Source organism: Pseudoliparis swirei, chromosome 20, assembly GCF_029220125.1.
Source record: "Pseudoliparis swirei isolate HS2019 ecotype Mariana Trench chromosome 20, NWPU_hadal_v1, whole genome shotgun sequence".
NCBI classification, from domain to species: Eukaryota; Metazoa; Chordata; class Actinopteri; order Perciformes; family Liparidae; genus Pseudoliparis; species Pseudoliparis swirei.
This window is the reverse complement of record NC_079407.1, coordinates 6065989-6138077: the sequence shown is the minus strand read 5'-3', so window position 1 is coordinate 6138077 and position 72089 is coordinate 6065989. Positions and strand designations below refer to the sequence as shown.

Here is a 72089-nt window from a genome sequence, read left to right as displayed (position 1 = left end):
GAGACCTTCATAAAGAGACATTATTTTTAGAGACATAGTTTTAAAAAAATAAAAGGAAAACCATGGGGACCGCTGATAAAGGGAAGAATAACACGACAGCATGGCCCTGTCAAACTCTGTATTGGTGCTATTTGAGCCATCTGCGTATCGACCACTGTCATGTTGCTCCGAGTGTCGTCCGATGCACCGTGGTCATGGTGACACGGGCGATAGAGACACGGAAAGGGGACATTAATTTATGGCAGCACTCCGTTTGTTGGACAATATGGTTTAAATTGTGTCCACTCACACAATCCCCCCCTCCCCTCTGCTTACTTTGTATTCCCAGGCTTGTATAAATCGCCTCACTTACGTCGGGGGGTGTGGGGGGGTTTACATTCTCATGCCCTCCCAACCGCCAGACCCCGATCTCCCACCCCTTAAAGCTTCTTTTTTTCTTTTTTTGTGTGTGTCCCTCCCCTCTTCTCTTTCTCCAATCAGTGACACACTCTCATTCACGATCGCAACCTCCACCCCTCGAGCATCCTACTGTTGCACACGGTGCAACACATGTGCTTCCAATTAGGGCTTTCTTTTGTGAAGGAGTGAGCCTCCTCAGACCACCGCCCCCTTTCTTGTGTTCACACACCCCCACATCAGTTCACATGAACATACATGGGTACAACACACGAGGAGCTCCCTTTTGGTGTTGTTAGTGTCGAATGACTCGCTTTGGCACAATGCAAATGAATGCCGTCAGTCATGTCGCTGCTTAAATGTTATTTGTGTTGCCTCCCTTCCATCTCATGTGTTAAGAGGATTCAGGTGTCGAATGGCTCAAATAAACCAGCGATAATAGGATGCGTGTATTGTTTGCACATACGCCATTAAACGGGTACGGCTCACAAGACAATGCCACGAAGAAGTCTCTACACTCTGTTCCCTGTCATTAGATGCGTCGACGTCGTGAGTGTGTGTGTCTCTCGGGAGCGGAAAACACACTGAAAGTCACACGACTTCTACAGGTGATGAGAAAATAATCAACTTTGTGAAGTTCTGGTTGTGACCACTAGAGGAGCCCATATGACACGTGAACGCCACAGTCTCTCCGCTGCAAGTGACAGTGGGAATAGCTGCTGGTGGAGAAGTCTACAGGAGGGGGGTTGACGCGGTCTCCTCAAACAGCCGAGGCGTCTTAGAGCTCTTCCCATCGCACGCCGTCCATTATTAGATTGAACGTCGACACAATGGAAGATGAGCACGCACACGTGTCAGTTCACAGTTTGCCATTGCAGCGTGTTTTAAGTGCAGTTGTTATTTTCTAGGCCGTGTCGGCGGCGTGTGATTGAAATTACCGTTGCCAAGGAAACGCTCTAATTTGGCTTCACTTTAGACATCGTGGTTTGAGCAACAGGTGCCCGTTACTTTTTGATTGCTTTGTTGCAGGGTGCTGTGCGCTAAAGTACCTCTCTCTCTGTGTGTGTGTGTGTGTGTGTGTGTTTGTCTGCAAGTGAGTGTGCTGATGTGTGTCCTAGCATGCTACCGTTGCATCTTCAGAGGGACGGAAATACACAACCGCAAGCTGAGACAAGCAGGAGCAAATCAGCCTCCGCGGTTGGCTGAGCCCCACACCCATGGGATCCATAGCATTTGTTTACCTACCCCCCTTGAAGGTGTGAGGTTGAGAAGAAGAAGAAGAAAAAACAAAAACAAGAAGAGGTTCTTTAGACCTCTTCTTGGTTCACACATGCAAATCAAGCATGAGGGAGAGAAGAAAATAAAAAAAGAAAACAGGTTACCAAAGTTGCTGTGTGCTCCGAATCAACCGCCACTCGATTTGACCTTTACATGTTTCCCACAGCTCTGTTTTTAGGTTTCAGCTGACGGGTAAGGCTAAAAAAACACACACAAACGGCAACCACTCCATCTGTGATATGAAACCGAGAGCGGTCCACGCTCACCGTTCATTCGAAATGACAGATGTGAAGACATCACGCCTCTTCACCATCCCCCCCCCCAAACAAATAAACATCTCACTGTCCATACTCTGCCAGTTAAATCTGACGATGACACTCTAAATCTGAAACGTGCACGGGCACTGGTCCAAAAAGTTTGTTTGGAAGAGAGGCGAAGCGATTTTGCGACGCTCGACGCGGCAGCCGTCACGATGACGGCAGACGGTGGCCGGGCGGCATATTTCCGCCCCACAATTCTCAAAACAACACAGCCAATTTGATTGAACCATGACACAGCCGTTTATCTTCCTGGTAGAGAGCAGCAAGGTATTCAGTGATAATTGTCTTGCAACCGGAGGGGGGGGGGGGGGACGGACTATTTTGACCTTAGCCACTGTGTCCACCCACCGCAGGCCCCGGGGAGTCCACCTCCCTTTGACCTCCTCCTGCCTGGCTGATCTATGTTTGAGAGACAGAGAGAAAGAGAGAGAGAGAAAGAGACGGGTGAAAAAAAGAGTTCTCTTACCCTTTGACCTCTCTCCAGGCCCTAAGCGGGGAGCCGGCTTGTGCCCACCACGCAGCGTGGTGCTTTTTCTTCCTCTGTTATTCCAACTCTCTGGTTACAGTCCTAAACCCAAGGGGGTCTTTAACGGGGGCCTTGGGATCACAGGCCCGACTGTTAACAGCTCCGAGGTGAAAGGCCTCGGACGCTGCCCTTTAAGCCCTCCATGTCGCATTCTCCCTTGGCTTAGCGAACTCCTTGGAGACGTCGGGCCTGCTCCTCGGGGTTCTCCTTTTGCGGCGTGCACTGCCCAGTTTGGGCCAAGTCCTGCCTCGATGATGCCATGGTATCACGTTCATTGTAAAAAACTGGCATTTAGCTTTTTATGTCAACATATAATTGGACAGGTTACTTTTTCAAAAGGTATGGCACAGAAGGAATAGATAATTAAATCGACATATGACTGGTAATTAATTAACACTGCACTGTATGTCTGGTTGGAGGCATCAGGAGTGTTTACTTGTTTCCGACATGTCATGTCATTCACCCAACCACCGTCGGCATTGTTTACCCATCGCACGATGATGGATTGCAGGAGAGATAAAGTGAACTTCTAATAATTTAAATATATGCACGGCTGTCAACTAAGTATTCAGCTATTGTTTCAGGCCTTTTCCCGACCCCACAATTTATCTTTTTGACAGTGTCAGCTGAGAGAAATTTTCCATTATCTCTCTCACCATTATCCGCTTGTGTAGCACATTTAAACCTGTCAAAATCAATCCAAACGTGGAAATTGATGCGTTGATCCGTCGCCAGCCCCGAAGACCCTCTGCTTATTTCGTCAGAAATTACACTTGTCATTTTCTATCCGCGGACATGCCTCTCATGATAACAGTTGTTCTCTTCTCACAGGTGTGATTTGTCTCCTCTGTCATTCCCATTTGACTCTTCACCCCCCCCCCACCCTCTCACCCCTCTCTCAGTTAATCATCTTACTTTTAAAGATTTGCTCTTTATATTCAGGAAATCTCTTTCAGGAGAACAACTAGAGTCTAGCGTTGTTTGATTCACGGCATCCTGGACAAGTTGAATAGATTAAATACAATATCAGATGATATTGTATTAATGCAAACACAACATGCTCAGCCATTATCCTGATGGGGTGGTTGCGGTACACAGAGGTCGGTGAAGTTTGGGAGAAGCTTTGTGGCGAGACGAAGGCTGGCTGGAGGTGACAGTCTGAGGTTGAACTGGAGGGGGTAGCAGAAACATGCAGATAGGACGACGGGAATCACGGAGCACAGGAAACAGACGGCAATTAGTTCAGTCCCAAAAATACAGAGGAAACATAACAAACTATAGGCTAACAAACTATAGGCTAACGAACTATAGGCTAACGGACTATAGGCTAACGGACTATAGGCTATCGCACTATAGGTTAACGAACTATAGGTTAATGAACTATAGGCTATCGGACTATAGGTTAACGAACTATAGGTTAATGAACTATAGGCTATCGGACTATAGGCTAACGAACTATAGGCTAACGAACTATAGGCTATCGGACTATAGGCTAATGAACTATAGGCTAACGGACTATAGGTTAATGAACTATAGGCTATCGGACTATAGGCTAACAAACTATAGGCTAACGAACTATAGGCTATCGGACTATAGGCTAACGAACTATAGGCTAACGGACTATAGGCTAACGAACTATAGGCTATCGGACTATAGGCTAACGAACTATAGGCTAACGAACTATAGGCTATCGGACTATAGGCTAACGAACTATAGGCTAACGAACTATAGGCTATCGGACTATAGGCTAACGGACTATAGGTTAACGAACTATAGGCTAACGAACTATAGGCTAACGAACTATAGGCTAACGAACCATAGGCTAACGAACCATAGGCTAATGAACTATAGGCTAGAAAATTATAGGCTATCGGACTATAGGCTAACGAACTATAGGTTAACGAACTATAGGCTATCGGACTATAGGCTAACGGACTCTAGGTTAACGAACTAAAGGCTAACAACTATAGGCTAACGGATTATAGGCTAACGGACTATAGGCTAACGAACTATAGGCTAACGAACTATAGGCTAGCAAACTATAGGCTAACGAACTATAGGCTAACGACCTATATGCTCGGCCTCGAGCGGAGACGCAACAGTTGGAATAATGGTCCGGCTATGAGTGGATGAAGAGCCGGTGGAAAGATATATCAGAGAGACAATGAGCTGACGGTGTGTGAGGGAGGGAGGCGATGAACCAATTGGCAGAAAGGTGTGTAGGTAAGAGTCGACTGAAGACTTTCCTCTTTGACAGAGCTTATAGTTAGGGCTGAATCAGGTTCACCTGGTCCAGCCCCTTGATATGCTGGGGGACGTTTTAGGATGCACTGAGCACCTCTCTCCTCTTTTTTCTCTCCTTAAGGATGAATTTTCATCTCTCAATCACACGTTACTAACTCTGCTTTCTCCCCGGAGTCCTTGACTTCACGTCTCATGGGGTCATCGGACCCTATGAGACGGCATAGATCCTATCTGCCTGATGGATCATCGAGGTCTGGGTCGTGGAGTTCCTGCTCCTGACTACGCCACTGTCCTGTTGAGACTCCGCCCACTGTTGAGACTCCGCCCACTCCTCCTCCCCACCGCCATCTGCCTGATGGATCGTGGAGGTCTCCATCGTGGAATATGCCTACTATGAACTATTCATACACTCTGTCACATTCATTGAATGTATTTTAACTCTAATCTGTCCTTCTGTACACATTACATCTATTGCATCTGTCCATCCTGGAGAGGGATCCTCCTCTGTTGCTCTCCTGAAGGTTTCTTCCCTTTTTTCCCCCTGAAGGGTTATTTGGGAGTTTTTCCTGGTCCGATGTGAGGTTTTGGGGCAGGGATGTCTATGTGTACAGATTGTAAAGCACTCCGAGACAAATTTGTAATTTGTGAAATTGGGCTATACAAATAAACTGAATTGAATTGAATTGAATAGACTGGGCCCAGGTTGACGACAGGACAGAAAGAGACTCACACACACACAGAGAAAAAGCCAAGTACAAGGACAACAAGAGGAGTGGGCCACAAAGGGAAACCCACGGGAGAGCGAGACAGGAGTGAGACTTGGAGATCGGATGGAAATCGGCCGGAAATCGGATGGAGATCGGCCAGAGATCGGCTGAAGCGTGGCGTGAAGCCACGGCCGTGCACGGATCATTTCAAGCCATCATCTTGGCTTTAGCAAAGGACCCAAAAAATAGGTTTTGCTGCCGTGCCCGTAAAAAACAAATCTCGCCTTTGAATCAGTTTTGTCACAATGGTTCACACAAGTGACATTGGTTCTTTCTCTCTTTTTTTCTAAACATTCACTCAATCTGACTCAACTGGTGCAAAACAGCTTTGGCAGATGGTACGACGTGATAATAATTGCTCTGTTGTGTCTGGCCTGGCTGAGGATTTCCTCCGGGAAGTGTCTGGCTGCAGTCGTGATGATGCTCCATCGAAACTGGGCGGAGGCCCATCCCTTTACAGCTTCACAGGCCGCTTTAGGTGAAGAGCAGGATGACACTCTTCCCTCAGACACAAAGGGCACACACACACACACAGACACACACAGGAAACACACACAACCAGACACACACAGACACACACACATGCAGTGCGAGAAGCCAATTGGATGAGTGATGCCACCGATGTGTGCCACTACTATTGAGGAAAGTAGCATTCCACACAACCCCCAATGTTACAACACATACCAGATTGAGGGACAATAACCAATAGAAACAAAAACCCAAATTCTAATAAAGAAAGGGTCTTCTTAACCATCATGGGCAGAAAGAAAATGTCTTTCTACTCGAAGCGATCATCAGCAAGTATGGAGTGGACAGTTCATCGGTGCTCTTTCTGACACTATTTGTGTCTTTCAAATGGAACCAACATGCATTAGTAGTTTGTTTTTTCGTCAACAATCTTCCCTTTTTTTTCCCCCTGAAGGGTTATTTGGGAGTTTTTCCTGGTCCGATGTGAGGTTTTGGGGCAGGGATGTCTATGTGTACAGATTGTAAAGCACTCCGAGACAAATTTGTAATTTGTGAAATTGGGCTATACAAATAAACTGAATTGAATTGAATTGAGACGACTCTCTTCTCTTGTTGTTCCCGACGACAGAGTCATGAATCGTCACCGTGCAATTCGGTCTTGTTATGCGATCCTTTGACCCTTGAGGTTCGACTATCTCGGCGGCGCAGACACGTCACACTCGCGCTGGTCAGCCGGCGGCCTTGCTCCCCTATTGTCTCCCGGCCTTGCAGTCGTGACCCCGAACGCCACACAGCAGGTTCTGTTCCTATTTATACTGGAGGGGGGTTTCCTCCTCTTGTATTGTTGCGCTTCGGCACTTCCTCCTTTCGTTCACTGACCTCTTCTCTACTTCCTGTTTGTGCAGCCGACAAGTGGTCATCCCGAGGGTAATCTGGAAAATCCTTAATTACTACGGCTAGAAGGGTGTGGTTGACGCAGCATGGAGTGCGGGGAAATGTGAATCGTTTCTGGACCCACCGTGATTTATCCTCATATGGTCACAGGGTCCTGTTGGACCACATTGAAGTGCCGTACATTGATTATATTGGAATCGGATGTGCGTACATTGGGTACATTTTGGGAATCCATTGTCTCGCTTAAGGGTGGACAATAGGAAGTCAAGGGTCAAGAACAAATCAATCACAAATCGATGGCTCTAACTGCTTGTCGCAATTGGATATGATCACAACATCAGGGAAATTGCACGTTATGTGACATACCTGCAATAACATGCAACGCATTCATTATGATTATGAAATAAAAGCTATTTTCATGCCCTTACAACAAAATGGCTGTGCCATTAAATTACATTGTATTCCTAAACTTTTGTTGGCAATACATACAATACCTCGATGAATTAATTGACATGAAAACAATCTATTTTAATAATATATAATGTATAATAGGAAAACATTTTCATTATACCAGTTACATCAATACAATGCACTTTCAACAAAATTTTTTGTGTTAAGTGAAACTAAAATATAATCTACTGACCTTTACTGAAATATACTTCTTCGCTCAACAATTTCAGGCTTAAGATAAGATAAGATAAGATAAGATATTCCTTTATTCGTCCCACAGTGGGGACATTTCAGGATCACAGCAGCGAGTGCAGATTAGAGCATTAATAAAAACAAAAGATACAAAATAATACAGAAAACAGAATACCAATACTAAATACAAAAATACTAAATATACAGAGGAATCAAAATATATACACATGGCAGTGACTATTTAAAATGGTCAATTTAGACATTTAAAGTTGTGTTTTGTTGGTTGAATCCAAAACAGAAGTCACAAATTCTGAGGCTAACTTTCCTCTAGCATGTTTATTTCATCCATGTCAAAATATCTATCCACATTATTACTCTGACTAACTTTTCTGTAACTTTTCCTTGCCACCAAGGACCCATTATTCATCAATTCATGAAGATCCAGGCTGGTAGTGTGCGGTCGCCTCTGATTTGCAGAACAATCTGTGAGTTCCACTTCAGATCTCATGTCCCAAGAGAGACCTTTTTATAGTTTAACAGGAACCAAACCTCCCATGTGGCTTCTCCTCATCTGTGCGAATGACATAGTTTTCTTCAGAATTGATCTCCGTTATTTTCTCCCCTGTTTTATGTTCCTCACACGAGGTAATCAGCAGTCATGAGGGAAAAGTGAACATGTTTTGTTGTTGTTGTGGTGATGGTGAGACGAAGGGTTAAAAACTGAATCACAATAATACTTTGCAGCTTCAACTCCAAATTAGTTTTGTGCCGGGTCTTTTGTTCTTCAGAGACTCTGGCTTCAGGTGTATAGGGGAGCAATTGAAAATAAACAACACAGTTGACGCTGCAATTGAAAAGCAGACAAAAAACCAATACAATACAAGCTGAAGTGTGGGTGACACCAATGCGTGGCTCACCATTGATGCATACTTCACTTTGTTGCCCAGCCCAAGTTAAAACTATAGCAGGAAATGATGTGAACGGTGACCCGGAGAGGCAAAAACATTGTATAAAGGGAGTCTCATGAGAGTCTGGCTGACAATGGATCAAAACGAGAGCAGGAACAATGGAATAAAAGTTACTGACAACATTCACAGCCTCGACCAGATGTGAGTGTGAGAAAAAAACAACCTCTAGTTTGATTATTTGGACCTTTGAGCTGTTAGAGCCAAGGGTACGGCCCACCTGGATGTTACAAAGCCTCATCATACAGAGATGGGAGGCTGAACTCCAACTCATAGAATCTTATCTCATTCCGACATCTGTTTCACTGGGTCTTCCAGATGTTTCCTGCTTGGCTGCTGCTGATACTTACTCGGTGCCAAGGGCCTGCGCACTTGTCTTCCCAGCTTAGTGTTGGTGCTGGACCTTTGGGTCCCATCAAATGTGTTTACCTAAGGCCCCACACTGATAGTAACTTGGCGACAGGGCTAAATCATATTCCAAATGTCATCATCTGTGGGAGAGGCAAGCTATTTTTGATCCTGGACAAGTGGTTTGGCCTTCAAGAAGCACAAATGGGAGGGCTTTCTTATCCAGAGGACATTATGTAACTGAACTCTATCTGCTGCGCTAAGGCAGAGTTAAAATAGTCCATCAAATGGGATAATCAGCCAGCTGCAGTCCTTCAGGCCTACGTGAGATTCCGTTCGCTGCTTATTTCAGGAAATAATAATGTCCTTTGTTTCATTTAAGAGACAGGTTGGATGACAGCCAAAGTCACCTTTCCACTAAATGCATCCCAAGACTTAAATGGGAACAATGACTTTTCAATACTTCTATAGCTGATGTCAAACTTTATAGGCATTAAGGAGTCCCAACACGTACACCGCCGTGTTACTATCACTGTGGGAAGATGTATTTGGCATTTTTTGTGTGATTAGAAACTGGGCATTATGACATGTGACCATAAAAAGTAAGATTTTGGTTCATTCTGACCACAAGTATACATCAAAAACAACAAAAATCAACATTTTTATAATGGAAATGGATCACATGATTGTGTGTGAAAGGTGCCACAGGAACCCACAGGTTAGACACAGTTATCGGCCATCTCTGAAGCGGCTACAGCCGTTAGCAATGTTCACCAATACATGCATTCAAGATGTACTATACGCAAGTTCCCCAGCAACTTAGCTGGGGAGCAACCGAGGCAACTCGGTGGAGATTGGAGGAGAGCATTTAGCATATATTTCTGGATATTATGCATATGGGGTTGGTGGAGACCAAAAACAAAACAAAAAAGACAATGAACTTGAGCAGGTGGCCAGAAACACAAGTCCACATCCATGCTCGTGTTGCTCTGTGTCTACTGGATGAGCTCGCAGGCAACTGTTGGCCAACAGGTTAACAAATCAAGTTGTTTTTTCTGCCCCTTGTGGCCAAAAATCAGTTATTACCTTCGCATTGAAAATGCGGAAGGTTATGTTTTGATCGCCGTGTATTTATTTATTTGTATGCGTGTTATTCGCATAACAAAAAAAAATTAAACCGAATCGCATGAAATTTGGTGGGATGATTGGTTATTATCTGGGGACCATTTGATTAGATTTTGGGATCAATTGGGTCAAAGGTCAAGGTCAAGGTAATGAAAAGGTCAACATCTTCTTGAATCGCATGAAATTTGGTGGGACGATTGGTTATTATCCGGGGACCATTTGATTAGATTTTGGGATCAATCAGGTCAAAGGTCAAGGTCAAGGATAGGTCAAAATCTTCTTTTTACCATAGCAATTTTTATTCAATTGGCATGCAACTAATGCCAAAATGTTCATAATTCAATGCCCAATCTTGTGATATGCGAAGGTATGCGCTCTACCGAGTGCCCGTTCTAGTTAATGGTGCAATTGGGCAATATGTCAACATAGTTATTTTGTGACTTTTACTGACATCATTCTTTTTACAAAGCAAAAGTACTATTATTTTAGTTTACTGTTTTTGCACTCTAATGACATTTGACAAATCAGTGTTTATAGCAGCCTTATAAAACTGAAAAATAAATTAGGTTTGTTTTGCTAATTTTCTTATTCAAAGAATCTGAAATATAATTCATTAAAAGCGGGATTGAGAAGCAGATTCATAATCAGAATGTAACATCTGATACCTGACACACAAGGCGTGTGAGCACACATGGGAATTGCATTGCACTCTATATAAATAGACAGAGGATCTTTCTAAAATATGTATTTTTTCTTTCTGGTTCTAGCTTTATTGGTAGCTTGTTCGTCCTAAAATGCATTCGTTGATCATTATTTCATGCCCAGTGAAGTCTAAGTTGGTCACGAAATAATACAAAATGCATCAATATATATAATTGTAACATAATATAATACATTCTCTTATATAATATCTGGAGATGTATGAGGGGGATGGATGTCGCCAACAGTGGGAGGGGGGTAAATTAACATTATTGATGTGTGTGTATGTATTAGGGTATGCAGGTATGTGCATATATATGTTAATATGTGTTCAGGTTTTTGCATGTCTACCGTATTCTTACATATTTTCTTTTTTTATGTTATGTTTTTTGTCTGAGTACCTCTGTATACATACAATGTGTACATCTTATCCTTTGCATGTGCATATCTCGAAAACTAATACAAGATTTGATCACAAAAAAAACCCAAATAATGTGTGTTTTGTGACTTCACCTTGGAATCACTCGTCATAGTGAACAATGTCACCGCTCCACTAAACGGATCCACGCTTTGATCTTCTGCTTAAGTGGCAAAAGTGAGATCTACGAGTTCTGTATCCGAGCCGTGCAGGGATCAGTGTTTTACTGCATCTTGATAATAGCTGGAGTCAGTCTCTTCCAAGATGCTGAGTTACTCTATCATATCTGACAGCAGTGGAGACTGCCTGCCTATCTCCTGTCTCATCCTCCTCTTCCTGATATTCTTCAAATTCTCCATCCAAGCATCCTCCCTGCTAAACCACTGTTATCTCCCCCTGACCCCATTCCTCCTGTACTTTCGACTTCCTCTCATTTTTCTTTTCTCTATCTTTCCTCATCCTCCTGCTGCCTGAACCAACACCAGTCTAGCAATGGAACAAGGTAGAACTAAGTTGGACCTTTAACATACTATATATTTTGTATATATTTTGTTTCCTCTGTATATTTAGTATTTTAGTATTTGTATTTAGTATTGTTAGTGTTTCATTTACATTTTTTATTAATGCTCTAATGTGCACCCGCTGCTGTGATCCTGAAATTACCCCTCTGTGGTACTTATTAAAGGAATATCTACTCTAATCTAATCTACTATAAATAGTCCTTATATATTTACAGAAACAGAATGATTGTTCTACATTTGTAACTCATTACAGTTGAATATCATTTCAAGAGTTCTTAATTCCAAGTTATTTGTGTTCCCCAAAATTCCTACACCCATGCCGTGCTTGAACGCAACACAATTAACTTGCTCTATGTTCGGGGGGGAATCACATCTGCTGGAATTGACGACACAAGGTGTTCGTCACGCTCGGCTGCAACGCTGCAAGACTGCAGACGACAAGCCGAGGCACATATTACATCACCAAATGAGTGTCTGAACACACACACACACACACGCCCAATAACTCTACATCACCTCAGTGGTTCGTGAGGATTTTACTTTTTCTCCCCCTGCAAATCATGACATCTTTTCGAAGCAGAACGTGGCACGTGGTCTGACCCGACTCGGCACATTATGAGTCACGCTGCATGTTTTGACGTAGTTACAACCCAACTCTTTTCCCTGCGTGTGGCCTTGTGGTGTTCCCGTGTTTGCGTCACTGTGAAGAAGCAGTTGTGTCATTGTCTTGCGTGAAAAACCCAATTCCAGAGAAAAGACTCCTCAGCATCAGATGCTGACAAATACAGAGCATTCTGCAAACAAAGACGTATCCTGTGTGTACGTGAGTGTGTGTGTGTGTGTGTGTGTGTGTGTGTGTACGTGTGTGCCGGTGCAATGCGACAAAGATGTGCGATGCACTGTATGGATGTAGCAAAGGAAATTGTAGCCTGTCCAAAAACCCTCCATGTAAATCTTTTATCAATTTTGAGTTATTTCTCGTAGGCGTATATTCCTAGTGAGTTACTGTACTTACACCATTGGCACTGGTGTACACTGGCTTTCAGGCAATGGGATCTATTTAATATCCTCCTACGTTTCATATGAATTACAAGGATCAGAGCATATTTATGAGATGTACTGCCAGAATGTGTGATTCTTTCCAGACCATTTGGCACAAAGCTTTGCAGATTACCCTGCAGATGGTTCTTTTATTCACCTTATCTGCCTTTTTTTTCTACTTCTTCTCTCTTTTCTTTCTCATTTTTCTTTCATAAAATGCTCCGGCTCGATTTTTCTTTTTTGGAGAACGAAAGAGGAAATCCATCAGATCTGCAGCGGTGCGCCGTACCTCTGGGCTCATAAGTTGTACATCCCTCAAAGTAGCAGGAAGCACAGGCCTAATAGGGTGTATCCTCCAGGTTTCCTGTTAGGTTAACCCATTGGGTCTGGGGTATTCTACCCTGCCATTGGATCACAAGGTGCGACCCCTTCTTGCCCTGACGCTTAAATGGTTCTTTAAAAGGCGTTGTGGTTCTACAAAGAACCATCACCGACTGAAGAACCATTTTAACTATCGGAAGGTTCGACATACTTTTCATGTAGTTCTTTGGGATATTAAAGGGTTCTTCATTCATGTTTGAGTTATTGGACAGTGGGGGATGGTATAAATTAGGTAGACACCCTAACTTGTCATGAACTGGAGGTGGGGTAGTTCGCTGCATGCTTATATATTTGATTTATTTGTATTTATTTATTTTTTATTGTATAAAAAATACTGTATATATATCTTTATTTTAAATATACTGTATATCTTTAAATTATTTATATATATATATTTATTTATATATATACTGTATATATATATGTCTTTATATATATATTTTTTTATATATATATCATTTTAAGTTCAATAAATGCACCCATAATGCAGTCAAGCTGCAAAGTCATCACTGGACACTTTCTTTTGTACCATTGTATATTTATCTTTCCCGCTGTGCTTTTTTTTGGAAACACAAGCCACCAAAACTCAAGTTATCCTGAAACCTTCGTGATTACTGTTGCCACTATGGAGATAAGTTGATCTGCAAGGTGTATTGGGAGGATCTTATCTGGTCATGACGGTGTCACAGATAATGTCTCGTTTTCATGGTAACGAATGATCGAGAAGTCCCGCATATCAAACAGTTATTGAGTTTCATTGCCATCATTGGGATCACCACCAGTTCAGATGCACACTATTGCACCTCTTGATTACATTCCCAGAGAATGAAGTGGGACTGGCATCGAAAGGGTTAGAGGAGAGAGAGAGAGCGAAATAGAGAGAGAGAGGTGGATAAAAATAGAGGCTTTGTGATGGGCCATATGCACACGAGGCCTTTTTCTTGAAAGGTGTTAGGGGTGGGTGGCTCTATTTTTACTTTAATGACTGTTGGAATGAAAAAATAAAATAAAAAAAATGTTCAAGTGAAGCTGCGAGAATCCCTCTCGCCATTTCCCTCTTGGCTTTCTCTCTCTCTTCATCCCTGTCCGGCGGATGGGTTGCAGGTGTTCGGGGAGCGGAGCTGACATTCGCCCCGGTGAGAAGCCGGGGCCCACGGTCTCGTCACTGAATCGAGTTAGGCCCCTTGAACCGTGGGGTCCCCCCCCCCCCCCTTGTGCCTCTTTTCACAGATAAAATGCTCAGATAAGACATGTTGAAAGGACATGTTTCCAATTTGGCTCGTGCCACCCTCATCCCTCTCAGCCCCCCCCCCTCTCCCACTCCTGACCCCACCCCCCGCCCCATCATCTTTCTTCTTATCTCCCTCCCTCTGTCTGCCTCCCTGTCTGCCGTGGTGCATGTGTCAGACAACTGATTAATTCCTTAGGAAGAGAGAGGGTAAGAGAGAGAGAGAGAGAGAGAGCGTGGGGGAACACAAGAGGTGAATTGATAAATCATCTCTTTATTCCTCCACAGGTAAATAAAAAAACATGTCGGCGCTCAGAAGATGCATAGATCGACCCCCTGACACCCACAGATGCTCCGCATTACCGCCATGTCTTCCCGGGCCCGCGCGCCGTTGTAATTTACACACGGCTCCGACACGCAGACTCTTATCTCGGCTGCACTCGCATGCGCGTGTGTCTCGTTGGGCCGAGAGGGGTCGCGCGCATTAAGAGCATCGGGTTGATTCCAACACACGTTTTATACTCGATAGAAATAATTTGGAACACGGCCACAAAGCTACGGGTGATAGAGAGCTGCAGACGCCGGTCAGATTGTGTAGTGTCATCTTTGCATTAGTTTCAACCGACTAAGAAGTGAGAGATCTATCAGATGGCGACATATTTTAATGGCCAGCAGAGTTCTGTTGTCAGCGCCCGCATTGCATTGGCGTAAATCAAGTGATGGAAGTAATTCACAAACGCTCACACGGGCTCAGACTCAGGTGGCCACACCTCCCTCTCATCACACCTTTGTTAAACATTAACAGATTAGCGATATTAAATGCATTACGGGTATATCCTCCTGTAAACGTTCATCTGATTATATTTAACAAGGTATGAAATATGCAACAGCTCACTGAGAAGTCCAAGCCGGTCCAGAATCTTCCTTTTTTTTACCCCTCTCTCTCAGGCCACACATAGTAGGCCTACAGGTTCCTCATCCACAAAAACATGTACCAGTGACATAGGCCTTCACGTTAGAGACCATCGTAGACCGAGTTTAAGATTCAAGAGCTTTATTTGCCATTTGCACCTTTAAAAAAAAAAAAAACTCATTGCAAATATTTGAGCAATGCACTGAGAAAGAAAAAAAAGCATAGATAAAAAAAAAAAGGCACATAAGGATATAAGTAGCAGCGTCTCCGCCATGTAAGAAAATGACAACATCTAATGATAGCGCAGACAACAATGTACTTTAGTCCCCTTTCTGGGGGTTTAAGCCTAACAAGTAGCACCTAGTCCCCTTTCTGGGGGTTTAAGCCCAACAAGTAGCACCTAGTCCCCTTTCTGGGGGTTTAAGCCCAACAAGTAGCACCTAGTTCTCTTTCTGGGTGTTTAAGCCCAACAAGTAGCACCTACCCCAGCTCTGAGATGTCATTTAGGAGTCAATGACCCCAAATGGCTTCATCAAGTGTGCTTGTTTGGCTTAAGAATGAACTCACAGCTGATCAGTACCAACCGCTGTCAGGGCCCCGCGTACGATACATGCCTCACAGGTCACAATAAAGGTCTCCACTCGGCGTCATCCCGTCGGCCGCACTATCGGGCGAGCTCACTCGGGTCAGCTCCGCTCGTTCTCTTGTGTCCCCGGCCACGCACGCAGTTCAACGATATTTAGGTTCACAAACAGACACAGACGCAAACTAAACCGTAATATCTCCTCCTGTAGGGGTGGGGGGTGGGGAGGGGGGGGTATCACTCATCGTCCATCATGCAAAGCAGCGGTGGTCATCGCTGCCGAGCGGGCCTGTCTCACTTTGGGAAGAAAGGGATGGTTGTGTTGAGAAATTGGGTTCGTCCAAAAAAACTGTGTACCATACGGTTGAAGTTGTAGTTCATGAATATGCAGACAATTACCTTTAGAAAAGAAAAGAAAGCGTCATATAGGCCAAATGGATTTATGTTATGTTGTGTTGGAAAAAACCGTATCCTCAATCTCAGTACGCTGCATTATGTAATCGTCAGGGGTTTTGAGTTTTTATCATTCCGATAAGTTCAATCAAAACAAAGCACGTCTTGGTTTGTGTTACTTTTTTTTTGTCTGCTAAAGTTCATCAGGCGTTCAGCTCTGCAAGGGCAGCAAAAAGAAAGACATCTGGGCTGGAGTTTCTGATAAAAGTGGCTTCTTGTACTTGCTTCTTTTAGCAAGTGTGTGTGTGTGTGTGTGTGTGTGTGTGTGTGTGTGTGTGTGTGTGTGTGTGGGTGTGCGTCAGAGAGAGGTATTGTGCGAGCAGTTCTAGCTAAACAGAAAGTGGAGAAGATTGTCAAATCTTCAATTGGTCAGTCAGTGTGTGTGTGTGTGTTTGGGGAGGGGTGTAGGTGTGTGTGTGTGTGTGTGTGTGTGTGAGAGAGAGCTCTGTGTTTACAACTAACTACAGAGCAAGTTGCTAATGGTTGCCTGGCCAGTGACCCCCCCCCCCCCCCAGTCTTTCACAGCTCACCTTATCTCTGCCCCCCCCCCCCCTGCTCATCTGCTGACAGGGAGTGGAAACTGAAAGTGCCGTTTAGCTGCTTTAACTACTTTGCACTTGGCCAATGATTTGTACTTTGTGAATTTCAAGGGTAAGTATGTCCTCCTCCCCGGGGGAAGTATTTTCTATTTTTACTCCAAGTTCAACTTTATTTTTAACATTCATGATATACCATCAAACCCTCACTTGAGACATCCTCTTGGTCTTTTGATCAGAACAGGAAATCGCCAGTAATAATCCATCCCTGACATTTGGCCGGCACATTCAGCAGATATATTTCCTCCAGATGGAGGTGAACTCAACGCACAGGCCTCCTTCACGCTCACATTTAGGTTTTTTGGTGATTTAAATCTGCTGAAATATTGTGATCTGTTTGTGAGTTATAGAGAAACTGGGCTGGAAACTGACATGTTTATTATCTGAGAAACATAATATGTTTTATGTATCCATAAAATAAAGCCGAAAAAGATTTACAAATCTAACTGTTGCATACAAAATAAAATAACAATAATAGTACGGGTTACAGTTGCTATATCTTAGTAATACAACTATGTTACATACACAAAGGGCAGCAGCTAATACATAACATATACAGCACTATGACATCTGTTAGACACAGTATGAACATACATCAGGTATTTGTATTGTGAAAGACAACAATATGCACAATTGAATGTGGTCTGAGTAAATGTAATGTACGAATAGCTCGAGACGGCTCAAGTAACAGAAGATTAATAAGCGAAGCAAAAACGAAACGTAAGCGCGAGGCCCGCATGTTGCGTCGGCACGGCGAGCCGTAAACATTATGCAGTCGTCCGATGAGTCATTCCAAAAAGGTCGACTGCAGTTTGGCTTTGGATATGGAAACAGATTTAAAGATAACTTCCTCCACCAGGAAAACATTGATGCTAATCTACATTAGAATAAATAGTTTTAAAAATCATTACCCACCCAGTGTCCCTCTGCTCTGCTTAGTTTCAACGTGTTATCACCTGACAGCCAGTCAGCTGTCCTCTGACTCAGTACTCTGGGCTCGTTCCCTGACCACAACGCTGCCTTGGGTATCTCTCTCTCTCTCGCCCTCTCTCTCTCTCTCTCTCGCTCTTCTGGGTTAGTGACTACAGGGGGAGATGGTGAGAACGGCGGGCCTTGGCCTTTCCCAGCCACAGCCCAGAAGATTGCTTTTGGAGCGAGAGAAGCCCACCTCTTTGCCTCACAGCCCCCCCCCCCCCTGGCCCACCAGTGATGTGGGAAAAGCCTGGGAGGGGGTGTCCCGCTGAGCACACTCGGGCCGTCGTCCCTATAGGCTCCAAAACCATCACCCCCGAGGCCCCCCCCCCCCGAGCCCGAGCATGTTAGATTCAGCTGCTGGCTCGGCGAGGCTTGTTGTTGTTTACGTTGCCGTGTTGTTCCACCTTGCCTCAGGCCAAACAGAGGAGTGCCACACAAGTTGCGACGAGAGTCGGCGAGCATGAAATGCGCCAGTGAGCGGCGACGTCTTGATACCACTTAACCCTCCTGTTACCTTTACGGTCAATTTGACCCCATTCAATGTTTAATGTCGGTGTTCTTTCGGGTCAATTTGACCCCAGGCTGTTTTTCACTGTGTCAAACATATAAGAAATATCAACTTTTTAATATATTTAAAGGGCTATTTAGGTCGACAACAAACAAACATAAAGTACCTCACACTTAAACTTGGAAAACAATATTAATTCTAATAATTTTCTGGAGGTTTTAATTGCTGGGGTCAAATTGACCCCGAGGGTAAAATATGTCAGTAAATATAAAGGTAACAGTTAAACATTGAATGGGGTCAAATTGACCCGAAGGTAACAGGAGGGTTAAAAAAAGATCCGTGGAAACATCTGTTTGGCAAACAGTCACGAGAGGGCTGCCAGCCGCTGCGACGGTCCCGTCACTTTGAATTTAACGGTTTTTTTGCACTGCTTTTGAAAACAAGCAAATGTTAAAAAACACCGTGGACAACCTCGTCGACCGCAACGACGTCCGTCCAGCTACATGTGAGAATGACATGCGAGAGGGGGATTGCAGGATGGCCTGCTGAGTAATCTCTGCTAGTCCCCGTGCGTTAAACTGATAAAGAGCAGCGGGATCTGTGTAGTGTCAAATCCTATAACAAGCCAAAACACACACACACACACACATGGGCGGATAAAGATGACTTTGCGCCACTGCAGGGGATGAGAGCACCAAAACACGGAGGGAAAAAGAGATCAAATAAAGAGGGATCGTCGACCTTCAGCTCGGCTCGGGGTGCTTTATCGTTCCGAGATGCTCGCATGTCTCCGGCGGCGGCTCTTGCCATGGGAATGTGTATTGTTCCAGCTCCTTCGTCATCACGATGCTCTCACGTGAGAAGAGGAGCTCGAGCAAAAGCAAAACAGTAAAACACACAAAGAAGCATAAATCATGGCTGCTGTAGAGCGTTCACATGCACCCTCCCCCCCCCACACACACACACACACACCCTCTCAGCTGACGGCTTTAAGACTCTTCCAGTTAACTGATTCAGCATCCACTAGAGAGCCAGCAGATCTCCGCGAGGGGAAACTCCGTGACCCGAGTGGTGTCCGTCCACTTCCCAAGCGTGTGAACGAGAAAAGAAGAAAAAAAACGTGACCAGGAGAGAGCCCGGTTTATGCTGGCGAGGACGCTTGTGAGATACATTTACTGTCTCGTATGGGATGGGGGGGGGGGGGGGGGTATGGTTTGTGGTTTTGTAAGCAAGAGCCAATTTTTTTTGGCACATCATCATATGACTTTATTCTCTCACACGGTCACATGAGAGCAACACGGATTGTTACCTTCGCATTGAAAATGCGGAGGGTTATGTTTTGATGGCGATGTATTTATTTATTAATTAATTTGTATGCGTGTTATTCGCACAAGTAAAAAAGTATTAAACCGAATCGCATGCAATTTGGTGGGATGATTGGTTATTATCCGGGGACCATTTGATTAGTTTTTGGGATCGATCGGATCAAAGGTCAAGGTCAGGAAAAGGTCAAAATCTTCTTTTTATCATATTTATATCCAATTGGCATGCAACTAATGCCAAAATGTTCATAATTCAATGCCCAATCTTGTGATATGCGAAGGCATGCGCTCTACCGAGTGCCCGTTCTAGTTTTATTGTGGAACGGATATCAGAGTCATAGTAAACACGTGATTACAAAGCAACCACAGGGGGGGCTGAAGCCAGCTGGTGTAAATATTGTTGAAAGGCTATTGTGGGTTCCCAAGATATGTCACCGCTCATTTAATAATAAAGTGACGATGTCGTTCTGTGGTTATTATTCTTATTCTGGGGGGAGAAATGTTCTGCTGATAGTGCTTACGGTACACCTAAAAAAAGGCTCTGTTCGCCTTTCACTCACTCACTATTTGGTAAATTTGAAACTTTTCTTCCTGACACAGACAGAACCTTACATACTTCCAGTTATATCTTTACAAATAGAACATCCTAGTCACTGCTTGGCACCTGCTTCAAGACAAACTTCTAACATTTTATATAAAAACGGGCACTTGAGTAAAACACGACCAAAATACACTGCCAAAAGCAAATTATCTTTGAATTATATCAGACTTCTAAAAGAATAACATGTGTATTATTGTCTCTAAAAAATAAAACGGAACAAATGCAGTTCGACAACTGCAGATATGCCCTGTTCCATTTCTCCTGTGTCTCCTCTATGTCTCCTCTATGTCTCCTCTGTTTCTCTTCTCCGTCTCCTGTCTCCTGTGTTCTGTGTCTCCTCTGTCTTGATTGTTTCATTCCCTTCACCTGCCCTCTGCCACTCCTCTGTCTCCCTGATTGGTTAATTACCTTCACCTGCCCTCTGCCACTCCTCTGTCTCCCTGATTGGTTAATTACCTTCACCTGCCCTCAGCCTCTTCTGTCTCCCTGATTGTCTCATGCCGTACACCTGTGTGTTTCCCCCTATATATTGTGCCAGTCTTTCCCTCGTCTCCTGTCGGCTTGTTGTCTTTATCTCGGTCTCGTAGTCTCTCTGTTTCGATGTCTCACTCTCAGTCTTTGTTCACATGGTGACTCCTAGTGTTTTTTGTAGTTGCTTTAAAGCCCCATAATGGAGTTTTTCCCTTGGAGCGCCCCCTTCAGTATTTAACGTTTCTTCAGTGTCGTAAATACCCAGTTACGATAGATGCAGCCTCGCGTACACTTGTATTGATGACCAGACGAAGTCAGGAACCAAGAAATGATGTCAACCGATAAGGTAAGAATATTCAAAGATTTAACATAAATATGACTGCATAGTTTTATTCATTGTGATATCGGAGATGAATGCTAAGATAACCAAAAGAATGACAACATTTAGTTTAGATGAAATACTGATTGCGTTTTCAGCCTATATACGTTGTTTTCTAAATGTTTGAATGTGGAGTACGTGTGATCGAATACAATATTGTTGACGACACCAAAAAGCTACATATTCATAATTTACATTGGAACGTGTAATTCATTACAAGAGACTTTGCTTGCTTCGCCCTTATACTGTAGCTGCGAGCGTGGACTGGCACTATGACATTGCGTAATCACTGCCAGAAAGCAGGTCGAAGTACATCCGCCCCGGATCGGGCGGCCCCAGAATCCTACATAGCGGAGTTATTTCCCCACAGACCCCCGATGGCGAAGGCGCAAATCGCCATATTAAAAGTCATTGTAGCGGCACAACTTTTTTCACGCTGTTATTTTAAGGTACAATTGTTGCATGATGTTACTTTAAAGCCAGAGGTTTTATGTTTTTACCTATTTCAGAAGTAAAGTGTTTTTTTGTTTCACTCAAACCTGGAGTCCAGCCTGTCTCGCTGCACCTGAGCCTCACCCAGTGACAAACACGTGCCATATACGGTCATGTTCAGACTTTTTCAGTGTTTTTTTAATAGATGGAAAACACTTTTTTTTTAACATAATTGTTCTGTATTGAAACCAAATATTCATTTTTAAACAATATATTATTTCATAAAATGCTGGCAGACCATGTATAAAGATAAATATAAATGCTTGCTATTACCCAAACACTAAATGACAGCGTAATATTGAACTTCCAGGAAAAGTGAATCCCAAATTAAATTTATAAATGTCTCTTTCCCTGGATTTCTGTGTTCTGGTCTGTGAAACCACAGACGGGCTTCTTAAGTCCTTCCGTTCCTTCGGTCCCCGTCAGCTGCCAAGCACAAACGCATATCCGGAGACTAAAACCATTAGCACCGCAGGCTCCGATGATATCTAAACCGTATCTGTCCAGCGCCTGACACGGCTCAGACCCTGTCAGCCAGGAGGTGGTGTGTTGGAGAAGAGGAGCTGACCGTGGTGCTGGACAGGTGAGCTCCACCTGCAGGGCTCTCTCTCTCCCAGGTGTGCAGCACCCGGTCACATGACACTCAGCTCAAGATTCAGTCAATGAAATGAGTGTGTTCAGTTGTAGCAAATCATCAAACTGGAACCATCTGACTGATTTGACATGATACAAATACTTTATCAGAGACGTTATCAGCTTGGGAAAAGAAAATGTTTCTGTCCGGATTAACAAGGATCTGAAAAGATTAAATAGACTCTACATGCTTACAGTCACAACGCTTACATACTGAGGTTCATTGTGAAGCATGCTCACCAAAATGAAACATAAACATACAAGGGAGAATATTATATATATATATATATAACATTTAAAATACATTAAAATATATTTTTATAAATTTGAAAAATTGTTGTGTGATTTTGGCATTTTATGCATTTTAAATGTGCACCTTTCTTCCACTTTCAATTCAATGTAGTTTATGTTTAGCCTAATATCACAAATTATGAATTTGCCTACAATCTGGCTTGACAATCTGAACACATACGACATCCTCTGACCTTTGACCTCACATCGGATCAGGAAAATCTCCCAAAAAATAGACAAAAACTTGCATCTTAGACTTTAATACGTCCACCCTTCTCTCTTTGTTTTGCAGCTGCTGCACAGCGATTTGAAATAAAGTCTTATCTTGATCCCATGGGCTATTATTAATTAATTATGCGCGGACCAAAGTGATCGACTGAGCCACTCGGCTTAAAAAAAAAGAAGCTTGAAATATTTAAAGTGCTTTTGTAGCAACTAGAAAACATTGAATTTTAAATAGTTTGAAGTGGAGGTTTTCGGTCATCGTTCGCTCCTCCCTGAGTGACGGGGGAGCTGCCCTTCTCACTTCTCTCTCTTCCCCTCCTCTGCTGTAGCTCACAGCTCAAGAAAATGTGCTCACTGTGTTATTGCAACAGAAATAGTTCATTCATGTTGTATACATATGCCTTCACACAAACCCCGGGTGTTTCTGTCCTTTCCCACAAAACTTTAACCTCTGAAGTGCCAAAGGTCGAAACAGCTTACTTCACTCACTGTGGTCTGTGGAGAAGGGGCTGTGCCTAAATTCCTCATGGGGACGAGATATTAAGTCACTCGCTCGTCTTTTTGTAATTTTTTACGAAAGCGCTCAACGGACGAGGGATTTTGACTATGATCCAAACTTGTCATGAAACGACAAATTTTAACACAATTGGAGGAAATTACAGACAACGGGAACCTGTAGAAGTAATTGTAATTAAAGGTTTTTGGCGCAGGAAAGCAGTTATCGAACATATTATAACAAAATCTAGGCTCCGACAAAAACATACTGAAAACCCAGCCCACTCTCACCAAATGGAGTTTAAATGGCATAACAAATGTAAATTCTATTTAGCGTGCAATACGAACGCATGTTCTTTCTTTTTGTGTGGCATTTTAGTCAGTACAGACTACACGGTGTACAAATGACAACATATCAGAGTAATTATGATACTCTCTATAAGTCATGTAGTATAAAAGGCGAGAAAGACCGCCCATGAAGTTTATGTGGATCAAACAATCAATATCACCTTTAGAATTGTTTCCGACCAAGTATTTTTTTCAGATATTTTTTAAGTTATGTTAAAACCTTTTTTTTACCATACGTATGTTACTTTGATAAATATATTTTACCGAGCTAACGTAAATATTTGGCAAACCGATTATGTTTTTTTAAAGCTTACTAGGTGGTTTAGTTGCCTGAACTTAACTTTTTCACGCTAACCGCGTAGCTTAGAAATATATATTAATTTTTTTATGACGTAATGTCGTGCCTTGAGATCGGGTTAATAAACCAGCACTTTAAAAAATAGATAAACTGACGAGAAAATGAAGTGCAGGTGGAGACATGAGCAGGAAGGTGATTGGAAGGGGAACAAATCAAAGAAGGCGGAGTCAGAGGCGTGTTGCCGGGCAGAACTGTCTGCATGTGGACACAGTGGCAGACAGACAAAACTACTATTCCATTATTCCCAACATTTTCTTTCGCGTTGGCCTTGTTAAGATCTTGGTCTCAGCTCCTCTGTGCGGGGCTATATTACTCAGGCCAGGCGCTGCCAAAACAAAGCGTGAAACACGTTACGAGGCCCATCGTCGGCCAGTTCTCATGACTCACCGCCCCACAGTGGGACAGCAGGTGCTGAGATTTGGCTTCTTCACAGCCTCCTCCCTCCCTTGGATACATCTCACTCAAACACATTTGCGCTGACTGTTTTTTTGTGCTGGCTGTGCTGGGCCCGGTACGCTGTGCCAGAAGGAGCCAGTGGAACAGAGAGGCAGGACCCAGTGAGCACCAACATATACCAAAATATATATGCTGATGCGAAATTGTGTTGCAAAATGTTTTTATGGTGCAAAAAAAGGTAATAACACAATATCTTGGTATGTGCAATACAGAAGTTTAAATGTGTCATTGGCACAAACCAAAGAAGCGCATAGCCAAAATAAAACCTGCGGAAAAATACGTCTTTCCTTGAACGCCGTGCTTTGTTTACGCATGAACTCGGCTTTGAACTTTCCCTTCGCTCATGACCGGAATCTTTTTCATTATATAATCGTTTTCATTCATTCTTCCTCCATCAACGACCCCTTCAACCTTTTTGTATTCACTTTCAAACCACCTGGTAAGTGCTCAGGTAATTACGCTATTTCATTACACTATTTTAACGCAGGGCTGGAGAGAGGCTGACTAAGATATAAAGGTGAAAAGATGATGTGTAATCGGTGTGATTATATGCTCTATAGAGCACGCTGTTGGCAGCGACGTGACATCTTTCCTCCACACTCACGTTATTAGCTGTAATTGGCATTCACAGAAAGTTGTTGATTCTCCACATCATTTTATTTATTATTTGGTTCATTTTTTTAAATGTGCATTTTGACCAGCGCTCTTTAACACACATGTCTGGTTCACATCAACAGCATATGCTCAGATATCTATCCCCACAGCACTGTAACCTGCTGCAGATAGAATCGGTATGGACGATATATATAACAGTCATATAAAATGATGACATCAAAGCATTTCTTGAAGTTAAGCTGATGGCAGGTGAAGTCAAACAGACAAACCAACACAAATAATGGAAGAAAGAACAATGTCAAAAAGCGTTTTAGCTGCATTCAAACGTTGGGGTGAACCCTCTGCTGCAGTGGCACGCTGCAGATTTATTGGCTTGGACTGACCCAGGATTACCCTTGAAGACGAGTCAGCGCCACCGCACTGTAAATCAGGCCTTGCCCAGCAGGAGCAGGAGCACGAAACAAATGGTGTTAAGGGTCAAAGGTCAATGGGGAGGAAGCTCAAAATCAGGAAGCCGCTGGTCATATCTTTATCTACTCTGGAGGCCACAGTTATCATTGGCACCAGGTTCACGGTGTACACATCTGTATTAAAATATCCTGGAAGCTCAGTGTTTAGCCTGATATTCTAATGTCGCCAGTCCTCATAAGTAAACCCTTTATTGCTCTCGCGATGTTTAGATTTGTCGAGGGTTACCCTCTACACAACTGTGAGTAATAACGTCTACATTTCACTTGACCTACCTCATGACCTCCGAGTTATTTCTCCCATGATTGTTTAGCCACGAGGGCCAGAGCCTATTAAGCAGTTTACTGGCAGAAACAACAGTCAGCCTTACTGAGGATAGCGAGCTGTGTGTGTGTGTGGGGGGGGGGGGGGGGGCTGCTTACATTGTGTGTGTGTTTCTCTCTCTGGCTACAGTGAATCATCACCGTGGTGCTTATTTCTGAATATATTTCTGTGGAAAGTACCTGCTATAATAAGCATGGCTTTTCTGCAGTTTGTTGACTCGCTGCAGTCGAAAGTCACGCAATGGGAGGGGGGGGGGGGCAACAGCAACGTGACCACACAGGAGGGGAGAGCTGTGAATGAAAGAAAGTACGAGGAAGAAAGAAAAGCATAAAGTGACCCTCGTGGTCAAGGAAGTTGACCTTTCGTGCTTTTTTTCTTTTCTTTCTCATGACAAAGTGAGGGATGAAGTACTGCGGGCCGTAGTCGTGAGGGTCTTGAATGTGTGTGTGCGTGGGACAAAACAAAATGTCTTTTTACCAATTCATGCCGTATTTTGCTCAGTTATTTAAATCTGATTCGTGAATTGATTTGTATCTAATATTATTTTGTAGTTAAACCTGTATAACATGTAAGGATAATGTGCACACTACATGTGGAATGTTGCTTAGAATGTAAAACTGTCTGAGAGTTTAAGCAAGAAAGATATAGGAAGAAGAGGAGAAACGTTGCTTGTTGTGTGTGTGTGTATAACCCAGACAGCAGGGAGAAAGAGAAGCGGTCTTTTCACTAACGGGTGATTGGAAGCAGATGTTGGACGGAGGAGAAAATGTTTCGGAAAAAAAATTCTCAGGGCTCAGCCTTCTCTTTCTGGGCAGCCAATCCGCCGGTCTCGGGGTTGAAAGAAGGACTCCCATTGGATGGAGTTTTCAAAACGTGGGCGTCGGAGAGCAGATGTCCTGGGAAAGTTGCTGAATCCCAGTCGAACTCGCAGTGAAGGAAAAAGCGAAAACATTTGCTCGTTCAACTGGACGGTGACCAAAACCTGTTGAAGTCCAGCTGCACTCGCTTTTTTTCTCTCTCTCTCAGCGCTTGAACAAACACTTCTAAACTGCCTCTGCATGACCCACGTGTACGTGTGAAACTTTACATTTCAAATGAATCGGCGTTCGAGTGAATACGAATTGTATGCCCTTAAAAAAAAAAATGTTTAAACCCCCACCCCACAAAAATACAATATTTTGTTAGAAAAAAGGAGAGTTGACTTCAAGGCCTCTCGCCCCGGGCTGTCATCTTTCAACTGTTTTTTTCGGAGACGGTGAAATGAATGCAGTTTGAGAGCCTCCGCACCTTTGTCGCCTCCCACCACCTCTGCACCTCGAAGAAGCCCTCCGCTCCTTCACCCCCCCCCCCCTTGACCTATGCCCTCCCCGTCGTATTCAGCCTTCCTTTTCAGTGTCTCCTCTCACTTCATCTCCACCCCCCCCCCCCTCTTCTCTTCTCACCTCTCCCCACCCCCGCCATCATCAGCACCCTGATTCAGTCACACTCTGGTTCACACGCGGGGCTCACCTGCACACAAAGCCCCATCTCACTCCTTCATTGTGCCCAGTCTATTGCCTATTCACGGCACAAATCAATCATCTTTCCTAATGGAAAGTCCACATTAACATGAGAGGACACTCCATTTCCGTCCCAGAATGCCAGGTCGACCGGTACCCGAGCTCCAGCCAATGACGATCCGGGGGCCGGCGGGCACTCTCATTTCAGCTGGGATAGCAGGGTGATGCCGTCAGGTCCAAGGGTGGCTCCGGGAGTCAATGGTGTATTAACTGAGGATGCGACAACAGCAATAAAAATGCAAATTAGCCAGCCAAAGCAGAGGATGGCCTGGATCTGCCCTTCATAAGCCCGGATAATACAGTCACCACACCTGCCAAGACGTGAGGTTCAACACATCTCGAGACACAACGATGCGGGGAATGAGAGGAGGCGAGGATCAGGGGAGGTCCGCAGCGTGTGAACGTATAGGTGCCCTCGCTTAGAGAGGTGTCGTTTTATCTGCAAGCGTTATTGGCTTGTCAAATAGCTTCCGTTGTGTTTAATTTGTTTCAGGAATGAATGTGGTTTCCTAATCTGAGGCAAAAAGTTTTTAAATGAGTAGCAGGTGTATCTTAGTCACTTGAGCTGATATTTAAGTATATATATATATATACACACACTTAAATATCAGCTCAAGTGACAAAGATGGACTGGCTACACTCATTTTTAAAACCATTATATATATATAGCTATATTTAAGTCTATATATAACTATATTTAAGTATATATATACATAGCTATATTTAAGTATATATATATGTTTATACTGTACATACATAGATATGTTTGAGTATATATGTATAGCTATATTTAAGTATATATTTGTAGATAGCTATATTTAAGTATATATTTGTATATAGCTATATTTAAGTATATATTTATATATATATAGCTATATTTAAGTATATATAAATATCAGCTCAATTGACTAAGATGCACTGGCTACACATTTTAAAAACGTTTATATATCTATATATGTAAACAGATGAGAATGAAATAGCGTTTGTCCACTGATGTTCGAGAGCAAACTCAACGTTTGTTTACGCTTTCAGTTCAAAAGATGGAGCAAAACGCCAGGCAGGCGGGTGAAATGAACAGAAAGGCGAGAGTCAATAACAAAAAGGATGACGGCAACACACAAGTGAGCGAGCGACAAGTAAACACTCCACTGGGCTCGCGAGGAACACGTCAGTAACCGAGACAACCTGACAACAATTACAGCATCGTGAATGCAATAAATCCACTTGAAGCCATGACGTCTGATACTGTTCAGAGTCTGTATGAAGAACAAAACCCAACGCATTTGCGCCCATAGTTTATATCCACAGCATGCGACAAAAGGTAAATACCAGACTCTAGATAATCGGGGGGCGTGGCGGGAGAGATTGAATTGGGGTTTGCGTGTCAACGCTGTCATGCAAAATATATATTTTTAGAAGAATGTACGCCGTTTTTCTTTCGCGAGACATGTATTTTGGGTCCATGTTTCTTTTTTGTTGACAAAGAGAGCTCAGAAATATTGTTACGTGACATTTTCAAACGAGTCCGTTTCGCTAGTGTCTCAGTACAGTTATGGCAATAGATTAAAATCTTTATTTATTAATCTCTTAACTCTCTGCTATCACTCTCTCTCTAACATTATGAGAAGGGTCATATTTAAGAGGACACAGCTAATCTTATTTGTTGACGTTAATCCCTGGACACAACCAGACCGAGTCCCCCCCCCCCCCCCCACACACACACCCATGAGGTACAATGAGACATGAATACGTCCCCAGGCAACGGGGTCTTAAAATGGCCGGTCGGGGCTCTCGGGGGACAACAGCGGTCATATTTCACCGCTTCTTCTGCGTAATGGAACAACCGAGCGGGTCCCTTGTGCGTCACCGGGATTCTCTTTCTCCAAAGAGGGGTTGTAATTTAGGACGGCGAGGACGGATATAGTTCCGTGTCATCCTAATCATAGCAGAGGGTCCACTTGAAGTGCAAAGAATTTAGACTCTTAAAACGACTCTTGAGGCGGATCGTCCTCTGGCTCCAAAGGAAATGTTTGATGCAGCATCTTTACTGTTGGTGACATTGATGGAGACAACAATCTGACAATAGGGAGCACATCATCACACAGTCTATACAATGTGTGACCACAAAATCTCTGTCCGATTTTATTCCGCTGATATTCACAATGCATTCAGATTGGATGAGATTCAGTAGATCTATTACAAACTATATGGCTCGCAACTCGTGTGCTACCAGCTGCCCCATGTTTTCAATTTGATTTGGTCCTTTAATATTTCATTTGTGTGATTTTTATTTCAATGCTAAGTCAGACTGACTCGCGGCGGTTGCACGTCTTGGAGCGACGGCGCCACATCTGACGGTTCTGCTCCCGAGCTGGGGATATTTAAATGGCCGTCACACGCTGCTGTCGCCTTGAGAGCAGCGTTACTGATTCATGGGAAAGAATAAAATCCAATGACTGGTGCTTCGCCCCCCCGATCTTCAATCATCCACGCAGCTTGCTCCGCTGCAGCTGTCAATCATCCATTCCCCTCCGCCCCGTATTTTGTACTCTGATACTAACTAACTCTGAACTCATTCCCTTCTGTCACTTCGCCCCATAAATAGCATCGAGCTATTTGATCGACGAGGATCTAAAAAGTGCTAATTTAGGTAATCCCGTGATGCTCTTGGGTTCCATGTGCCCTTCTAGTACAGCGGACATCTCTCCTTGAATGAAACCATAAGCGATAACCAACTTTATTGATTTGAAAGCTGCACCCAGAAAAATGAAGGTGCCATCTGGAGCCGAAAATTGTTCTTCAGAGTGATGCCATAGAAGAACCATTCCTGGTTCCACAAAGACTATAAAGGTGTCTCAAAGAACCTTTACAAAAGTAGTTCTGGTTCCACAAATAACCTTTCAAACCAGGGTTCTTTAAAGAACCATTTCCTTAGATAGTTCTTCAAAGAACCTATAAAGGTGTCTCAAAGAACCTTTAAAAATGGTTCTTCAAGGCATCATGTCTGGTTCCACAAAGAACCTTTCAAACCAGGATTCTTTAAAGAACCATTTCCTTACATAGTTCTTCAAAGAATCTTTAAAAAATGGTTCTTCAAGGCATCATGTCTGGTTCCACAAAGAACCTTTCAAACCAGGATTCTTTAAAGAACCATTTCCTTAAATAGTTCTTCAAAGAACCTATAAAGGTATATCAAAGAACCTTAAAAAATGGTTCTTCAAGGCATCATGTCTGGTTCCACAAAGAACCTTTCAAACCAGGATTCTTTGAAGAACCATTTCCTTAGATTGTTCTTCAAAGAACCTGTAAAGGTATCTCAAAGAACCTTTCAAACCAGGATTCTTTGAAGAACCATTTCCTTAGCTTGTTCTTCACAGAACCTGTAAAGGTATCTCAAAGAACCTTACAAAAATGGTGCACTATTTCCAAAATGGTTCTTCAGTAAGTGATGGTTCTTCGTAAAACCACAAATCCTTTTAAAGAACCATTATTTGTCTGTGTGTGTTGTCGGTTTAGATTACGGAGAACCCGACAGACATCATCAGTGAAGACACCAAAGCGTGTTTCAAACACACGTCCTTACATTCTAAAGTCTTGTTTCCGGACTCAGGGGGCCAGTTCCGGGGACCTTTTGGATTCCACCTGATGAATTCACAGCCGAGGTTCCGGATTTTATTGCAACGCGGCTCGTATTTCCGTAGCTCGCGGCTACACCGGTGCATCATTTAATCTCCCGCTGTCTCCCTCACTCATGTTCAGACTCCGTGCAGGAGACAGATGCAGCTCGGTAAGACGCTTTAGATAAATATTTAGGTTTGAAAAAAAATCTGACAAAACGGGCCCCGCATTCCAGTGTCGAGAGAGCTGTGAAGCGCTGCCTCTACGACTTTTATTTTTTTCACAAATCCTCCCGACATCTTTCTTTTTTTGCTACCGCCAGGTGTGACAGTTCTCACTCTCCGAGCAGACTTCCTCTTCTCTCTCTCTCTCTGCTGTCTTTCACTTTTAAACAGCTCTTTAAATCAGTGCAGGCGATGGGGGGAGGGCGAGTGGGGGGCAAGTGTGGCTGCATGAGCGAGCCAGCTTTGTGTCTGGTTTTTTGTTGTTGCAATAAGCAGGTATGAATGGTATTATAATGGTTTTTGATTTTGGTCCAGGTCTGTTTGGACGTGCGTTCGCCTCGGCAAGTGTTTAAAAAAAAAAGAAAACCTGCCTCGCGATCCCGTCTGGTCTGGATCAGGAGGCCAGCCAGAGCCAAGGGGAGGTGGAACAGGAGAAGAACCACCTGTGTGACCTCGGCCTGCCCTCAACGCCGAGAACGCCACCAACGGGAGAATATGTCTCTGATCATAACAGAGGGCCTATCGTGTTTGCTTTTGGGGGGTTCCCGTGAGAAACATGTTAAATCTGTCATGTATGTACAGTAAATCGTGTCGTATGTGATATATCCATTGTGTGTGCCTTATTTCACCGGCGCGTTGTCTTTCTCACGCCGCGATGTACATTGTAAAACGTGTTATTGACACATTTAGAATATTTTTCTATTGCATTATGCTTTCATTAAAAACTGAAAAAACAAATACACTACCGTTCAGAAGTTTGGGCTCACCCAGACAATTGTGTTCTTCATGAATCCTCACACTTTTAATTATCAAATGAATAGAAAATAGTCAAGCCAAGGTTAGAAATAATAATTTAAATTATAAATTTTGTTCTTTAAACTTCTAGCTCAAAAGGAAGGCCAGTTTTATAGTTTCTCTCACCAGCACAACTGTTTTCAGCTGTGCTAACATAATTGTACCAGGGGTTTTCCAACCCTCCATTAGTTTTCTAAGGCGATTAGCAAACACAATGTACCATTAGAACACTGGAGTGATAGAGATGGGCCTCTATACACATCTGTAGATGTTTCATTCAAAGGCCTGTATGTTTTCTATCTACTGTGGCATTTAAATGAGCCCCGGGTCACGAGCACATGAATGGGCCCGTGTGCCGGTTCTGTTTTTTGACGTCGCCTCAACAGTGCACACGGGACACACTCGTTAAGTGTGACACTGCGTGGCCCGCATGGATTTCAAAAATAACTTTGCCCCCTTTTTGTAATAGTTTAGCTCTGAATGTTCCTTTTCTGAGTTCTTTTCATCCTGTTTGCATGTTTCACTAACTATCACGTTATTCCAGATCCTGCTTCCCACCTCGTCAGTCCAACTCCCTTCACCCGTTCTCTCTCCTGCCTCTAATCCCTCCCACCTCGTTAGTCCCTCATTCCCTTCACCTGGTCCTCATGTCCGTCTCACCTGTTGCCCATTCCCTCGTTAGTCCCTCACTACTTAGGTCCCCTCACTTGCACTTGTCCTCTGCCTGATTGTTTTGACTTTTCCCGACCAAGCCCTGGAGCGGTCCATATTGTGTCTATATATTTCTTAGTGTTCTGTTACTGATGATTCTGAGTAAAGATCATTATTTGCAGTTCTGTCTCCCGAGTCGTGTTATTGTGTTCATACTAATCATCCCGTGACACTTTTGAAGCACCAGTGTGGTGGCTTAAATAATAGACAGATTTGTCTGACTCATTTTTGCCACTTCGAGTTATGGATTAGTGCAGAATCAACCATTCATCAATATATTACTAAATATACGTGTGTGTGTATATACTGTATGTATTCATCTTTTTCTATTAAGTTCAAATCATAATTTCTTGTATCCGTTTCACACTATCAACATCAAGTCTTAGATAAGACCATATACTGCAGAATTATACAATAGCACAATGTCAAAAAAAGTGTGAAATTCACCACAATAAAAAAAGAATATAGCAAAGATAGTTTAATTAAATAACAGAATAGTAGTACTATGTAATAAGTTGTATTTATGATGCACAACAGTAACACCACACAGGATGGAATCTTTGTTCACATATATTTTATAACATTTTGAAGTACATTAAGTACATTTTAGAAATAGAAGCTACAGTTTATAAAACCTTTCCAGCAGAAATCATTGATGGGCCAGCATCAGCCTTTTTTCTCGAGCAGACAGGTCTATTTTCTATATAAAAAGAAGAATACAAAACAAAAACAAACCGCTACATTATTTTGTCCTGCGCTACCTTTATATTCCCATGAAAGCACCAGCTGTCTGCATCTCTTGTCTTTTTATAAAATATAAATTATTGAAAAATATTCAAATGTTTGTGAACTAAATACAATAAAAATTATCTCATAACAAAAATACAGGGACACTATAAAATATACAAAAAGAAAAAAACATATCCAAAACAAAAAACATGTTTTCCTTCTGAATCCATTCTGAGATATGCATATGCAACAAACTATACTGGTGTGTGTGTGTGTGTGGATACACACCTGCCTGACTAAAGTTCATTAATACATAAGACCTGCAGTAGATTGTAATCTGTGACATTGAACAATAGAATATTTTCCTGACAAAATAACATTTTAAAATACCTACATTTTCAATAACAGAACATTGTCTTTTAGCACATTAATCTTGGGACACCAGACATACAGATATTATGACCGTGTGTGTGTGTGTGGGGGGGGGTATAACTTTTGACATTGACAACCATTTTGACATTGACAACCATTACAAGTTCTCTGACAGACAGAAAAATAACGTGAACATAACAGAAGATAACAGTGTTTTGGAACCTTGACATGCAGAGAGGAATGAAAGTACTGTGCAGCTTCTCACTAATTCATTTGTCTAATTGGTTGCGTCGGATGACGAACGTGGCCGAGGGTTTGAGAGTCGGTGCTTGAGGAAGTCTGTCACCAATCAAACACAATGGACACATTCAGCATCTCTGCTGTGGAGGACCCCGGGATCAGCCAAGGCATTTCTCTTTGTCCCATGTGTGCTTTCCAAAAAAAATAACAAAAAAGATCAAATCAACACTTTCCAAAAAGTGTGAGAAAATCCGGATCCCCCCCGTCTGTGGTCGATACGAAGACCTCACGAGGGTTTTGGTTATTATTCCTGCTTTGTCTGTTGCTTATTTGTGTACACTGAGTCTCTCCATAAAGCATTATGAAATACAATCTGTACAAATAGACATAAAAAAAATAAAAAAAGTTATTTTCAACCGTATGGGTAACATTCAGCCACTGTAAACAATAACATTGTATTCTTAAAAAAACGATATTCCCACTTTGGCATTTACCAGAAGGCCAGTGTGCAGCCACCGTTTCCCACCGTCGGAGGGGGAAAGAAAGGAAACCGCTGTCAATTTGGTGAAATGCAACAACCGGTGCAGCTGCACAGGTACGGGCGGAATCGTACACGAGTCACTCGCTATGAACAGAATATTGTTTGGGCTCATAGGCGAGAAAAAAAGAAAATAAGTGTAATACAAATGTCTGCCACTAGTCCTAAATGCCTCGATTTGCACTGGGTTTCACCAAGCAGCGCCAACCCGCCTCACTTCTGTCTTTCTCCATCATCTCATATCACCTGCAGTGTCCACGGGTTCCTTTCAGTCGCCTTCAACCGTCTCACGAAACCTCCCTGTTCTCTCTCATCAACCTTTTCTTTTTTTTCTTTATTAGAATCTATTGCCTGTCCCTTTTTTTTCCTACACTGTACCTCCACACTCGCATACTGCAGCTGCGTGCCCATGACCAAAATGTACTGCGTAAGAAAAAGAAAAGAAGAGAAACTCATTCTGACATCTGACATTCTTAGGATTTTTTTTGTTAAATCACTCCCTCGACTATTTCACTTGTGGCTGTCGTTGTACGGAGGGGAGTATTCAAACACGTCTAAAGCAACGCGGACAGTGAACCGACAAATGGTGCGTCTGATCTGCACGTTAAACTCTTCTTACCGAAGACTCCTGAATCCCACCACGTGGATGCTCTACAGTTTTCTAATACTGGTGGTATATGCCAAAAAACAAACCCCCCAAAAAATGCACAAGTTTCACAATATGTGTCTCGAACAAAAGGTGGCAAACACGCAAGTATAAAAAATAAAAAAAATTCAAAAGAAGTTGGAACGCGTCGGTTTCAAAAGCAACGGCTACTTTCAGTTGTCTGTCTATCGAAAGCTCTCCGTATGAGTCATCTCCCCAGGCCCTCAAACCCTCCGAAGCACAGGGGCCCGGTTGTGTCCCCTGATCACGAATCGGCGCATTTCAGTTCAAAGGCCCCCGGAGAACCCAACGGATGACACTCGGCAACAAATTTTGGGTCGCCATTGACGACGCAAGAAAAATACTCTTTTCCCCCCCGATCTGAGCCCGGTGGTTTACATTGGGTGTTCTCAACATCACTTATATAATACTGGCGCTCCTCAAACAAACAAATTAAAAACAACACTTTTTGGTCCAAGCTGAATATTCTCTTCTGCCAATGAGAGTCACTGAGCGTTTATGTATACAGGTCATTATACCTTCCTTAGTTTGGTTTAAAAAAAATTCTAGGCAACCCTTCTTTCTTTTCTCTCTCTCTCTCTCTTCGCGGTAACCTTCCGCCAGCTCTTCCTCCCCGACAATTAAATTAATCTATTATTTTCTGTCTCGGCTCTCTGGGGGTTTCTGTCTCCTCCCGTCTCCCCGCTGTGCTACTGAGGCCAACGGAGGCTGAACTCCACCCGATAGTGCTCCGTCTGCCTTGAGCTGCTAAATAATACAGGTACATGACCACACACACACACACCCTCACACACACACTCAGACATCTCGAATGCAACAGGGTATGAATACAGGCGTCTGGCTTTGTGCCCTCTGTTTTTTTTTCCGCTCTTTTTTTCTAAACACCGTCTGAGAGACAGGAACTTGAAATTGACAAAGACCGAAGTTAAGTCATTAAAAACATGTTTTTGGTCCCCCCCCCCCCCCCCCCCCCGCCCAAAAAAACCACACAAGAAAAACGGTTAACCGACTATCAAAATAGTTAAGACCACTTCATGAGCCCCGGTCCATGTCTGCTAAACCTTCGTCTTCACGTCCCGCCTCGGTCCCCGCTCTCACTCGTCCGTATCGGGCTTTACGTCCAACATGGCGTGCAGCTCCTCGGGAGTGTAGCCCAGCAGGCTTTTTAAGTCACAGACGAAGCGGTACACGTAGCGCTTCCCCGATGTCTTGTGGATGATGTTCTTGTCGTAGTAGTAGCGTAGTCCGCGGCTCAGCTTCTCGTAGTTCATCTTGGGCTTGTTTTTCCTCTTGCCCCACCTCCGAGCAACCTAAAAACATCGAGAGAAAGAATACCATGAACGAGTTAAAAGACGACACGGTTGCCGTTTTATTTACATTTCTCAATATTGTATTGTATAAACCTTGTGTATGTTATCGTATCCCTGTTTTTAGGTTTGTTTTGTGACATCTGCCTCTCATCGCTACGGATGAAAAATAGCCTCTTGGCACATTTACAGAAATGTTTTTTTATTAAACTGCACTGTGCCTTATCAAATAAACCAAAAGTTTAAAAAAATACACGTGTAACAAATGAATTCAAATCGGGAGGCAAACTTTTGTATATGGTAATCTCTGAGAATGTAATCATTGACATATAAACCCCCGCTAAAAGGTTTATAGGAAAGGCCGCGGACATCTTGTTCATCTGGCCGACTGCTTAGGACCTCCCAGCGCGCGTCCCGGTGACCGGCGGGGTCGCGACCTCTCACCTCATCTGGGTCAGAAAGCTTGAACTCCCAGCCGTCGCCTGTCCAGCTGATGAAGGACTGGCACGACTTGTCGGTCAGAAGCTCCAGGAGAAACTGCCACAGCTGGATGGGGCCGCTGCCTGCGGGGCAGATGGGGGAGGGAGAGAAAAGCGTGCGTTCAAAAAACAAGCCGTTTACACACCAGGAGACACGGAACACACGTTGTTTGGGAAGAGTTTAACAAGAGTGAGACATCAAACGACGATATTCTGTTCATGCACTGCGAGGAGGAGAGGAGAGTGAAAAAGGTGTCTCGACAGGTTTATACAATTATTCACTTGAAGAGGGACAAAGTAATCCTTCTAATGTGGGTCAGTCTGGAGGACAGCAGTGGAACTAAATGTCCTGTGGAATACAACCGTCCCTTTCATTCTGCATTCCCTTGTCTGGCAGTTGCCCCGTGCAGCATGTGAATCTACAGTCTGTCTGGAGGAGTTCCACACTGATGAAATCACTCGTTTAAAAATAAGTGCGGGCTGCCCGTAGACTCCGGCGTGGAAGAAAGAGAGCGCTCGCTAAGTCGTCTGTAATGTTGGATTCGTGAGTAAAAAAAAAAAGGAACTTAGTAACTTGTTCAAAGGGAACTTCAGCGCCATGACAACAGCTGATTAGATATTGTGGAGGAGAAGAAGAAAAAAGAGGAGGGAAAGCAGAACAAAAATAACAGAAACAAATGGCGTGTCTCTGAACTCGATACGAGGCTGCACACTTTGATCTTGTGGTTTTTCAGCACACTCAACCCCCCCCCCCCCCACCACACACACACACACACACACATTTGAGGCTCGCAAGTCGAAATCACACCTGCAGCGCACCACCTCCGCAAAATGTAAGCTATGCAAAAAAAGTTATCTCTCTCTCTCTGGAAAAAACCCAACTGTGCCCTTACACGACGCGAACAAAAGGCTTTTAGGGAAACAGACGTGTGGGCTGAACAATTTGCAAACATGCGAGCCTTCTTTTGGAGAAGGTGCGTGACGACGGCCGCCGAGGCTTTGGGAAACGACGTGGCCGTGTGCAACACTGGGTCTCTTTGAGACGGGAAAAGCGCCGACTCGCATTCCAGAAAGTCTGCTACTGTAATAAGGGGGACACAGCGCCCGTTGACGGAGGCGACCCCTTTGGACCCCAACAAAAAAAAAAGCTGAACAAAATTCCAAAAATATCTAACAAGTCTCCGTGCACAATGGGCCTCATTGAAAAAGCATAGTGTGGCAAAAAGGGGTGGGGGTGTGGTGGGGTAAAGTGTCTGACCCGGAAAGTATGATGAATGAGTCTTGAGCACAAACTAAAAAGGGAGTAATGTGTGGATTATGTTTTTTTGTAAATGTAAAATAATGATTAAAAGGAGAAAAAAAAAAGTATAGGGTTCTCACGTTTAAAAAATGTGAGAATCGGCAACGATGTCGTCTTTTTAACGAGGTTATTGTCGTGCAGATAGACGCACCTCTGGTGCTTTGTGTGAGGCTGCGTGATGTCACCGCGGCAACTTGTCGCAGGAAACCGGCGGAGATGACGACTGGAGCGCCGCGTATCTCGCTGCAGCCTTATCGCCCCCCCCCCCTCCCCCCCGTGACGGGTGCAGGGTGCAGAGCGAGCAGCAAATTGGAATCTTACACTATTTTGGTTGAGGTTTCTTTTCTCGCTCTCTCACAAGCGTCTTCTTTCTTCCTGTATTTCTTCATCCACCCACGCGTATGGGCCCAAACACACACACACACACACACACGTGTACTCGGACAAAGCCTCCATCTTTGAAGGACTACATTCTTTATGCGCCGCTGCTAAGAACAGCTCGGACTGCAGGCGGTTCCGACAGTTCTCAGTATTTTAGTGTGATTTTCTATATTTTCCGTCTTCCTCCCTCCCCCCCCATCTTGTAAAAGCTCAGGAAGCACATTCTCCTCAGTGAGTACATTACTATGCATTAGGCTGCGAACACTCGGCAGGCTTTCACACACGAGCTCTTCGGAGTCATCCATCCCGCCGTAACTCCTGATGCATGTCGGACGTCGGGATCCGAGCGGTAAATGGAGCCACAGAGCGGTGGAGTGCGTTTGAAAAAAATGAAATCAAAAAATGATATTTCCCTCATGCTCGGGTTTACGTTTCGATAAGATACAAATTATTAACGATGCTCATTTCACACGAGGCGAATGTCATCACAGCTCCTCGTCGAATTAACACAAATCTAGAAGCTCTTTGCGAATCTCTCGTTCATCAGCTGATGCGTCTTATTCAATATTTTTCTTTTTCAGATTTATGGTGCTGTCCACTTTTGTCATGGAGCATCCTTTAACGGTCACTCGAGAGGCTTTCAGAGCGTGTCTTACTCCTCATCATTTGATTACATGTACATTAAGACATCTTTCCAACACGATTATGAATGAATGACTCATTGTTCCGTCAGCGTCTTTTGAACTCATAGCCGCAAAGATCACAAATTAACGTTTGGACCAGCCGGTTGTGATCTGATCAATGCATTAAGGATATTTTCATGGATTTCCCCCTTTTTTTTCCAACCCTGCAGCCTTGTGACTACAATTTAAACATGGCCCAATCCAATGTTTACGGTTTAATATGTATGTTCTTGTGCAACACATGATTTGGAGTGAACTGTTAAAAATGATTTTTTTTTTAGACCAAAAACCATGACGGCTGCTGAAAGTGCATTTGCTTTAGAAGAACTCGCAGTTATCTCCACGTCCTATTTTACTCGGAGAACATACGTCAGCCGCCTCTGAGCGCGTACGAAGAAGCCTCGTGAGATGAAGAGATTTTCTTTTTTCTCCGTCCGCTATTTTTTTTGGGGCCATTTTGCGCAGGCATTATTTCTATGTTCCGCATGCGTTGCTACGACGACCTGGAAGAAATAGGTTAAGATGCGGGCTGCCGATAACACGGAGGTGGATGAGAAGTGAAGACGGAACAAAACAGTGAGAGACGGAGAGAGCGAGAGTTGAAAAAAAGAAAAAGAAAGAAGAAGAAGAAGCAACGAGCAAGCAGGTGTTTTGCTTCCTGTCATGTGCATTTTGCATTTTTCTTCGGGTCTAATAGCGGTGCATTAAAGCACCTCCACATCTGGGGGAAGAGCACAAACTGGTGGCAAAAACTACATTTCTTTTTATAAATTTTGAGAATACTCAGTTAAATAGTATTTAAATACTTCAACCAAATTACAGAAAGAAAAAGAAGAGAAAAAAAAGATTATGCTGAACACCAATATTATCTTTTACTGTAAAAGTCACAGTATTTAATAATAATAATAAGATGATGATCTAAACATGATTAATATAGTTCCATTTATGCGTGGCAGTTTCACAACCCTGTGATCCTGCATCCCTTACTGGAACAGAGCGTTGATTAATTAAATTTGGTATTCTGTGATTTCCGTGCTGTGACATATTTTTCTAAATGGCCGCTGTAAAAGTCGGTCAAAAAAAGCTGCGGCACTTTTTGAGATGCGACCGTGTTTATTAAATGATCTGGTGTGCAAACTCTGACCCGTGGACATGTCTTACCGGTGTAGCCTGCCAGCGCTGCCGCTGGGATGACGGGTTTGTCCTTGCTGAGGTCCGAGCGCTCCCTCACGTAGTCTTTGAACGTGCCCTTGGGCTTGTGGCCGTGCAAGGCGGCGGGGTAGTCTTCCGAGTCGAAGCTGTCGTACGACGGTACCCGCTGCAGGCTGCTGAACGAGGACTGGCTGCTCCACGACTGGGTCAGCCGGTCGCAGCTCTCGAAGCTCTCGATGCTCTCGAAGGAGTCCTGGCCACCGAGCTTACCTACGAGCGAAGGGCGGGAAGGAGGGGAGGGGGGGAATCAAAATGGTTACGGAAGGTTGAAAGCATGTACATTTAATGGAGAGAAAAAACACCAAAAAATGACTAGAATAAAGCCTGAATTTGTAAGACTCCTCCCCCTGCTTTTCTTCTCGGACATTTCTATGAATAGTTGTGTCGCTGTTTTTAATGTGATACTTCCACACATCAGAATCCTTAATTGATGTGACAACTTTACTGTTGTGGAACAGTGGATCCCGCCCCCTCTGACGGCGCCGCGTTGTTTTCCGTGCGGTGCGGCGTCTTTCTCCATTTTCCCTTTTTTTTTTACAACCACCTTATGGATTTTTACTTCAAATGGAAGACAATCGGCGTTGCTATTTTTAGCCTCGAGAAAGAAATAAGGTTCAATGACGAGTCATTATCGAAATGACAGATAGCGCAAGTGCAGCCCCCCATTCATTAAGGCCGAAATCTTCAACTGCTCAAATTGAAGCCACATGTGGATATCACATACTTTCCCACGTTGGGGGGGGGGGGAAAGCTAAGTGTGATGCATGAGGAGCGGAGCTCAGACCTTGTAGGCCAACGCAGGAGGATTGCATGGTGTGCATATGGCACATGCTATTCATTTATACAGCTGGGGATTTGTGAGAAGAAAATCAGAGCTTTATGGCTAATGATGTAAAGCCTCTGTAAGATTTAAAAAAAAAAAAAAAAAAGGCTGCGCATTCAGCAAAGCAAACAAACAAGGTCTCGTGGGAAAACCCCACGCTTGCTGGCCCCGAGGATCACACCTCTATCTCCTTACCTAGAAGTCGAGGAATAGAGGCGGGCAGAAACGAGAAGAGAAAAAAAAGAAGAAGAAAAAACTCGCTCGAAGGTTACACCACTTGAACTTGTTACTCGCACGAGAACACGTTGTGGCTTTGGTTCGTGTGTCGCGCTTCTTTTCTTTCTTCTTTTCTCTCCCAGTTGAGAGTGTTTGAGGCCGGTTTTGCGTGAAGCGCAAAGCAAACCGAGCTGCTTTACTTCTCTTCTAACACGCGCGCGGCGAGACGAGTTTAACGACATTTCCGAGCGCTCGCGCGCATTCATCGCAACGTTCGCAAAAAGTGCCGATTAGCACAGAAAACGCTCGGCTTAAAAAAAAAAAAAACCCCGTTAAAGCATCTCGTCCCTCACCTCTGCTGAGGCGTCCCACGCACATGTTGTCGGATGACACCACCTCCTGCTTGACGGTGAAGTAGTCCCCTTGCAGCGGGTTGAGGGGCGTGTCCCGGAGGATGGCGGCGGGGTATTCGCTCTCGTACTTGAGCGTCAGCAGTTCCTCCGAGCTGATGGGATGGAGCGTCTGGTAGGACTCGGTGATGAAGCCGGGCTCTGAGTATTCAGAAGGAGGGACACATTGAGCATGCTCAACACCGTAGCCTGGAGAGACAAAGGGACACGAGTATGGACGGGAAGCAGAGACGCGGAGCAGGGGGCGCCCGGTCATAATTCTGCGGAACTGCGGGCCAAACGCTTAGTGCGTGCGTAAGTGTGTGTGTGTGTGAATAGTCCGTAACAAAACACAGCCCTCGAGTGCATCGGATGAGTCTTGTACGGGCGAGATGATTGATGCCTCTGGCGAGATCAAAATGTTCATCCCCAAACTCTTTTCTTCCACTCCGCTAAACCCCTCCCCTTTTTTATTTTCCATTCACACGGAAGCGCTCTGGTGCTTGACGACGAGTGCGATGAGTACTTACTGACAAAGTAGTCTGAGGTATAACGGGATTCCTGGAAGTTGGAGGTCAGTCCATTGATGGGGTAATGCTTTGCATCCTCTTCATGAAAAATAGATGGGGAACGAGCGTCAGTGACCTCGCCATTGATTTTTCATGCATCGTGTAACTGCATCCAGCATTCTGAAAAATTAATGCCCCGAGCCAAATTGCGTCTCCCCGATAGCCGATGCCAACAGTGTGTCCGAAATCGGCGCGAGCAGCGATATCAATGCGTGTGGTGGGAGATTTCTCACACACACACACACACACACACACTGGACGTGGCCGTACCTTTCTGAAGCATTTCGAGATGTTCCCAAAGGATGTCGCCCACGAAGTCCGGCGCCAGGTCCAGGAAACGCTCCTTGCCCATCGCACACAGGCTGGCTCCGTTGATGCAGAACTTGTCAAAGTCGACATTCTTAAGACTGAACTCGTTCACCGTCCACGTTAGCCACGCGGCCACGTGGTTCTCCGTCCACTGTCTGGGATCTGTGAGGGGGAGGGGGGGCGGGGGGGTTACAATAGGTGGTCGTTTTACTACCGGTTTGAACTTCTGTTGAAATCGGGGTTCGTACACATTTTGAACAGTGGATTTCCAGGACTTTAAACCAAATTTCCATGACCAAGCATTTTGCGAAATCTTAAGTGTGTACATGAAAAAGTGAGAAACATTTTGCATTTAAACTAACAATGACAATTCCAAAGCACACAGTGTCTGACCTTAAATGACACGAATGAATGAGCGACGAATACAAAATAATAAAGAACAAACATTTATATCAGTTTATTCTTTTAATCAAACTATTGTTTCACCCTGAACGTGCGGCGCGAGCACGAGCGCCCATGCCTGCTTATATTTCGTGCGTCTTTCTTTTAAAAACATATACATTATTGCAAAATCAGAGCGTAAAATGTGAATATAACACATTTCCATGACTTTTCCAAAAATGTATGGGATTGGATTTTGTTCACGGACATTTCTGGAAATAACCATTTTAAAATTCCATGACTTTATAGGTTTTCCATGACCGTATGAACCCTGTACAAATTGCGTACGTTCAAAAGCAAACGGGTGCACAGCAGTGCTGATGACCAAGCCGAATGCATAGTTTTCAGATACGGTGGGACTACTTTCCGGCAGACAGACGCTGGGAGTCGAGCTCTTTGCTAACAGCGTGGCGAGGCTCTGGTCGGCTTCCAGTAAAGGAGCCAACTCATCACTTTGCTGTCTGTCTCTGGATGCTGCAGTCAGACAGTCTGGGCGAACATACGTCTGTACCGTCAGGCCATGTCTAGAATAACTGGGTGTCTCCTTGTTTTTTAGGCCTCTACTAAGACACGCCTCCACTGAATGAACCCACGCAGGCCATAATGTGCACCGATTTAGTCACACCCGGAGACCGAAGAGAGGTTTCTCGAGGGCTCGCGTGTTCACCTTCCCGGTTGAAAATGTTAACGGGGGGTGTGGGGGCGGGGCTAATGAGAACACGAGCAGCCGACGCCGTTACCTTTGGGAATGCCCAGCCGCTGCTGTTCCTTCGTGAAGCCGCTGAAGGTGGCCTTCAGGGCCTGTGACATCATCTCTTTACTTCCCGGAGTCAGCAGGGGCACGTCTCCACACTCCGGATCTGCCGAGCACAAATCCAAAGAGGAAATTGATTTGGGTTATTTTTGCAATCATACAAATATGCGAACAACAGATCTATGCTATCATTATTATCGACAACTGACGACGCATCCGATGGATTATGTGTCATGCCGAGAAAAGCTGACGTAGTGAGACTTGTTAATGTGTCTCGGTTAGATATTAACACACACACACACACACACACGTATCAACGACACGGCTAAAGAATTACATCCCGTCTAGACAGACGGCGTCTCTGCACCAGATCCAATCTATTTATAAAGGACCTGTCACACCGTCGCAGCTCAACTGTTTACAAACAGAGTAACATGTTTGCACACGTGCAGGTTTCAGAAAAGACTGCCGTGGAATCGTGGAAATCAGAGAATGTCTCCAAACACTTATTTTTTCCTTTTTTTTTTTTTTACAAACGTCTAGTTTCTGCTGGATGTTTGGAGTCACGAGGCACTCTGCGATAAAAAGAAAACACGCGCATTTACTCGCAAAACACCAGCAGCTCTCCTGCCCGCACGTCCTGGGTGGGAGCGCCGCGCTGGGTGCCCATCGCTGACACCGCGACCCCCCCGCTAGCCCTCCTACCATGCTGCCCTTACACAGTGGGCCTACTGTCACGGGACCGAGCACGGGGGGGGGGTCAAACCCTCTGAGAGGTCACGGGTCGAAGGGATGAGGTGATGATGTCACCGCGACTGCTGGCGGGTGGCCAGGAGAGTTTGCGGGGGGGGGGGGGGGCTGTCTCGAGGGGTCTCCGTCACACACTGGGCTTCCTGTTCTCTGCTCCCAGCCAGTGGGCACCCAGTGCGGAACAGAGCTCCCTTTGATGGCTCTAAACAGTGCCTGATGACTCAAACTCATCTAATTAGATTGAAAAGTCTGCAGGAAAGTGTGGGATGAGAGGGCAAAGCAGGGGAGCGAGGGGAAAGACCCCGGGGCCACGGACACTAGAATAGACTGCGAAAAACTAATCTGGCAAAGACTCAACAAATGACTTGTAAATAGACATAAAAAGGCCCTTCTAGAGTTCCCATTAGCTGACATGCCTCATTCAATCTGCAGAGGGCCCACACTGACACGACAAAGACAGACGTGTGTCACCATCTCGTCCAATCGGCTTTGGGATGGGGGGGAAAGTGCTTGAGGCAAAACTTTCACATTTTGGGGCTTCAGCGGGTCAAGGTGCAAAAAAAAAAGAAGGAAAAAAAGGGGTTCAATTGGGCTTTGATTTCATTTTCTAATTTTTTAAAATCCACGTCTTTCTCTTGAGCTCACCCCTCCGGTCGGTCTCCGCTGCGTGTCGATTAAAAGCAAAAAATAAAATGAACACATCCCAGAAGTCTTTTGCTTTGGAGGCGTGACGAGGAGGGAGAGTTGCGTCACTCCTCTCTCGCCGCGACGCCATTCGTCCAGCCCAGATGTTCTGGCATCTCTCCGCCGGCTGGCGGTTTCTATCCGCCGGCAGCACACTGGGTCGACGTCTCGACCTCGACTGGAATGCGCCGCAGCTGTCCCTCCTTTGCCCGTGCGACCAATGGTCTGTCTGGCTGTTTGTAAAAATTAAGTCTCTCGGTTTTTCTCTCCCCCCCCCCCCCTACTCTATTCTCTCTCTCCATGAAGAAAGAAGCCGGAGACGGAGGACGGGCCGAAAAGCCCCCTTTGCTTGTTCGTGTGTTTCACTCAGGCGTGCGATGATATGTCGCCGTGCGCTACTCTGCCGCTGAGCAAATACAAAGTTGTTTGTTCTCCCCTCTTCTACCCTGTGTTTACGTCCAACTTGAAAGAATACGGCTTTATCTGAGGACGCCAGTTGAACTATTGTCGGGCTAGTGTCAAAATAAAGCAGTTTCCGCAATGTAAATAAGACGTGCGCGAGCCGAGCCGTCCTCGTGTACATGTTGCTGGTGACGGCCGGGTTGCGGGGGCCTCTGCTGAGCTCACGTGGGTTTTTTGTGGTTTTTTAAGTATTCTTGGTAGCGCAAAAATGTAAATGCTGCATACGGCGGCAAGCTGAGCTGGGACCGGGGCTCAGACCGTCTGCCTTTGATGTGAAGGCCGGGGCCAAATGTGGCGGTTTATTTAAGCTGGATCGAGCGGAGTTTGCCTGCACTTTGGAACCGCTCGCGCCCCTCCCCCCCTCCCTCTCCCCCTCTATCTCTCTCTCTCTCCATCCCTTTTATCAACCCAACCCCAGGCTCCAGCCTGTGCAGGCCACACAGACTTGAACCCACTTTAGCACTAAATCCTCCATCAAAAGACACTCAACACCATCGTGCACGAGGGCTCCCATTAGGCACTCTGAGGAGAGAAATAAGGGAACCGTGATTCTGGAGCAAATTAAAATGTAACCTGAAATTTGTGCGTTTTCTTTTGTTCATAAATTGGAATGACTCGTTTCTCCAATTCAAAATGGGATTTCTGTTTCATGTCTCGCAGCAATGCCAAGCAAAACACACGTCTTTTGATTTTGTTCTCAGGCTGTTGGTGACTGCAGACGTTTCTTTACAACACGCATAAAACAAAAAATGTTTTCTTTATGCATACGTGCGTTGCCTCGTTTGTATTCTCGTGAATCGAAATCCTAAAAAAAAAACATGACGCCGAGGAGGACGCGGCGGGGCCGAAAAGGAAGAGTGAAGAGTGCAGCGAGAGTAGAGCAGCCTCGGCGGTGAGTGATCCGCGTGAACGTTCTCTGCGGCGGGGCTAATGCACAGCGCGCGTCCATTAGCGAGAGAGGCGGGCGCGGATCTCGGCGATCTCGAGTAAATGATGAAGTCCTGATAGGATTTCAATGCCTGCGAGTCCCATTAGATACAGAATGGTCAGTACGCTCTGAGAGTTAGAGCATCCACAAGTCATCACTTTCCACATTAGACGGTGCGGCTCTGTCCGCAAAACGAGTTCCATCCACTTAGCTCGAGAAATGTGGGCGTGGGTGTAAATCACGTGCGACGTTATGGCGTTTCACTAACGACGAAACACGAGTTAAAAAAAAAAAAAAAAGAGAGCGCCTGGAGTGAAAAAGTACGGAATGACACCAATTGCTACTAATGATGTAGAGGGAATAATAAGTCCATCTATGATAAGAATGTTTTGATGAAGTGAGACTGATGTTGAGTCTGGATGTACAGTAAAAGGTATTGATTAGCTAATCCCCTTGGCACGATGCGAGTAATGGACGGGCTGTTGAGTGGGACGACCGTATTCTCCCCGAAGAGTTCTCCCTGACAGCCCGGCTCATGTGACCAAGCCGTATACCGGGGTTCTGGTCGGCACCTTTAAGCCGTTAAACTGACACACACACACATGAACCAAATTAGCTTCTAGGGCCGGTGCACCAGTGCGTGCGTGTGAAATTGGGATTTTTTTTTAGCGTTTTGTGGCCGGGGGGCCAAAAGTCTCCGGCGCCGGGATCAGACGAGGCTGGGCAGGGGGAAGATCCCGGGTGGGTGAAGGATGACCGAGTACGGGAAGGGAGGTGTGTGGGGAGGAGGAGGAGGAGGGGGATGAGTCACCGGCCTGTAATACGAGCCCATCACAGGACAAGAGAACCGGGGGTGGGCACAGTGGAAGGGGGGAGGGGGGGGGGGAGAGACGGAAAGAATGAATGGGAGGTATCATAATGCTCCCTCTCTCTCTCTCCCCTGCTCGTCCCCGGAGTGACATCACAGTGGGATCGGTGCCATCTCCCAGCCTCTGGCGGAGACTCGGTTCATTCATAAAGCCCGGACTGCTGCCTCCGCTCAGAGTGATGCAATGACACAAGCGGAGCAGGCAACCAGACCCAACAAATGGGGGACAATATGCTTCCTATCGTGCCATCGAGCTATAAATAGACCTACAGAGTTCATCCAATGGCCGGTAGTGTTTTGATGGGAGGAAGAGAGAATAAATAAAAAATGAGGATGACATCTAAAAAGGCTGTTCAAGGCCGGGCTTTTTGAGAAGTGAGACAGGTTTAGGGGTCAAATCATTTAATTGATATCAGTTTCAAAGCCTGTGGTGAGTCATGTCTCCCTCTTTTAAGGCCTTCTGGAGCCGAAAGAACGGGGGGGGGGGCTTATTTATCAGCGGGAGAGTCCATTTCCGTTGGCTAAGTTGCCACTTCCTGTGGAAGTGAGGCGAGTTGTGGGTTCAGGTGAGGGCCATACCCTTCCTGAATTACATGCAAACAGGTAGGCAGGGAAAAGAAAAAAGGTCTTGGCTGGTCGCCAAGGGCTTATAATCGCCTCTTTAAAAAGGCGGACCAGTCTATCCACAGCAGACCAGTGGAGGCAGCGGTATCTGAGAGGGCCTTTGATGGAGAGCCGTATCTGGACCCCTGGTCTGAGAACGCGGGGTCATAAACCCAGGCCGACATGAAGGGGGCCCATTCAGTGCAACGGGGTGATAAAGTCGCGGCTGAGGGCCGCAGTGGAACGAGAGGAGGGGGCGGCTGTCTGGCTTTGAGAGGGCCGCTTGTTCGGGCCAGCCGCTCCGCCGTTTAGATTTCCATCTCAATGGCAATGAGCAGAAGTATATGTAATGGCCGGGCTTAAACCGAAGTGAAGAATCTGTAACAGTTTAGCTCCACACCTTCCTTTTTATTATTAGTTGTTTTCATCCTGTCTAACTATCATGTCATTCCAGATCCTGCTTCCCATCTCGTCAGTCCAACTCCCTTCACCTGCCTCTGATCACTCCCTCGTTAGTCCCTCATTACCGTCACCTGGTCTTCATGCCCATCTCACCTGTTGCCCATTCCCTCGTTAGTCCCTGTCTACTTAGGTTCCCTCACTTGTCCTCGGCCAGATTGTCTTGTGTTTTCGTGCCAAGTTCTCCAGTGTTATTAGTGTATATTCCTGACCTGCCTGCCCTGACCTCTGATTCTCTGCCCGGCCCCTCCCCTTTTTGGACTTGTTTGCTTCTTGGACTGATCTCCCGGTTTTGACCCAGCCTGTTTTCAACCAAAGACAGTCATCTTTGTTACTCCTGTCTGAGTCGTGCCTTTGGGGTCCACTCTAATAGCACCGTGACAGAATCCAGACCAGAAAAACCTAGAAGATATCCTCGGCACTAAACGCGGACCGCCCCGCCGTCGCAGACGACGGTGCCGAAACACTTGTTTTATTCTCGGGCCTCCACCACCGGCTTCTGGCCGCCCCCCTTGAAGGGCACGCCTGCGGCGGCGTGCGGCAGCTGGACGGGACGAGGCGGCTACTGCTGTCATCCGTCTTTGGCCGTGAAACTAGAGTTGTCCGGGATCATCACCACCACCACCACAGACATATCGTCTACCGAAGCAGACGATAAGTGAGACTAATACCCCGTAGCTGCCTGGCCGTCTTTCTTTATCCCACTCCGTCCATCTCTGAAATCGTATTAGCCCATGATGTGAAAGTGCATTAACTCTACGGTTTCTGCCAAAGTCTCAGCGCCTGCTATGACATTACTTCGGAGTTTGAAATGAAACGCGTCATGAGCAACAGACACTGAACTTACTTTTGCTAAAAGCTTGATGGAACTTCACCCCCCCCCCCCCCCCCCAGAATAACGAAGGGAACCGAGACGCAGAGACTTGGCTCCATTTTTGCTCCGTGATCTTAAACCGTGTGAAAAGGCCTGTTTTCTCTCTCTATTTCGATTATGTGATGCATCAAGTATTAAAAAAGGTTGAGCAACGGTCATGCACGTCCCACATCAGATTGCACGCCCTCGAAGTTCTCTATTAATTTAAAAAAAGGCAGACTAATACATTTTTTGGGGGAGGGGGGGGGTGACAGCTAAAACCCAGCTTGCACTAAAGTCGTACGCACACAGCAGAGATCTGAAAGATCTCGCGCAACGTTCTAGTTTTCAACGGCATCCATCGATGTTAAGTGTTCGTTCTGAAAACACGACTGATGTATCCGTCAGCATTACGCCTCGGGGTGAGGGAGGGGAACTGGAGAGTGCAGGTGGCGCTAGCCGAGCTCCACCCCGGCTCGCGTCTCCGTCCCCGTTGTAAACGGAGAGCGGGTTGCTCTGGAGGAACTTGTTTATCCGTTGAACCAAACACACGACGCGTCTGACAAACAGTTTACTCTCCGTGTTGCATTTTGGGTTTTTTTATTTCCACGAAACACGGTGCTTTTTCTTGTCCGACTGGTACATTCCACAATGGAAGTGTGTATCATGTGGTCCAGGCGTACCACCACACACTCACTCAGACAGCCACACACACACACACACATTGATGGAACTGTTTGCCACTCCACCAATCTTTCTGTGCCACACGTATACATGTAACTCTTGTAGTGGCTGGCTCTAATTATACATATAAGAGCCCGTTGCTTGTTTGAAGGCAAGCTATGGGCGACAGATGGATACTTGATAAATAAATTCCCCCCAGACCGCAGTGTTTTCATGTTGCGTGCCTCACATTCCACCTCTGTTTTACAATCACTAATGTGCTTCTCACAGCCTTCTTGTTTTCCTGTAATGCGACCGAAAATGGCTTGTGGTCTCGGTGGCAAAACGGTTTCAGCTCAGGATGAAGAATTATATATTTCTATTTCAAGCTCAGTGTTGACGCCATGGTTATTAGGAAAACATGAAACATCTGGCCACACCTCTTTTTCCTTTATCTTATTTAAGATATGGTTATTTTTTGCACGATACCTTTTGGCTTACTTGCCTGCTTAAAAAGATGTGAAACCACAGCGCGATAACTGGAAAGTTACACGTCATGTGTTTGGCAATAAGAGATGGAAGTGATTTCCAAAACATGTTTAACTCACAATCAACTTGCTTTCTCCATCTTCCTCTCTTTGTTTCTATTTCAGACACACACACACACACAGACCGTGACTCATTCCATCAAAGAATGACTGGACTTCAGGGGATATCGTGCGGCCTCGTTTCCGCAATGTGACTGGTCATGATGAAAGCGGTGACCGTATCTTGTGAAATTCCTGCGCGGTGACTCAAAATTGGTCACGGTTACCCTGTAACTACGCATCAAACACAACGCCCGTTTTCAGGCAGCAAACGATCCGGATCCTCTCCCGCGAGCAGCCAGAAGATCATCGCGACGGCATCTCCGAAGCCGAATATTGCCAAAAGTCGAGTTCTCGTTCAGCCTTCGGGAACTCATTTCCATATTTAAAAACATGCAGATACTAGAGACGTCAGTCTGGGCAGGCAATGGAATCCAGCTGCTTTTACTCTCTCGGCGAAACTCCAGAGGCGGTCCAATGTGAGGCACATGTGTTCTGGCAGCCGCGGCAGTGGGGACTCTCGGTGGAAGTTTTTATTCTTTCTTTTTCCGACTGCCTCTGGAGTCGAGGCTCATCGCGAGCACCGCAGAGTCTCACCTACGCCCGTCCTCATCTCGATAGAAGTCTGACGCTGTGGGGCTGACACACCAAAAAAAATGCAAGCCTGTGGCTGTGCCCCCCGTTTTTCAGTCACCTGATTACAAAAGCAGCGCGCTGACTCCAAAAACAGGTGGCGAGCAGCGGACGCAGACTAAACAAAGAGAGAACGGAGGGGGAAAGGAAATATCCGCAACGTACGCCAGACTAAATGAGCGACACGGCCTTGTTGAGGAGAGCCGCGAGCATCCGCTGTGAGGCGAAGCCCGCCGCCTGCCAGGACCCCCGGACTGACTCCCAAAGCAGCCGCGCTTCTAAACCGGCCCAGTTTCCACGGCTCCTCAAACGTGGAACCGTGAAACCTAAATAAGAGGAGGTAAAGAGTTGTAAAACACTGCTGACGATGTTGCGGTACGTGGGAGGTCACGGAGCCATTTTGGGGCGGCATCATCGGGCCAGTTAGTCCTCAGTCAACAGTCGGGCGTCTGGTGCCGTGACTCGGGGACTACACAAGCGGGGACAAAAGTTGACTCCACAGGATCTCACTGCACACCACATCAAGGTGGCGTGCGAGAAACCCATGTGGCCGACAGAAAAGGCACGGGGAGAAAAGGGAAAGGCGGGGGAGGAACACTTGACGAGGAATTGTACGAGTGGGCGGGTGAAAGATTGAAAAAGAATCGTCGAAAAGAAAGCTTATTAATGCGTTATTGCACCAGCCAAGGAACATATTCCCCTTTTTTTGTTTTGCTTGTCTGCTTCTCGTGGGAAAGGGAGTAAAATTAAAAGCTGTCGAAGACCGAGAGGGCAACTCGAGTCATTTTTGATTCTCTACATATTTATTTTTTTGCATAACAAAGACTATTTGCTAACCATCATATCAGCCACACCTTGGAAGGCCTCTCTTTCTCCCTCCCTCAAACACCCCACCCCCTCTCTCTCTCACACACCATATGCTTACTATTTGGCAGACGGCTGTATCTGGCGCGAACACGCCTTGCTTTATGACTCAGCTTTATAAGCAAAGATTAAGGCGTGTAGTCACCGGGGGAGGCGTCGAGATAGGACCGGCGCGTCACGACGCTTGTATGTTTACGTGGGCAACGCAGCAGATGACGGGGGGGGGGGGGGGGGCGAACGAAGGAGCGACGAACAAACGCCGACCGAATGGATGGGAAATGGAAACGCTTTGGAATCGCCGAGCGAGGCGGGAAAGAATGACTGACCCGGAATCCACTGTTGGAACGCAAACAAAGCCACTTCATGTGCGTTCGCCCCAGTCTGTTGACACGTCTGACCGACACAGGGAGGGTCCATTGAGGAAAGAGCTGGTATCGGCTGCCCTCGAGGCGCCGAGTCACCGGCCAATGACACGCGAGCGGCGGCTGACCTGTCGAGTTCTGGCCGGGGCGAACAGTATCGTCCTCAGTCTGCCGATACGGCGCCGCACGTCAGACAGAAAGCGGCTTTTTGGTTTGCGTCGATTCGGCCCCCCGGTTCACCGACGGGGCCGACGGCGTCGAGAGAAACCCGGATCGCCCAGACGCTGTTTGCACAGCTGCCAGGCGGCCACGCACCCTCACACACACATTGGCATATATTACAGCGTGCTGCTGGAGGAGTGCTGACACAAACGCACCGAAGCAAGAAAAACAACCTGGCGCTTATGTAACCCCCCCACTCTGTTCTGACACAGGCTACCACCCCCCCCCCCCTCCCCCTCTCTGAGAGTCATTCGTGTGGCATGGCCTGTACGTGCTTGTGTGTGTGTGTGTGATGGAGATGCCGTATAAGGGCTCTCAGAAGAAGCATCAGGCACGCCAGTTATTACACACAGGGGTGTTTTGATCCGATAAAAAAACCAGTGAGCCTCCCACTCCCTCTCTGCCACCCAGCAGGGCATATGCTCACACACATTCCTGCCGGCCGCTGAACCCCGACCTGCAGAGGAAGAGAGGAGGAGCGACTCACTCGAATCGAAAGCGGACGACTCCTTGTAGTGTAAATGATTGACGACTCTCGCACGTTACATCTGTACTCAGATAACCTGAGAACAATGGGCTTCATTGAACCTTCTCGAAACCCACTTTTCGGAATACTCTTGCATTCGGCAATCTCTAAATGGGATGCGTGTTTTGTAGGCGTGTCCCCGTGCGATAGGAAATGTGTGGAACATCGAGAGAACAATAAAGTAAATATCGTGGGATATTTTAGCTACGTGTGATATTGAAATGGTTTTAGACGTAATGCGTGATCAATTACCACGCCGAGAGATTCAGTCGCATACACTCTTTTTTTTCCGTGATTTTTTTTTTCTGCCATTCACTAAATATCGTAATCTTTAAAATACAAACCTCTTTAGACTGCCGCCTCCCGCTCACACACGGCCCCGTACGCTCCATGAGAACGTCACAACACGCGAGCACTTGCTCTTTCATGTCCGTCGTTTCACAATCCAACACCTTCCTGGTGAAGCTCCCCCGCTATCGTTAAAACAAAGTTTTGTTATGGCTACGTGACGCTTTCAATAATAAGCTGGGTTACGTGGAAGCAAATGTGCCGAGTCAGGAATTGACCGCTGTGACTGAAGAGAGGAATAAAAGGCCCGGGTTGGAACTTTAGATGCCGTGTTTGGGTGCACCTCTGACCCCTGGCACAGTGTGAGCGCTTTAAAAAAGGAATTACCTCCACTGGGGGGGAGAGAGAGAGAGAGCGGACACTGGTTGCACTTCCATCGGCAAAGGAAAACAAACGGTCCAGTCAGGTGGGGATGAAGACGTACATACAGTACGTGGCTGCAAGTGTTCAGAGAAACAACAAAAAACAGAAAGAGACGGCATCCATCGTTCCCACAATGCCGTTTTGCTCTGCCGTGTCCGTCGGGACAGCTGCTGCTCTCACAAATCCCCGCAAATCAACAAATGCATTCCGGCTTTGTACGGAGACCTTATCTATTTTCCGCACGTTTTTCAAAGCAGAGGGCCCGTCGTGGTCCTCTGCGTGCCTGCAACACTGAACATGACTCTTGTGTCTCATTGGGATCAGGAGCAGCCTTGGACGTGTGCGGGGCACTTATCTACCGGCATGCTATTAGCAATAAGTGAACAGAACAAAGCGTGTGTGCGTGTGTGTGTGTGTGTGTGTGTGTGTGTGTGTGTGTGTGTGTGTGTGTGTGTGTGTGTGTGTGTGTGTGTGTGTGTGTGTGTGTGTGTGTGTGTGTGTGTGTGTGTGTGTGTGTGTGTGAGACAGGAGTGATTTTGCAAGATCGTCGCGCTACGCTTTGGCAACTTAACTGTAGCCGTCAGCACTTTTTTTTTTAATACGCGAGCGTGTGAGGTGTGCATGTGCGGGATCTACGCTCTGCAGGTATGCGCGGCGAGGGCAGTTAAAGCGGCGAGTCGCAGCCCCCTCAGTGGGTCAACACGAGCAATTAGTATCAAATGTCCACGGCGCATCGGATGCTGCTCGACCCGCTCCGCTGAGAGGCTCGACGCCACCCGAGCTGCACATGCACGGGGGATTTGTTAATGTCAAAAGCTGCTGGATGCAAGTCGTCCAAACGTGCCGCCATGTGTAACATCACTCTGGGCAAAAAAGAGAGAGAGAAGTGAAACCACACGATGGTTTGAATCCAAACCCCGCTCATTTGCCCCGGACTACCCCAGCAGCAGGCCAAGTCCTCCGGGCAGCGGGGTCAAGCCTCAGCACTGCAGATTCATCACCTCAGCCTGCCTCTCCTTCCCTCTGGAAAGTCAGTTTCAACCACCGCAGAGGAGGGGGAGGTGGAGGAGGAGAAGGGAGGGAGGGGGAGGTGGAGGAGGAGGAGGAGGAGGAGACAGCAGGGGTTGGTTGGGAGGGCAGTGATTAGGCACTACGGCCTTTCTCCCATGCCGGCTGGGCAGAATGCCCTGGCTCTCCAAGATATGCACCGAATGTAGGGTCAGAAGATGGGCATTTAGATGGTGGGGGGGAGAGAGAGAGAGAGAGAGAGAGAGAGAGAGAGAGAGAGAGAGAGAGAGAGAGAGAGAGAGAGAGAGAGAGAGAGAGAGAGAGAGAGAGAGAGAGGCAGGCAGAAACAGTGAAATCGAGGCAGGGAGAAAGAGAGTACGAGAAAACTGCAAAGCATGTATCTGTAGTCAAATTAAGCAACAAACGTCATGAACACAATGTGACAGAACTTCAAGGAAACGTGAAAAAAAAGAAAAATCTGAAAAAAGTAGTTTGTTAACATGCAAGTGTGTCTGAAAGTGTCATCCACATGAAAGGATATTACAACATATATATGTAAACATGGTAATTGTGTGTGAATGAAATGCTTTGGTTATTATGTGGTGTGACCAATTGACTTTGCCTAAACATGACATCATACTCTTGTGACACAAGCTTAACAATAGTACTGTACTAGCCCTTATTTCCCATTGCACATGTCGTATCAGTAATTATAATAAGGGTACGCCAGTCAAGACACTGATTCAATAAACATGAGAAACACACACACGCACGCGCGAGCACACACACACACACACAGGCTGAGGATGATATGGCATGACTGTATAGCCTCCGGCGTGATTGCATTTTCTCTCAAGTGTTGCGTGTTGTCCAATATTGAGCAATCGTCCTCAACGCTGAATCGCGTTCGGGACATCGTGTCCCTCTCGGCTCCCGTAATTGCCGAGAAACTATCGCTGTCAGCGTGAGCGCGAGCCGGCGCCGTTACAAGTAAAAACCTCCGGGAGTAACGCGAGTCTCGGAGTAACTGTCAAGCGCTCACAGAAGAGTTGCAGTCGAGCCTACTCACCGTCCATCTTTTCAGCCTTTATGATGGTTAACGTCGGTTTCATTTCGACAGCTGCCGTCATGACCATCCGATCGGTTTGCTTTGATGACGCCGCGTCCCTCTTCTCTTGTATTCTAACAGCTCACCCCCCACCCTACCCCCCCACCCCCCACCCCCCCCAAAAAAAGCCAAACCCCACAATATGAGGGCAAGTCTTCTCTTCCTTCGGCGCCGCCGGTCAAATCTACTGGCGGCTTGTTTCTTCTAATTTCTCCCTCTGAAAGACGGTTCAGTTTCTTTTACTTCTAACTTGTCTTTTCTTCTCTCTCCGGTACATGTACACACTCCCTCTTTTCCTCGTTCTTTCTCACTCACTCGCTCACTTCTTCCTCTCTATCTCTGGCTGTGGGCGTTGCATAGCGGAGAGCAGGAGTGCGACGGCAGCTGAAGGGGGCGGTGTTTGGGGCTGACTTTGCCAGTTGATTCACAATTCAATTACACTACCACCCCGCCCACCCCCGCACCACCCCTTGCGCGCGAGCACATACACGCAAACGAGCACACGCCGAGGCGCGCGAGCGCACTCCCACCTCCCCCGCCTCTCAGTGAGAAGCAACTTGTAACCAAGACCCCTTCACGTCCTCAGACGCAGTCAGGAGTGTCCATGTTCCCGCAAATTGTTCGCGTTTGACGGGGACGAGAAACACCCGGGGAGAGAAGGAGCTGTGGTACTGCTGTAACACGTTCCTTCCCAAACATCTCCACCATACCTAATTTTATGAAGAAGAAGAAACACAGTTTTTTTAAACATGTAATAAGATAACTAGCGCCATGTAGGTCCCTGAACAAATTGTAATCAAACGTTATAAGCGTATTATGTAGGAGACACAAAACAGCATATTACCATTTTGGAAACTCTTAGGCAGGGTATTGCGATACATGGGTATGAACGAGAGCAAAGGTTTTTTTTGGTATGGTTTAAGAGCTTAAAATAGCTTTGAACGGTTTAGCTGTAGCCTAGTTTATGTGTGGAGAACCGCCAACTAAAAGGGCAGTCTGGCCTGTCTGTCCTATATTCTGCAGGTCCAGGCTTCCTCATAACTTGTAACTCACCCTCATAAACACCTCAGAGTATTTCCTGTTCACCTTGTACTGATCAATACAAAGACAACCATGTCTTTTTCTGTTCTTTTACCCATCTTTGTTAGGCATTTGTAACGCCGGAGGATACGTATTTGCAAATAGGTGCAATATCATGTTATTCATAGATATTCTTGAATTGAAATGAAGTGTGTGATAGCACGTTTATGGTTAGGCGCGAAAATCAAAATCAATCAAACTGTCTCTTGTCACCGATACCATCGTTAAAAATGAACTTTAAACAGGGCAAAATGTCTCATACTCATTTGGTATTGCCTGTTTCATACGTCGAGCTTTCTTATATACAGTAATCGGGAACAATGGCCATGCCTTACTGGAAATAGAATCAGAAATTGGTTCTGCCACTGGGAAAAAAATAACATATCCAAGAGAGAGAGATTGAGATTTTTAGCCACAGCAAGGCTTCACTGATTGAACCATTGCTATTCAGGAACAGCTCCCATGGTAACAACACATCGTTATAACGGACTATAATAGTAATTTGCGCAGGAAATATAGTGCAGTCTTTTGTTCATTGATGAAACAATCTAAATGGGTTTCTCTGAGGCACCAGCCCTCTTTTTCCATAGATGCAAATCTTGTTTAGTAAGTCACATGACACAAACTATGATGCACATCAATATGATACTTCTGCGCGTATACTGTACGGGCATATGCATGGAGGCCGGGGATATTGATCACGCATGGATTTTTCAACCGGTGGTACTTCACCGGCTCCATTAGCAGCCCCGGATCAGGTTTCATTGGCCTGATAGGAGCCTCGTCTGGGAAGAGTGCTGGTGGGTTCTGTGGTGAGAGGATCTGCCTCACCGGGGGCAAAGACGAGGGGGTGATGGAGGAGAAGAATGGAAGGGGCGGGGAAACGGTACCTCTCACTTCATCTCGGTCAGCCAGTCACTCTCTCTGACTGGACCTCTTTGTTTTCTGTTAATGAACTCCCTCATATTTGTTCTGAAAAGGACAGCCCTGGTCCTTTTGTGCCTAAGGGCCGCCATTAGGGGTTTAATGGTGTTGCCGACTAATATCGGGGCTGTCGTCACCACAGCCCACTTCAGTTTGGGTCTTCCCTTCTTTGCATCCATATTTTATTAGGAATATGTATTTTTTAAATCAAAGACACTTCATTCATTTCAGAGTGCAGAGTAAAACTGATAAGATAAAAAACAACTATTGGGGTGGAATTGTAGTCGTAAGCGGGCAATTTGCCGGCCACGCATTGTTTCTTTGAATTCCCGTTTCCAGAAATCATGTGAAGATATATTCCATCCGTGCGTCTCAGAACACAGTGTTACTGATCTGGCACTCAGAGCAATGACCATTTCCCTGGCCCGAAGATAGCCTGGTGTCCAATGACCTTGAAGGCAAACACATTTTCACAAACAGGACACTGACACGAGGGAAATGATTTCCATAAAAAAAAAAATCTGAACAATTCAACATTCAGCTTATCTCCACGGGGATCTCGCTGTCAAACTGCAGGAACAGCTTGAGTCAAAGTTTTCCACGATACCAACTTAAAATATATATATATATTATTGAAACAAACTGCCTAGTTTCCTATTTAAATAAAGGGATTGTTAATTGTCTCACACTCATGAAACAATCCGCCAGTGTGTGTGCTCGTGCTCTCGAGGACATATCAAACAACTTTTGGTTCCAGTGTCTCTCTTTCCTCACCTGGCACATGCTGTTGCCATGGTTTTGACAGTTACTCACTTTGTGTTGCAGCCCTCGATAAAGCAGCTTTCTCTCCCCTAGCTTCTCTCTCTCTCTCTCTCTCTTTCTGTCTGAGTGCGTCGCCGGCACATCTGTGTTGTCTGCCGGTCTCGATGTGGCCGTTGCACCTGCTACTTTTCACAGAGTTAACCGAAAGGTTATTAGATTGAGAGCAATCAATACAGCTGTCAAGTGATATTTGTCTTTGGTGTCGGTGCCCTCGCCGGCAAGTCACGATAGCATTTTGATTTCAGCGCTATGCTTTTGTTCTCATTCGTAAACATGGAGTCTTAGCTGCGACGAAGTGTAAAAAACGCCGCAGACAACGGGAATGGCCTGACAGGTTGGGTACGCTGCGTGGATAGCCATGCATTTAGCGTGTGGTCATTCTCATTTACAGACACCCAAGCACACACTCATGGGTGATGGACACACACATACACACACAGAAAGAGACGGTAAACAGTCAAACAGTGGGGTCCTTGTGGTCTATGTCTCGTAGCTCAGTCTCAGCTCTATCTGTGGCGGATGCTGTCTGAAGTTGCCACAGGCTGAATGCACTCCTGCTGAGATCAGAGGGTTAGCTGGGACAGGAATGGTGTGTGTGTGCGCCTGTTTTACCAGTATTGTGGGGACATACATCAGATGATACAGTCACATTGTGGGGACTTTTTTTGGTGGACAAACTATGAACAATAGCACGTCCCATGTAAATCATCCCATTTTAGAATGAAGACTATTAGGTTCAGGTGCAAGTTAGTAAGTTAACAGCTAGGGTTAAGATTAAGCTGGTTGGAGTAATGGTAAATCTAAAATAAATAAATGTAAGTGTATGTTATGCCTCCAAAAGTCATAAAAAACACATCTCTGCAGGTGTGTGTGTTTCTGTGTGTGCGTCTCCGCGCTTGATTAAATGGTGTGCATGCAAAGTCGCAGGGCCTCCCGAACAAAGGCTCAGCTCTTTTCTGAACAATTAGCTTCGGTAAAAAGGACATCTCTTCCTCCATTAGCGGCACCACGCGCCCCCCCCCATCACTCCATTGTGCAGATAATTCAATTATCCCCACCCCCTGCGAGTCTCTGTGCCTCCCAGACCTCCCTCTTCTTGTCTTGCCCTCCCTCCTCCTCTCTGTTCCCACCACGCTCTCCGATAAAGCTCCATTGGTCCCCGTAGCTGAAGGGAAAGTACATCAGTCTGAGACTTTAATTTATTTCTCATTGAGTAAATGAAGGTTGTACACTACAAAATACACAATAGCATCACTCAACCGAGCTGTACACTCTGAAACGATAATGATCCGGCCGTGGTGATGGAGCCGCTGCTTGTTGTCTGCTGTTAATTGTCGAACGTTCTTTATATTGAGGGATAATAGGGGAGGGTTGACCTTCAGCTCCTACGGGATTCAACAATAAACGCGCATTACGAGAAACGGTAAGAGGTGTTCACTCTTTCCATTACCGGCGTACACTCATTGTAGTTAACGTTGTGTGGATTTAGCTAAGCTCACAATATAAACATTAAAACAATGGGAGGTCTCTCGAAGGGTTCATTAAAGCGCCCCCTTTCCTGATGAGCTGGCATCTGTTGCACCATCAGCCGTCGGTGATTGTACGCGTTTTTCAGAACTGCATGTTCTCCAACTGAAGTGGTTTGTAATGAGTCAACGCGCTATCAGGAGGAACTTACCACACTAATGCTAGCATTGCGTTGCACTTGTACACACCACAAATAGTACAGCCAACGGCCAATGGGCACGTACAATCGGTCTCTGTGTTTGTCATTAAAAAAAGGCAGAATGTAACACCTTAAAATGTGCGTATGCATTGTGTTGTTTTGATACAAACATGAAGCAAAGCGGCGTTTGTCTCATATTTTGAAACGGCTTTCGTTCAATTGGCCGAAGAGCCACAAAACGAATGCGATAACCCTCCAATGAACGACTCATCAAATGAACAATTTGATTCACCAGAAATTCTCCTGGTTATTATTTTTTTATAGCTCAAGAAAACAGTCCTGTGAGTCATGGGGTCGAAAATTCCAGAGTGTTTTTTACTATAATTGTCGATGCACAATGCCACCGCTTCTCAGAAGCCGATTGTGGAAACCCCAAATGGTTGCGAGAATTGCTAAAAATACTTCAACATCTACAAATGTGCAGTGTGGTCATAACCGATTACCTTTTTCCTCTCTTTATTGACTAACACCTCTTTCCTCAGAACTGTCATCACAATATACAGTCCAGACCCAGGGCCACGGCAGCCCCATTCCTCCACAGTTGTCTGCTGGGTTTCCCCCCCCCCCCCTTGTTTCCACTCTTGTTTTGTTTTATTGTCTGAGGGGGAAGTGTGCGCCGGCCTGATTAGCATCACTGTTTCCTCCTTTCCCATAACCCCCCAGACCCCCGCGGCCTGCCTGTTTACTTTTTGAAATAAAAAATGGGCCTGCGCCCGTGAGGACGTGCCCCTCGTCAGAGACGAAGCCCCCCCCTCCCCCCTGTCTCCCTCCCCTCAAGGCTCTCCACGTCCCAGATCCTCCTCCCCTCCTCGCCTCCTCTCCTCCCCGCCAACCCCAGTCTCGGTCCTGTGACTTATCCCTCTCTGTATCTGTCTTCTCTCCTGAAACTGTATTCCGCCCACTCTCTTTTCGCTTCCCACCCAGTTCCCCTCCTCTTCCAACTGTCCAGCTGTCAAATCACATCAAATAAAACACAGGCCAATGGTCCCTGAGAGCCAGATCACAGCTGTGTCTGTGTGCACTAAATGGGAGGGCATGTTTAAATGTACAGGGAACTCATGAGTGCCTGGGAGTGTGTGTGTTTGTGTGTGTGTGTGTGTAGGGGCCTGCTTTACTGAATGGAGGATGCTGTAATACAATACACACCAGAGTGCAGGGTGTGAATTTAATGAATGAATATGTGGAGTGTGCATCACTGCAGGATGTTGGTGGAGCGTGTATCCATGTGAGTGATATCCGTGGCTGGGTTTCATTGAGATAGTACGCAGAAATACACACTCGCTCTGTTCCCACACACACACACACACAAAGAGATAGTAGTGATTTCCACAATGGGAGTTTACAACAGGCCCTGTGGTTTGAGTTGTTGGATAGTGAAGAGTGGAGCTGGGTTAGTGTAAACATCGCCGTGGCATGGCTGTTGTCAGGAAGCAGTGTGTGTGACATCGGGCGCTGGGCCAAGCATGCGATGCTCCTTTCACATCCAACATCCCCGCCTAACATCTGCTCTGTGCTATTTCTTTCTCACACTAGTAAATTTGATTTTAACAACACCCAATCCATTCTCCAAGGAGTGACTCCAGTTGTAAAAAATCAAATAGCTTCCCCACTTTAGAAGTTAAACAGAGTATATCAACGCCGATTTCCCAGACAGGGCATCAAATGTGTGAGGAAGTGAGGAATGTTGTCAACGTAGTACTCCTGTGTATCTTGATGACCTCGGAACTAATGCGCCGGTAGAGTGTTTTGATTTAGCTTCAGTCTGGTATCAGAAAGTGGCTATAATCAATATTTTTCACGACAAAACTACACTACCGTTCAAAAGTTTTGGGTCACTTAGAAATGTCTTTATTTTTCAAAGAAAAGCACTGTTTTTTCAATAAAGATAAGATTAATCAAAAATACACACTATACATTGTTAATGAGGTAAATGACTATTCTAGGTGGAAATGTCTGGTTTCTAATGAAATATCTCCAGAGGTGTATAGAGGCCCATTTCCATCAACTATCACTCCAGTGTTCTAATGGTACATTGTGTTTGCTAATCGCCTTAGAAGACTAATGTCTGATTAGAAAACCCTTATGCAATTATGCTAGCACAGCTGAAAACAGTTATGCTGGTGATATAAGTTATCCAACTGGCCTTCCTTTGAGCTTGGAGTTTGAAGAACAAAATTAATACTTCAAATATTAATCATTATTTCTAACCTTGTCAATGTCTTGACTATATTTTCTATTAAATTTTCAATTAATTTGATTAATAAAAGTGAGTTTTCATGGAAGACACGAAATTGTCTGGATGACCCCAAACTTTTGAACGGTAGTGTACATCAAATAAAAAAGTGTTGCAATGTGAAAGGGGTTCGCTCGTACCGATGAACCTGCAGAGAATTATCACCGGAATCTGCAGCCCCCCCCCCTTAGGTTTTTCAGAAGCTCTACAGTGACGTTCAGCTCATTGTTCAAGCTTCATCTTCGGCTGCAGCAGGCAGCTGTTGTCAACCCCGAAAAAGCTGTAGAAAACCCATTGTGCACCACCTGTTCAGCATCAAACGGCAGACATAAATAGTTTGCAACTAGCTGGTGAACACAGCGGAGAATTTAGCAGTCAGAAGAGTCTGATATTTCCCTCAGGAGTGGGTAGAGGCCAGCAAACAGAGCTCAAAGAGAATGAATACTGGACCAGGTGGCCAGAAACACGACTCCACGTGAATGGATGATGAATGATAACTGCTCGATGTGCAAATAAGTATCTGTTTGCGAACAAGTTAGCAGTTTCGAGTGGTGAAAGGTGATGTGAGTTTGTATTTACAACATTTGTTTTCATGCCAATGACAGTTTTATTTTCACGTATCTTAATAAATACATAAACCTGGTGTAACCCGACGTGAAGTCATTATATAATGGTATTCCGGCAAATCCTCACTGACTGATATCTGCCCTAATTGTTACATGAAACACTTTTCAGTGAACAAATAATCATAATAATTAAACTAGCACAACCTCGGTGTTTAGAAAATGAATGCTACGCACATAGTACCTCAAAGTACAAATCTCCCAGTTGGCAAATCATTTTCACGGCAGGGGGAAGCTGAAATAGTTTGTGCCCCCATCTCTCTAATTATGAACCAAATGAATGGGTGTTCTGAAATTGCAAGTTCAAAATAATCAAGGGGAAGCCATGTTTTCAGTTTGATAGAAATGAGTCAAAGCAACGGCTGCAGGGTTGGAGACTGTGTCAGAGGTTATTTGGCTGCCTTTAAGATTAGCGCAGACGGCATATGAACCTAGCTCTATATGATATTACATTACATATCATTTTGCTGATGCTTTTATCCAAAGCAAATTACAATAAGTGCATCCAACCATGAGTACAAACCCCACCAATGAGAGCTAAATGACTCCAACAACATATCCAGGTGGCTATATATATATATATATATATATCTTTATTCCAGACTCATGGGTCCATAAAACAACAAACACAAATACAACAACAATATATAAAATACAATACGAGGACACCGGTCCAGCCATTGCAGCCAAAAAAAATCACTCTGGATTAAAAAACATACAAACATGTGTTCCATTGCTTCCAGAAACAAGACGAATACCTGGTATCACTCAGTGCTGGGTCAGCCAAGGCTTTTATAACTACATTCTCTGAGACATTTAGTCGACATTTAAATATATACATAAAATTCCTCAAAACAGCATGAAAAGTGGGAACATTCCAGCTCACAAACATCTGACTTGCACTTGTCCATCTCGGAAGCTTGAGCAGGATTCTGAAGGCATCATTGAAAGCCACCTGCATCTTTTTCATTTTCCCTTTACTATAACTGCACCACAGGTGGGCTGTATACAGAGGGGTACAGTAGGCTCAAAACAGAGCAGTTTTAACGTCTTCTGTACACATGTGACATTTACGTGCCAGCATGTTGGCTTGTGCATACAGTTTGCAACACTGCCTCTGCACATCGTCATCATCACTGAGGTCGTTCCTGATGATGTGACCCAAATACCTGTATTTCTGAACCACATTTAGCTCCTGGTCTCCCAAAAAGAATGAAGGAAAATGTAGCTTCTGATCCTCCCTGGTTTTTGCAATCATGATAACACTCTTTTTGGAGTTGAACTCGATATCATAGTGCACCCCATACCTTGAGCACACTCTGAGCAATTGCTGTAAGCCAGCACTATAGGGTGACAGGACCACCAAGTCGTCAGCGTAGATGAGATGATTAATGAGACTTTCTCCCACCATACATCCTGTCTTACACTTTTTTAACTCCTTAGAGAGGTCATCCATATAGAGATTAAACAGTGCAGGGGACAGTATTCCACCTTGTCGGACACCATTTGTCACTAGGAAGGGTGCAGATACACTCTTACCCCATCTAACTCGCATGGTTTGACGTGCATACCAAAAGTGCAAAATCCTAATCAAATATGGTGGCACCCCTCGCTCTTGTATAGAAGGCTCTTGGACCTTAGTCTGCATCGCCTAGGATTTAGGAGGGAGATGAGAAGAAAGAGGAGAAAATAAAGGTCAACGTTCGGTCATTTTTTTTCCACTCCGCAATGTTTATGTCAACGGTTTAGCGCTGGGAGAAATGAAGAGAGGGCTCCAAAGGAGTGTGTCTCTGGCAACAAACATCAGCAAATCCCATCAAATCCTGACTCCCTCTCACACACACACACATGTGTACACTCAGGCCCCCTTCCACCTCTCTAGAGACCAAACCAGAAGCTTGGGAAAAAGATGGCCGCCCTTTAGACCCCTGCCTTGCCCCCTGCATCCAGCTCAGGGAGGTGACAGAAGAAAGCTTGTGCCCCCGCGACCCCCCCCCCCCCCCTATCACCCCTACCCTACTCCCGTGGCGTGTGTCCCAGTCCGCCAGCATCAATCACTATTTGAGGACCGAGAGGAGTCAAACACAGGCAGGGAAATGCACTGGAAGGAATGTTCCAGTTTAAAATAAAACTCATCTGAAAAAAGAAGAGAGAGAGGAAAAAAAGAGAAAAAGAGGATTGGAAGCATAAAAAATGCACAGCATTTGGTCGTTTTCAGCACACACAAAAAGGAGAGAGACGGAGAGAAAAAGAGAGAGAGGAGCGCTATCTGGTAAAGGCATTGCCCTCCGGGTCAGCATCACCAACTTCCCTCCATGCAGACGCCAAGCGGAGACCCTGTGTGTGCGTTCTAAAACAACTCAATGAGGAAGTTTAGGAGTGTGTGTCAGCATCGCAGATATGAACGCTTGAGCGTGAATAATTGCCCGCATTCCAGTTAAAACTAAGTCTTCTGTTTGCTTTGAGCTGTTTACTCACAATGAACTAGTGACTATTATCTTATTATATATTCACGCATGTACAGTACGAATACAAAATAGGGTATAAACGGTTCTTTTATTGCTGCAGAGCAACACTTCTAAGGATGAATAAATACAGGATACTTGTAAGTATTAACTACGACGTAATGCAAGCGTCGCCTCGTAGCGCCCGTCTTACCTGTAGGGCACAGGTCGTGTCCGTTGGGCACCTCCTGGAGGGGTATGTCCTGGAAGTAAAGGGGCTGTGATGGGTAGTACTGCTGCTGGGGGTGAACCACACCTGGGAGGAGGGTCGGAGGTCCCAATGCCACGCCTCCACCGTGCCTCTGGAGAGAAACATCGCACAGGACGGTTCAGCCTCAGTGAACAATAGAATACTGTATATTTATGTATGTATGTATATATATATATATATTACTGAACAGTTGATTTACTTCTGTACGCTTTGGTTTTATCTGCTTCAACGTGCAAAGCTGATCAAACTTTGGCGTCTGCCCACAGCGTGACCTTGGATTTTGATGACAATTTTGCTTTATGGTTTTTTTTCCCGCGCAGATAACCACCGCGGGCTAAATTTGACTCATTGGGTTTATCTTTTACGGCGTGTTGATTTATCCCCGTTATCGCAAAAAAAAAAAGTGTTTTGCGTAAGAGGTCGCGGCGAAAGGGAAGTCTAAAGTCAGCACTTGACGGGACAGAAATGAAGCTCTTTGTGGATATAAGAGATAGTAGGGAGGGAGATAGCCACTTGGGCCATTTTTAGCGTATCAAAAAGCTTCATTTGACAACAAACAAGAAACTCAATAGATATTGGTCATGTGAACAGGCCATTGCCATTTTTCTCACAAGTGTATCTGGAGATAAATTGTGCCCCTTTTAACTTTCCATGTTAAATACGGGTTTGAAAAGTTTTTTTTTTAAGATACAATTTTGAGTAATGACAAAAAGTCTTTATGATGCATTCTCCACACTTGTTGCTCTAACTTTCACAAAAGTTTTAAAGACGTACGACTTGATCTTTTCATATTTGTAGCCTGCAAAAAGACCCGAAAAATCAATGACTGTCATATGCTGCATGTCATATTTGTAGCTGACGGAGTGACTGCCGATATGATAAGCAGCTCCTGTTTAAGCACCGCAGCATGTCTCAGTAGCCGGCCGGCTTTATGGATGGCAAACAAGACCAGAGCATCGGGGGGGGTAGTTTACGAGGTTCGATAGTGGTCTGCGTGGGACGCTGCCTTCTCCTATCGGTCCAGTCAGCAAAAAAGGGGGAGGGGGTTGATAGGGATGGAGGAAGCCACATGGATGATTTATGGATTAGACAGACAGACTGACTTTGATAAGAGTGGAGATAACATCGACAGCAGGGATGGATAATGACAACTTGGTACGCCTTTTACATTTGAATTTGGAAATAGTATAAATACTCCACATTACACATGTTCTGCATTTGTGCGCGCATCTCCAGTCCACACATTATAGATATTTGAGTCATATTGACTTAATTCAACTTTCATCTGCCACATCTTGATTAAAATATTTATATGTTGTGATGTCATGAGAGGAAGTGTCATCAATGGGAGATATATCCCCTCCCAGTTGTTGCAGCAGAGACTACAACCCATCATGGCAGCTGGGTAAAAAACTCCAATCCCCATAGTCAGCAGGGCAGGCGGAGCCAAGGCTGCTGCCCAGCTGAAAGAGATCAGCTGATTACCCGAGGAGAGCCGGCATGGGGAAGAACAAAGAAGAGGAGCAGAGGCGATGAAGGAGAAGAATACCTATGTTTGTTTTGTGTCGGCTATTCTGCCGGAGTTATCTTTTTTAAAGGCAGAATTTTGAGTTGGAAACCACTGCTTGTCATCTTGATTCGTGTACCCACGTCTCACAATCAAATCCCTATCTCTCAAGACATCACAAAATATATATATATATATATATAGTTTTTTATATATATATATATATTGTTTTTTATTATATATATTTATATATATTTGTATATATATACATATATATTGTTTTTTATTATTATTATTATATACATATATGTATATATATATGTGTATACATCTATATGTGTATCCATATATATTTGTATACATATATATATATATATATATGTATACATATATATATACATACATACATATATATATATTATTTTTTTATAGAGATTTCTTTTTATTTATATATATATTTATATATGGAGATTTTATTTTAAAATTATTATTCTGAGCTGTGACTCCATATTCTCGTGCATTGCCACATGATCATTCAGGTACTTGTACATATTCATTCATCCATTCAATGTCACGTGAGTTTAGTGTATCTGCCCCCTAACATTGAGAAGGAGCTGCAATGTCTAAAAAGTAGCAGACCGGTGTAATCAACAACGATGCAGTTCCGGGGCTCTCATTTATTCTTCGGATATTTATGGAACTGAGTTGTCATATTTTCTTATTAGTGACACACACAGACACGCTTCTTTTTGCAGTGACATATTTAAACACCTGCGTCTCAAATCCCTCCCTAATTAACGTGCGGCGCGCTGCATATCCTTTCTGCCATTGCACGGGCGTGTCTCAGTTCTGGCTGACTGCATGCCGTTCCAAACCAAAGCCATACGTCAGGAGCGAGCGCTTGCTTTTGTTACAGATGCTTAAAGTAGCTGGCGGCCTCACACTGTGCCGTATAATTTCTCAACGAACAAAGATCACCTTCGCGGTGAAGTGGCTTCTGGCTTTTTTTTTTTAATTGCTACTTCGGCGGCTTGAATTCGTGGCTTTTCCGCTCTCCGTTCACCGCGTGCGGTCTTTGTGAAGCATATGCGACTCTGTCAATCACTAAACATAGGAAATATAACTGATCAGGGCCCCGCTGCTCTTTGCGGATAATTCATGTAAATTCAAGAGAATAGAGCGAGGTGATCCAGATTCACCTTTTGACCAAGTCTGCCCAGGTATACAGTCGTCTCAATTTCAAAGGCAACCCCCACCACCTGAGCCAATTAGGACGCAGGGAGCTGTATCCTTCTCTGTTTTCTATCAGGCCGGGGCGGGGTTGACATTAGCATATAACCTCAGTCTCTTATCCTAATGTGCCGGCGCTCTGCATACAAATGGAGGCATTTATTTTGCCGCTCCTTGGCCTTCACCCTTCAAGCGCTCATCTGACAGGAATCCCAATGTTCCCGGCTACCGCCGTCTCCGACTCCGTGCTCGGCTCTCTCATTTGGAAAGCGTTTAGGAGCCTGCAAACGGACCGCCGCGAAGAGCGCTGCCGCTGAGAAGAAGCGTTATTCGGTGGGAATGGTCTGACTCCAATTTGACTTGTTAGTGGCGGGGTTGGAGGCCTGCGGGTCTCAATATTTACAATATTCCTTGCTGTGGGGGGGGGAGTGCATCTTGGCGCACGGTGGTTGCGCAACGCAGAGCAGTTCAGAAGGGCGATTTCACAGCAGAAACGTCTCGTCTTGTTCAACAGCTCTGTTTCCTAACTTTATAGACGAAATCTTAGGGAACGGCATGTACAGATGAGGACACTGCTGGTGCAACTCTGGTGGACTAAACTCAACAGGAACAACAACAAAAAGGTTAAGATACACTCTGTCATACTCATTGAATGTGTTATAACTCTGTAATGATTCCTTCTGGACACATGGCATCTATCCATCCTGGAGAGGGGTCCTCCTCTGTTGCTCTCCTGAAGGTTTCTTCTCTTTTTTTTTCCCCCGTGAAAGTGTTTTTTTCTATTTCTTGGGAGTTTGTCCTGATCCGATGTGAGAGGTCAAAAGGTCAGGGATGTCGTATGTATACAGATTGTAAAGCCCACTGAGGCACATTTGTAATTTCTGATAGTGGGCTACATAAAATAAACTGAATTGAATTGAATAGACTGTGTTGCTGAGTTGCTAACACACATATTGCTCATATGCACCCGCGCACATTCCTGCACTACAGCAAACACACACACACACACACAGCTCATTGATGGCCGGCTGTGTGGCAGGTAGCAGAGGCGACCATAACGCGGACGTAATTTACGAGGCAGGTCTTACCATTGCGCCCAGACGGTCACAGGGGTGAAGAGCCGGGTAGGAAGAAACTGGATCCATGTAGTAACTCATCACGGTCGCCGCGGACAGGAGAAGCAGGGCCTGCTGAAGGGATCAACACTGCAAACAGACGAGGGCAGGGTGAAGCGACCTATCTATCACAAGCTGTTTACACTCTGCGTGCAAGTGTGTGTGTGTGTGTGTGTGAGGAGGAGGGAGAGGAACGGGGGTCAAAAAGAGGAAGAACGTGGGAGAGTGAGACATTTGAGATGAGTTTCAATAATCTGCAACGTCAGCGTTTAGAACTGTGGTTTGGGTAAAACATGCCATCTCATCTTTATCTGATTTAGGTTATAAGGCTCACAGGCGTGCTGATGTGTTTCTTTTCAAATCAAACTCTGCCGATTTTCGATGTGGGGAGAAATGGATTCCAGCCGCAGCAAAGCCGTCCGCCCAGAGGTTCGTCAACCGAACATTTCCATCTCGTCTCTCTTGAACGTATCACTCCCTTCTCCCGGTGCTAAAAAACTGCCTCTTCCTCCTCCTCTTCTCGTCTTGCCTCACCTCTTCCTCTTCATTCTCCTCCTCTTCTCCTTCCTCTCCTTCCTCCCCTCCTACTCGCTTTGCTTATCACTCGACGTGGTTCACTCGAAGCAGCATCAACAAAAGAGGACTGGGAACGGAGCTGCAGGATTGCACGAGAGGAGGAATGGTGTGTATGTGGGCAGTGGCAGGTCCCATCCTCCTCACATTCATATGTTAAGCAATTTGGCAACGCTAGTTTGTGGCAGCTGCTGACAGACTGAGGGAAGATGAGCCACTGCTCAATGCATGCAGATGTTCATCGGCTCCAAAAAGATTCAGACGCTCTTGTTCCGGAATAGGAAAAGAAAGTACCCATACACGACGTGAATAATGTGCAAATCAGTTATGTCATTCAAATGCATGCACTACCTTAGGCTTAGATGTCAATGAAATCAATGGAAAATAAAAGAGTTAAGCATTCACATAAGCCCAGTTATTGTTGTTGGTATATAAATAGACACTTATACATTGTATATTTTTTGGAGTGATCTTTTTTGAGAGCAGTTTGTAACCCAAAGTTAATTTTAACAACAACAAAAAGAGATAAATGCATGCAACTTTACTCTGCTGCAAGGTACAGCAAAAAATAAGCAGAGATGTATTTATTTTTTAACTGCGCATCCCAATAAATTGTAAAAAAAGAAGAAAAAAAGAAGGAAAAAAAGAAGGTAAGAAGTGTTACATGCTTTCTGAGGATTCCTAACGGGAGAGACAGAAACTTTAAAGGCAACGCTCCCCCCCCCCCCCCCCCCAACCCTTGCATTATGAAAAAGAGAGCGACGCGCGCCGATGATATTACGCATCGCGTATTAAGAGTTCATTTGGGGGGGGGGGGGGAATCAAAACTTTGCACTTACCGACTGCGGCGTGAAGAGTTTCCTGTGAGCTGTGCGCGTGTGACAGCTGAGCGGTGGACTGCAGAGAGATGCTGGATACCTGCTCGCAGCCAGTCCCGCGGAGGAAGGATTCATACGCGCACTTCTAGAGCCCCTCCCTCTCAACCGCACGGTGATCCTCTCCAAAATCCTGTCCTCCTCACGTGCGCGTGCGTGGTTCGCACGCAGGTGTGTGTGTGTGTGTGTGTGGACACGGAAGAGCACTGAGCTGATCAATAATGTCTTTTAAGTGTGACTAAAGTGTTTATAATATCAGCTTTGCTTTATTATCTTAAAATCCGGTGGGGGA

General features: G+C 45.2%; 1 protein-coding gene across 6 annotated transcripts; it reads right to left on the bottom strand.

The window, feature by feature from the left end:
- Window positions 1–35759: 35759 nt before the first annotated feature.
- On the bottom strand, window positions 35760–71834 carry ets1 (v-ets avian erythroblastosis virus E26 oncogene homolog 1). 6 transcript variants are annotated; one of them, XM_056441337.1, is made up of 10 exons: window positions 71762–71834; window positions 70323–70439; window positions 66441–66588; window positions 44070–44189; window positions 42850–43050; window positions 42541–42618; window positions 41975–42220; window positions 40532–40792; window positions 36972–37090; window positions 35760–36530 (listed from the first exon to the last, which is right to left on the bottom strand). In XM_056441337.1, exons 2-10 carry the CDS (start codon window positions 70389–70391, stop codon window positions 36315–36317), a joined length of 1458 nt encoding a protein of 485 aa, XP_056297312.1. In that variant the 5' UTR covers window positions 70392–70439; window positions 71762–71834; the 3' UTR covers window positions 35760–36314. The 6 variants fall into 6 exon arrangements, with proteins under 6 accessions (XP_056297312.1, XP_056297316.1, XP_056297314.1 ...); XM_056441341.1 differs by having other exon boundaries at window positions 41975–42172; XM_056441339.1 differs by lacking the exon at window positions 71762–71834 and adding an exon at window positions 71274–71288.
- Between the last annotated feature and the right edge of the window lie 255 nt (window positions 71835–72089).

What these genes read in the sequence shown, in the direction of transcription:
- ets1 (XM_056441337.1), bottom strand. Translation starts at nt 70,391, where the DNA reads ATGAGTTACTACATGGATCCAGTTTCTTCCTACCCGGCTCTTCACCCC. An exon ending in CGTGGGACGCCTCAGCAGAG is followed by an intron (nt 40,793 to 41,974) that starts GTGAGGGACGAG and finishes CTTCGCTCGTAG; the next exon opens with GTAAGCTCGGTGGCCAGGAC. An exon ending in AGCGCTGGCAGGCTACACCG is followed by an intron (nt 37,091 to 40,531) that starts GTAAGACATGTC and finishes TCTGCCCCGCAG; the next exon opens with GCAGCGGCCCCATCCAGCTG.